General features: G+C 38.5%; 4 protein-coding genes across 6 annotated transcripts; 2 read left to right on the plus strand and 2 right to left on the minus strand.

Annotated features, from left to right (window-relative positions):
- The first annotated feature begins 3,330 nt into the window (after nt 1–3,330).
- Nucleotides 3,331–6,683, plus strand: LOC132095154 (uncharacterized). Its single transcript, XM_059499943.1, has 8 exons — nt 3,331–3,381; nt 4,069–4,229; nt 4,313–4,526; nt 4,826–4,901; nt 5,184–5,458; nt 5,548–5,685; nt 6,387–6,467; nt 6,545–6,683. The coding sequence occupies exons 1-7, from the start codon at nt 3,346–3,348 to the stop codon at nt 6,408–6,410; spliced, it is 924 nt and encodes a 307-aa protein (XP_059355926.1). The 5' UTR covers nt 3,331–3,345; the 3' UTR covers nt 6,411–6,467; nt 6,545–6,683.
- On the plus strand, nt 6,617–8,914 carry LOC132095152 (uncharacterized). Its single transcript, XM_059499942.1, has 7 exons — nt 6,617–6,750; nt 6,938–7,040; nt 7,124–7,286; nt 7,373–7,473; nt 7,605–7,755; nt 8,124–8,250; nt 8,387–8,914. The coding sequence occupies exons 1-7, from the start codon at nt 6,639–6,641 to the stop codon at nt 8,677–8,679; spliced, it is 1,050 nt and encodes a 349-aa protein (XP_059355925.1). The 5' UTR covers nt 6,617–6,638; the 3' UTR covers nt 8,680–8,914.
- Nucleotides 8,915–9,000: 86 nt separating this feature from the next.
- On the minus strand, nt 9,001–12,731 carry LOC132095151 (uncharacterized). Its single transcript, XM_059499941.1, has 7 exons — nt 12,678–12,731; nt 10,520–11,220; nt 10,181–10,226; nt 9,991–10,082; nt 9,687–9,797; nt 9,299–9,575; nt 9,001–9,207 (listed from the first exon to the last, which is right to left on the minus strand). Exons 1-7 carry the CDS (start codon nt 12,711–12,713, stop codon nt 9,001–9,003), a joined length of 1,470 nt encoding a protein of 489 aa, XP_059355924.1. The 5' UTR covers nt 12,714–12,731.
- Nucleotides 12,732–13,255: 524 nt separating this feature from the next.
- Nucleotides 13,256–28,744, minus strand: LOC132094708 (membrane-spanning 4-domains subfamily A member 4A-like). Of its 3 annotated transcripts, none has more exons than XM_059499366.1 (7): nt 28,439–28,744; nt 16,296–16,476; nt 15,582–15,692; nt 15,416–15,484; nt 15,099–15,233; nt 14,679–14,789; nt 13,257–13,526 (listed from the first exon to the last, which is right to left on the minus strand). In XM_059499366.1, the coding sequence occupies exons 2-7, from the start codon at nt 16,449–16,451 to the stop codon at nt 13,476–13,478; spliced, it is 633 nt and encodes a 210-aa protein (XP_059355349.1). In that variant the 5' UTR covers nt 16,452–16,476; nt 28,439–28,744; the 3' UTR covers nt 13,257–13,475. The 3 variants fall into 3 exon arrangements, with proteins under 3 accessions (XP_059355350.1, XP_059355349.1, XP_059355348.1); XM_059499365.1 differs by lacking the exon at nt 28,439–28,744 and adding an exon at nt 17,687–17,823 and having other exon boundaries at nt 13,258–13,526; XM_059499367.1 differs by lacking the exons at nt 15,099–15,233; nt 28,439–28,744 and adding an exon at nt 17,687–17,823 and having other exon boundaries at nt 13,256–13,526.
- Between the last annotated feature and the right edge of the window lie 43,345 nt (nt 28,745–72,089).

Here is a 72,089-nt window from a genome sequence, read left to right on the forward strand (position 1 = left end):
TTGTAATTTTAAGAGCAATAAACATATATTGCAATGTTAAGGAATTCATGTTTTTTTTTCATTCAGATATGTAAATCAACATGTATAAATTGTTAGTAGTCAATTAATGGGGAGATAATCGAAATCGAATCGGCCCGGAAAAATTAATCGTTAGATTAACCGATGCATCGAAAAAATAATCGCTAGATTAATCGTTTAAAAAATAATCGTTTATCCCAGCCCTAATATCCATTATAGCTTACAGGGAATACAAAGTGCACCCAAACACCAGACCTGTTGGTTATTGGAGGATCTTCTATTTCTGGTCTGTTAAACGCATTGGCCATTTTGCAACGAGCCTTCAGCGTGTGTTACTGAGTGAGCGAGCGCGCGCCTGACTGAGTAGCCTAACATAAACATATAAGTTGGTGTTTTTTTCTTCTTCGGGGGTGTCAGGGGCATTGCCTGTTACGTCGTTTGGGTTATTGGGCTACCTTGTTGAACGCATATCATTATATTTCACAATTTTTTTTTATTTTCCAAATATAATTAATTAGTCCAACGAACCGTTCGGTCCATAATGCGTACCGCATACCGAACCGAAAGCCTCGTACCGAACGATTCAATACGAATACGCGTATCGTTACACCCCTAATATATATATATATATATATATATATATATATATATATATATATATATATATATGATTTATAGGCCTATATATGTAATGACTATTTAATAACAATAGCATGCATAAGAGTCTTTCTGTTAATTTATGATGCGTAGACTGTAGCCTAAGACTATCCCACTTATTGAAAATAACTCACTTTAAATTTTCTAATGGTTTTTAAGGATGTTACAATGTTATATTATAATGTTATTGTTGTTTTACTTCGTCTTTTCATCTCCGTTTACAAACCAACATTTTATAATTACATTCAGTTCGCAATCCGTCCCTTTGCACCACCTGGCGGTAGTTTCGCGAAATATTTTAACACGCGACTGACTTGCAGTTAATGCCACAGCCCTGTGGTGGCAATAAATGTTGCAGTATTACCCATTCTGGTTGTCCACCTACTGTATACTTTTATAATTATATTTTTACTATGGTGTTGCTCAGTTGTGTTTATTTTGAGCTATATTTTATATTTACATTACATGTATAAATTTAGCAGCAGATTAACCTAGATAATATGATAAGAATACCAGTTTGCCAGGCTGCATAAACTAGCTGTTTTTGTATCACTAAAAATAACCGTAAGCTGCACACATTCATCTTAAAAATAGTTAGCCATGCAAACATTGAAACAGTCTGTCCAACAGGGGCGATTCTAGGATTTTGATTTTAGGGGGGCTCAGCCACCAATAAGGGTATGATTAAAAAAATATTATTTGACTATTAGGGTAGGGTGGTATGCTACTAACCTTACTGCAATCCACTATTCCATTGTATTCCCTGTATTTCATATATGGGAGTAGGAGTACTGACTGAGCCATATACAACACTGTAATAAAAAAATAATTATTGGATGTGACCACTAGAGAATAGGGAATGTCGATTTTTTTTTTTTTTACAATGAACACCTCCTGATTCATTCACTGTACAAACACACGCACACATGTTTCCAGTACAAACACAACATTTTACTGTTTGCATTTCTATGCTTTCATACAAACCTCAGATAGGATTTTTTTCCTTTGACGATACCACTGCTTTTTCTTATAAAATGTACAGGGAAATTGGCAGACAATTAAAACAATGTCAGGGTTCAATGACTGAAATGAATCTTGGGGACACAGTGGTATTGTGTGTGTGAGAGGCTGTCTACGTTCTATTCTCACCTTACGGTTGCTTATTTGCAGACCTACTCCCGCACGAAAAGAAAAAAATTTCGTATATCCATCTACAATGAAATATAAATATTTTAGTTTTTTAGCTTTTTAGCCTTTATAATCAACAATACGGTTGGATATTCATAAAGTCACCCCATGACAATTGATGTCATTTTAAGTATTTTAACTAACGAGCTAATATTCATTAAGAATATAGACAAACCATGTATTATTGTAATTGTCTATTGGCAATATGATTAATCTGTTCTATATTTATTTCTATTTATTAAAAATAACAACATTAATTATCAATTTGCCACTTCTATAAATCAAGTACAAATCTAGTATAAATAGTATAAATCAAGAAAATCAAAAATCCCTTTACTCTACGCTTACTCTAATTTATGTATCATGACACTCCTCCTGATTCATTATTACTTAATACAAAACTATATTTAATAATACAAAACAAAATAACTCCACATTCTCTCTCTGGGCCATCTAGTGCTTTCAGACAATGATGTGTGTCTTTAATCATTTCTGTGCATGGCTGCATAATGTAATGTCAAAATACATAAAAATATGTCTGTAATTTTAAAAAGTAAATGAAAATAAATCATGATCATTTTCTGAATCTAAAGAATGTTTTCATGGGTGTTAATCACTTCATTTATGTAGGAATAAAAAACAACTATCACACAAGGGCTGAAGGTGAACGCAGCGAAACGTATTGGTATTGGATGAGAAACCGAGCCGTCCCGTGTGCTCCCAATGCTCCAGTAACATTACATTATACTGCAATGCATTTATGACAAAGAACTGCACCGATGCAGATGTAATATCATAGCATTAGCAATCTATCAATAAATGCACGCACACACGACACACACCTTGTGCTCTCTGATGTTCGCTCTGCTCGGCGCCCCTGCAGATTGAAAAATGCGCTAAATCCAAGCAGACTCAGATAAGGGGAGGAGCCGAAACTTGACGCAGCTTGCCGCCGTTTCAAATGAGTTTTTTTAAAGGGGACTGAAGCGATCAAAAATGTATTAATCTATGGAGTCAAAATAGGGCCGTATATATCTGCAAAATAAAACAATGTTTTGCAAAAAAAAAAAAAATGTTTTGCAAAAAAAAAATATGTTTTGCAAATAAAAATAGAGTATTGAGAAAAAAAATGCTTTTTTGCAAGTAAAAAATATAATTGCAAAAGAAAAGTTAACCACTGGGAGAAAAAAATAAAGTTTAGCAAAGTAAAACTTCAGCAGCATTGACTTTGCAACACATATTTCCCTTTGCGCCGCTCCTTTAAATCCGCGTTTCAGTCATCCGTGCCTCTGCGGCGCAAGTTTTCCTTTGCGCTTCATTTTTCTATGTGCCTCGCTTTGTGTCCCTGATTTGACGTGGGGGAGGGGTCAAGAGGTTGGGGTGTGTCTCAGAGCCGTTAGGGTGTGTACAAGGGATGAAGGGAAGGCGCGTCCTTCTTGTTACGTCATCAGCGCGAGCCCCAGACCGAGTGGATCGATCGAAATGGCAGAGCAGAGACATGCGGGTGATGGATCACAGGTATGTATTATTGATCGCTTTCTTCAAGTTCACTAGATAGACTGATAACTATATGTAACTATGTGTATCAGCGCGTTTGCTCAAGTTAAGTAAGTTAGAGATCAATTAATGTGGCGATTAGCTAATTGCCGACGCAACGTTAAGTGTGTCGGCGGCTGTACATTTCTCTCAATATGCACACCTTTCACGTTGTTTTATAATTAATTAATAAATAATAATTATTATTCTCCACGCCCTAGTTGTATTATGGACTATAAGCGATGCCAAAGGTGTTTCTCAAAATATACTGTAAATTGAAAACAAATGCCTTGTATGTGCAAACATAATTTGAAATAAACCTCTTTCTGATTCCGAACAAGTTGATTTATATACAGTAGGTCACATCCCTATAGACTATGTTTAAAAGCTGTGATGTTTATATGATACATTGTTAATGCACTTGTTCTAGATCAGTTGTGTGAAACTCAATTCCTGGAGGGCCACAGCTCTGCACAGTTTAGCTCAAACCAGCTCCATCCCACACCTGTTTGGAGGTTTCTAGTAATCCTGAAGATCTTGATTAGCTGAATCAGATGTGTTTGATTAGGGTTTGAGCTAAACTGTGCAGAGCTGCAGCCCTGCAGGAACTGAGTATAAAACCCCTTATCTAGATAATCCTATATGATTTTGTCATGACATATTTAACAGAGAGAATATTCAGATGTCTGTACAGCTGCACAGAATTTAATAGGTCTTCTGACCCAAAGCCTTGGTCAGATTCAGTCAGCTCAGGGTCAGCAGCAGCAGCCACAACAACGACAGCAGCCTCCTGCTATTTCTCAGCCTCGAATAGAGCAGGATATGGCCAGGTTGCCGCATCCACATCTAATTATTTTAACAATTGTCTTTTGAATGTTTAATATTATAATTAACATTGTTTTATTATTTGTAGATCTTTTCCTGGGATGTTTAAAAAATCAAAGAAGAAAACTCCAAATCCACAAATACATGTGAAAGCCACACCTTGGAAACCATTTGCTGTTTCCATATATTTAATGAGCAGCAACACTGACACCTCACCCACACCTTCTGAAGAGCTTGAACTACTCCAGGCCGGACTAGGAAAACGGGTGATTACAATTTCATCCAATGTGAACCATTCGGATGTAAGTTCATTTTATAGTACAATCTAATTTGTTAGTTTGTGCCATCTGATTTTAGAGCAGGATTATTTCTATATCACCCTGCGAATAATATATAATTAACTGCTTCAAAGTAATATTCCACTTTCAAAACATGCTGAGATGAATGAACATAATTTGCTTAGGCTAAACATAGTAAAATGTGAATTAGTATGTATAAAAATGACAAACAAATGCACGTAAAATTTTCAATGTGATAAAGATTTAGTTTTTACTTTGTGTGGTTGTTTGAGAACCCTTGTTCTGTTTCATGTTTATTTCAGTTATGCAAGCTCCTTGAAGCTGAATTTCCAAAGATGAAGTCACTTACTGGAGGGTGGTTACTTTATAAGGCACCAGGTATGCTGTACTGTCTACCAGAACAGACACAAACATGAATATCTGAGTAGAGTATACTGTAGTGTAAGTAATTTCCATAGGTAGTTATTAATTGAACATTTCCCCGGGCATTCTAACCTTAAATCCCAGGCTACATCCTTTTTTAATAATAGTACACAGGGAAGTGTTAATAGAATATGGGAAGCACTGTTTTTTGACATCGTTTTAACTACAGTATAAAGCCCAATTATATAGTAAAGACCTTTTATTGCTGGATTTGTTAATGTGTTTTTAAATTATCAGGTGGGAATGGAAGAAGAAAGCTTACTGTTGTCCCTCCAGACTCAGAGGGTTATACAGGCAGCCTTCTCAAAATGGCTACCACCGCTGGAAGAACAGCACTGTATATGGTCCCTCTTCAAGATGAGTTATGTCTTGATCCACTGCCATTCTCAGCAGAAGAGTTTGCGAAGATGCCAAAGGTTGAGTGTCGTACTTGTAAAACCACAATGCCACTACCAGTTTTGTACTTGCATGTTAAATCTTGTGGTGGCTGCACACAGTCAGCTAATGATGAGGTATGTTGTTTACACAACATTTACACAAATGTTGTTTTTCAGTTAAGTTTTCTTTTAGGCAGAATATATATCTCGTTTTGTCATTTCAGACTACTGAAGATGATGATGATGATGTAAAAGTAGTTGGTGAGATTACCAGAGCAGTTACCCCTACAGCCCCAGCTTCTACACCTACACCCACCACTTCAATACAAACTTGTTCTCCTACACCCACCACAAGTTTTGAGGTGAGGTTTTAATTTTAATATAAGTGCATAAGGACCGGTGCAGTTAGTAAAATTAATTAGATGCCATGTTAAGATTTTATTACTAACGGTAATGGTATTTTCTTTGTAGTGCCTTATTGTCAAGCACTTTTGATTAATTGATTGTAATTATACTGTCTCTCATTGGTACATAAAGACCATTTTGCAAGAGGTAAATAACACTGGTTGAGAAGAATGCCCTATTTTTATAGTTTTAAAACACTACACAAATGTTAGAAGTCAATACAATTTACTAAACATTTAGAACTGAATCAGAATGTTTTTTGTAAAGTTAAAAAAACTGAAACAGCGAGTGCTTGTTTAGATCTTGCAAAATACTTGGTGACCAAAGTATTTAAAGTGACCAATTAAACAAATTGGATTTTGGAAATAACCAATTGTGTTTTAATTGGGATTTTATTGTATAATACTTAATCAGTTGTCCTTTTGCCATTATAGGATGAGGGACAGTGTCCCATTTGTTTAGACACATTTTCACAGACAGAGTTGCCCATGCATGCAAGTTTTTGTGGAGATAGGTAATTTTTAATGATTTGAAAAGTTATTTCATTTACAGACATTTAATAAGGTATGTATTAAAAACATGTTTTAGGTATTATAAGTGTATATAACATGTTGTAAATGTTCTAAGAAGTCAATCTAACCATTGGGTATATACTCAGTATATTACAGACACTGGATTATGAGAGCAGTCCTCCGTGTGGCACACCAGTACAGCAACACCAAGGCCCAGACATGAAATGGTACAGTCTATTTATTACATTTTAACAACCCTGAGACATCTGAATTCTTTACTAATCTTTTTATCCTGTTTTTATAGTCCAGATGATGTATTGCGTTTGTTGGCAAGAAGGGTAGATGACAGCAAGGATTTCAAGATCTGTGTTTCTCGAACTGACTTCTATCAAAGAGCTATGGTGCAGTGGCAAAGACAAAAGAGAGGAACCCCGGGCAATACTTTGCGTGTAACATTTTTGGGGGAAGCAGGTGTTGACACAGGTGCCATTCGTAAGGAATTTCTTTCAGGCAAGTTAGGTTCACAATCACATTATTAGGTTTTTAAATTCATCGTAACAATTTAAAGTTTAGAAAAACAATAAACAGTTACCACATGTGTCATTATGAGATTTGGTATGTTTTAATGTGCTTATAATTGTACAATGTAGTAAATAACATTCTTTTTTAACATGTACATTTGTATATTTGTTTGTAGATTTGATTGGTGAGATTGAGAAACACCTCTTTGAGCATAGAGGACACCAGAGAGGGAAGAGCCCCATCTACTCCCTAAGTAATCTGGAGAATGGATTTTTTAAGTTAGTAATATTTTACATTATAGTAACATGTCAGTTGTCATTTTTGCATACAACTAAATATTACTTTGTATTTTTTCTTTCAGGACTGCTGGAGAAGTGTTTTCGGTTAGTCTCGCTCAGGGTGGGCCTGCCCCCCGTTTCTTGAGGCCGTGGTGCTTTGATTATCTCTCATCTGGAGACTTGGATGAATCAACTCTCACTATAGATGATGTGGATGATGCTGAACTTTATAATTTGATTAAAAAGGTAGTAATTTTTTTCCAAATAAAATCTGATTTCATAAAAGCTTTATTTCTACGCAAGCACACCATTTTACGTGTTTGTGTTTTCAGGTGGAGGAAGAAGAAACCGATCTCTCTGCATGGAATGATCAAATAATTAACTGTGGTTTTACTGGGGCCATTAAACCTGAGAACAAAGAGGCCATAATAAGGTCAGAAAAAGTGTTATAACTTCTTTACATTTGAAACCTTGCAAACGGTTTTAATTTTGCTGCCTACCAGATATACTGATTAGCCACAACACTGTCTATATTATGCTAGAATTTCCTGGTTCTTTTTTCAGATCAATTGTGCTGCATGCAACTCTACGTTTGTTCCCTTTGTTGAAGCAAATCCGAAAAGGTCTTGAAGTCTACAATTTCGTGGACATCCTGGAAAACCATTCAGGACTTTGCCACCAGTTCTTTGTCCCTGATGTGGATGATGATGATAAGGTATCACTAACTGGAATAACATTTTTGCCTATATCTTGTATTTCATTTTAGAAATGGTTTTATTTTAGGAATATTATATATAGGAAAATTATTATTTGCTAAGTTGAAAAATAGTCAAACACTTTGTTCCTTACAAAAAATAATAGTAGAAAATGGATTGCTCTTAATACCTCAGTAATGGTTTCCTGTAGCTTATTGGTTAGATAACAGTGCTAGCATAGCCCAAGGGCTTGGGTTCGATCTCAGGGATTGCACATACTTAAAACAAATGTTATTATAGTAATAAAGTAGCTTTGGATAAAAGTCAAATGCATATGTGTATATGTACTTGAAAATGGATTCCCCCCCCCCCCCCCCCCCCCCCACAGGCTGATGCAGACTTCATCATGCAGAACATTCTTCCGAAAATGTCGGAGAAGGGATCAGTACGAGAGACTTATGAAACAGCTATAATCAACTTTCTGCAAGACTTTCTCCAAGAAATTGAAAGCTGTGGTATGTATGAACTGACAGTTGATTTAGTATAAATATTGTTAAAAAAAACTGCAGATTACACAAATTAATGTTAAAATGTAATTGATCTAATTCAGACAATACCAACCCTAGAGATAACAAGTTCTTTTGCTTGTAGAGGATAACCCTGACGGAGACATCCTGCCCTTAACTGTCCCCGGTGTTATGCAATGGCTCACTGGCCAGGGACACAAACCTCTTCTAATGTCAGAACTTAAAGAATTCAAAATTTCTCTTCATTTTGACCATGAGTGTATGCAGAGGATGCCAGAACATAAAATATGCTTCCCAGTTGTAAGTGCCTGTGCCAGAAAAATTACATTTCCCACAGTACACATGGGTGACTACAGTTCTTTTAAATCAGTCAAGTTGCAAGCCATTCAGTTTGACGACGGTTTTAACAGAATTTAAAATGCTGCTTAATGTATGGAATTGTACATGTTCAGGAAAAAAACCTTTTATACATTGGTAAATGTTCTTATGGTTTTGAAATTTACTGTGTATGTGTAGAGAACACAACGTGTTACATATTGTAAAATTTTATATCTTAATGCATGTGTTAAGAGAACACAAGTTGTTATACAAGTCTTTTTCTGCTTTAAATATAGCCAATACAAAAAATAAAACAAGCATGCAATGTCAACTTGTTTGTTTTTTATTGAATTGGATGTTAATTTGCTTCTAAATGGATCATTTGGTCACTAGTCATTTAAATGATTGATTTAGTGTCAATTAAGAATGAAGCAGAACAAAATTCAAAACTTCTAAATACTTGTCTCTTCCATAGTTTTGAGAGTGTGAGGTTGGGTTAAAAAAAGTTTGAATTTGGGCCTTAAGTTCTTCAGTTAAGGGGCATTCGACTGGAGGAACTACAATTCCTGTCCACGGCTGGTCAGAGATACTGTCTGTGTCCCAGTCAGAGTCGTCGTCTTGTGCAATCTGTTAAAAGTTGGTAATAGGTTATGGACATTGGGGCAATATCTTGCTTGAAAACATTACATACATTAAAAGACACAAATTCTTAAAATACCTCAGATTGGACTGGAGGAGGGACAGGGTTTTGCAGGAGTCCAATTTCCCACAACTGGTCTGGGCTTCTATTACTCTCTGTGCGGAGAGGATGGTTATTCCACCCACTAGTAAAGGAGTCAAGGCTGGCCTGGAGACGAGGCAGGAACACAAACTGACAGCAAAAGAGGTGAAGGCTGTTGGTTGGCTCTAGTAATCCTTCCTCTTCAAGGCTGTGCAAAACATCATAATAGATGTTTGTAACTGCCATCCATATGTCACGCCAAAGGCGCTCAATGCTAAAAATGGAAGAGAAAACAGTGTGTAATGTTGAACACAAGTCATCATTCTTAGAAACAGAACACTTTAACATTCATATCAAGCTTTAACTAATTTATCTAGCTGCTTACCGCTGGTTATGCACGCTTTTTCCTGAGATGTAGCTTCCCCTGCCACAACCACGCACAGAAAACATACATCTGGCAATCTCTACATTTTCAACTCCTTGGTCTCCTCGAACTCTAAATGCAAAAAAATTAAATATGACAAGGTATTTTAGAAAAGAAACCTAACAGTATTTAAAAAACGTATGTTAACCATGTTTAAACAAGCAGGGATTCATTTACATTTAGCTTACGCTTTTATCCAAAGTGACATTCACGTTACTGGAGGTAGCAAAGCATTCATACACACTCATGATGTAAGTTGTCTTACCTCAATGGAAACCCATGTCTCTCCACTGACTGAAGGAAGAAACCGAGGGCAGTGGATGCCTTGTTATCGGTTGCAGGTCCAAGGTACATGATCTGAGAGACAAAGTAAAGTTAGACTTATGCATTCCATCAGAAATTTGATTTGTACAAAATTTATAGGCCAACAATGCATTAAAGAAAGAGAAAAATACCTTTCTGGAGTACCCATCAATGGCACCGAATATCACAAGGCCATATCTGATAAAAGATAATCTGTTATTACCAGTTGAAATGCGTATGTAAACTGTAGAGAGAAACTCACATGCATAATAAGTCATTTTTAAGGATTAAAAATATCAAAAAAAATCTTGGGCATTACTTATATTCCTTAATACATTTTCAAAGAATTTAAATAGAATTAGAAAACTCAGAAACTCAAAAATAATGACTTCACATAATGTAATGTGATCACAATATGTGATATTTTCACAGAAAGGGTCACATACTTTAATCAGTAGCATTACAACAATGGCTTGACACGCATGACATACCTTATCAGCTTATGGTTTGTGTCTATGTGAACAACATGAAGAGGGCCCTTGACGGAATAAGTCCTTCTGACTACACATCTCAATTGTGTAATTCTTGCTAGTATTCCAGCAGAGTCCACTCGATGCATGGAATCCCAAACTCTTGTCCATGGCACACGATGACCCAAGGCTTGTAAGTGTCCCTTCATCATTCTATGGCCTAGGTGTGGACTTTTAGCTTTGATTGACCTCACTAGGTTGTCAAGTTCTTCATCTGTGATTTTACTGTAGGTGTCCTTTAGAGAAATGCCATACTCAGTGAGGCGACGTTTGATTGTCCTTGTTGACACACCAAGAAGCTCGGCAATACATGGAACAGATAGCTGCATATTAACTAGGTACTGAAGATGTTCTCTGGAAATAATAAACTTTGGGGGCCCCTTAACTCCAAATTCCACTTCAAGGGCAGTAACAGGTTCATTGTTATTGTCAATATGCCTATCCACTGTGTTTTTCAAGGTTGACAGTTCACCAAGGAGTTCCTCTGGGACTGAAATTTGATCATAGACTGATGAAATGAAGAGAAGCTCATGACTGCATAAAAACTGCAAATAATCTAAATCTAGGGGTAGGCGACTCATTGTATCCTGCAGTTTGGATAGCAGTCTTTCCATGATCATCCTTCCCAGCTGGTGACTTGTGGCATCATTAGGTCCATGGACCTAAAGATAAGAATTTATTTGATTAAATGTATAAAAAATGATTTACAAATTGATATGCGAGTCAGCTAAAGTTAAAACACCCTTAGGAGTTTGGCTGGTGTGTGCGTGTTGAGTTCTGTGCATGCATCTGTGTGTGTTTTGTGCACGATTGTTTCTTATTTGAGTGTTTTCATGATTCTGATCAGTAGGAAGTGCTGCTCTATGTAAAAGCAGTTCGAGTTTGAATCACTTATAACGTGCATTTGAAAAAGCAACACCAGTCGAACATCCTCTCCATTATTATTAATATACTTTATTATCATGAAAATACCTGAGAAGGTTTTAGGAATATTGATAAAATGATGTCCATATGCATTTCCTATAATTAGTTATGTGTGTTATTGTCTTCCTCTACTGCGCTTATTTTGAGTTTTCGCACGAGAGCGACCTCTAGCTTTCGGGTGCAACAGTATTTTACCTATTTCACCCACAAGCTGTTCATAAATCATGTACAATATAATGTCTGTTAATCGTGGCAGCCTTATTTGTGCTGACGCCTAGGTAAAGGTTGCAGCAGTTACTCTTAAAGGAGAACTCCGGTCAATTTTAACATTGAGCTCATTTTTTTGTCAATTTGGAGTGCTGTCAGTACAGAGAACAACGACAAAAATCAGTGTTGCCAACACCGTGTTATCCTCTTTTTAAAATTTGCACCCTGTTGACTTCAATGGGACAATATTTAAACCTGCTTCTAGCCTCTTAACATCCTTGATGTGTCATTACAATTGCACAGGTCATGTGAGTGATTCCTTCAGAGTGAATCTGACTGCAGTAGATGTGAAAGAAATGGATAAAAATGATGTTATTTAAGCCAGCGCATCCTGATTTCGGTTGAAGTCCAAAGTAGTCGATTGTCGAGTTCACGCGCATAGGTTTAGTTACCAATGATCACGCGCGTGAACTCGGCAATCGACTACTTTGGACTTCAACCGAAATCAGGATGCGCTGGCTTAAATAACATCATTTCTATCCATTTCTTTCACATCTACTGCAGTCAGATTAAAAAGAGGATAACACGGTGTTGGCAACACCGATTTCTGTCGTTGTTCTTTGTACTGACATCACTCCAAATTGACAAAAAAATTAGCTCAATGTTAAAATTGACCGGAGTTCTCCTTTAACGTCTCAGGTCAAAGAACTACGGGTCACATGACAACAGAAACGTATGTCTGAATACTATATTGTGCCTTTTTTGCGGATTACATTTAAAGATTTCAGATGCAAAAAGCCTCTACAGGCCCATAAAAAAATGAGATTATGATGTTCAGTGAAAGCTCTCCACACATAGAGCTATGTGTTACTCAAATAATTTTACTTCAAAACCCCGCTAATACCACGCTCTGGCCGGCCTGAAGTATCTGTTATTAATAATATAGGAGTCTAATAATTAGAAGAAGAAAGCGATCAATAATACATACCTGTGATCCATCACCCGCATGTCTCTGCTCTGCCATTTCGATCGATCCACTCGGTCTGGGGCTCGCGCTGATGACGGTAACAAGAAGGACGCGCCTTCCCTTCATCCCTTGTACACACCCTAACGGCCCTGAGACACACCCCAACCTCTTGACCCCTCCCCCACGTCAAATCAGGGACACAAAGCGAGGCACATAGAAAAATGAAGCGCAAAGGAAAACTTGCGCCGCAGAGGCACGGATGACTGAAACGCGGATTTAAAGGAGCGGCGCAAAGGGAAATATGTGTTGCAAAGTCAATGCTGCTGAAGTTTTACTTTGCTAAACTTTATTTTTTTCTCCCAGTGGTTAACTTTTCTTTTGCAATTATATTTTTTACTTGCAAAAAAGCATTTTTTTTCTCAATACTCTATTTTTATTTGCAAAACATATTTTTTTTTTGCAAAACATTTTTTTTTTTTTGCAAAACATTGTTTTATTTTGCAGATATATATGGCCCTATTTTGACTCCATATTAATCAAATATTTTTTTAGGGGGGCTGGGCAAAAGGGCCTAGTGACGCCCCTGCTGTCCAAGTGAAAAATATTATTTTATGTTGAAATGAAGAAACTTACACATGTATTTTTTACATTAATTGTGTCATTTGTCTCAAAGAAACATGCAAACCAGGGCAATAAAGCACAATCTCATGATCAACAAAGCTCTGGTAGTGTGCTTACTTATAAACAAAGCAAAAATACAGTTTTTAAGGCATGAAGACTGAATGAGCCGCACAGTTTGAGAGTTTCTCAGGCCAGCGGCTAATAATTTTCGTGATAGATGGTGTCGTAGGTATCTCGTCGTCCCTGATCCTGAAGAAGAACAGACACACTCGTAAATATAAAGAATGCCATCGAAGAACCTTTTTTGTCTAAATGGTTCCATAAAGAACCTTTAACATCTTTACGTTTCACAAAAGCTTCTCTGTGACAAAAGAAGGTTCTTCAGATTATAAAAAGGTAAGAAATTAATGGTTCTTCTATGGCATCACTGTGAAGAACCTTTTAAGCACTTTTATTTCTAAGAATGCATATGAAATCACTATAGACTACAATAACAGCACAATATCTGATAAACATCCCCTTCTTGTTGCTGAAAAACACAAGAGGACAGTGAATGGGAGAAGTGACATTTTTCAGATGAATCTTGCTCAAGACTGTGGTGTTTGTCCTTCAGCATTAGTCAACACCGATGGCACTTTCTGTTCCTCTTTTTCCTCTCATCTAATTCTTTCATTCTGTCTCTTAAATCAACCATGAGGGCATTTTCACAGATGATAAGATTAATATAACCTCAACAAAGCATGTTTATATGACTGGCCAAAGAGCTTTTAATGTGTGTTTGTGGGTTGCATTTATTTCTGAAGGCCTAACAAATATAGTGAACGTTTTCAAATATTTGTGCTCTTATGTGTGTCTGTTTAATTATCTATACTTCAAGGATAAATGTGTCTTCAGACATTGGAGTATGAGTTAACCAGTTGAAACTAGTTTTATATTAAAAAAGACAATATACATCATTATTTAGTTAATGTGAGCCCAGCTATGTTCTGATAATGTTATCTCAAAGTTATAAGGAAAGTTATTTACACAGCATTCATGGGATGTTTTGCCCTTAAGCTTTTTAGTTGAACATTCATCTAATTTAGAATTTTAAAATTCAAAAGTTCAAAACAGTTTCATAATGTTTCAGAAAATTATAAAAGGGAATGGTCGTTTAATGTTCAAATAACAAATATATATATTTTTTTAACTGATCTTATTGAACATTCAAAAAGTTGATGGGAATGTTACGAAAAAGGTTTTTAGAACATACTGCAGTTTCTGTGTGTGTAGTACATTTTTACCTAAACAGGAACTAAAAAATTAAAAAAATAAAAATAAAAATCTAAAGCCTAGCCTGAAAGTTTAAAGCAGCTGTAAAAGCCTAAGGTTTGGGAACCCATGATTTGGCTCATTACTCACCTGAGAAGGACAACAGCAGGTTTTACAAGCAAATGCTGACAGACAGATGGAGATGATAAACTCAAGCACAGCGAATAACAGCAACACCACCCTGATTCCAATGAAGAGAATCTGAGAAAAAATATAAACATGACACAAATGAAAGTAACAATATAAATGATAATTACTATTCACACTTGTACACTGAATGCTCAGCATCCAGAATCTACTATCCTTGGGGTTCATATGGTAATGTAATATATTTATCATAAAGTCACATACACCTAGGATAGCTTGAGGTTAAGTAAATCATGGGGCAATTTTAGTTTTTGAGTGAACCTGTGTACTGACCATACAGTGATCTTATAGTTATTTAGTAATAACTAAATAAGTGTGAATATAGTAATTTCTAAATAAGTGTTAATGTAAAAGTTGACATACCTGATACATTCTCAATATATAACAGTTTACGGTGCAGTAAGGGTATTGCCTTATAACCAAATCCAGTGAAATAAAAATAATGGAGATGCCTGCTGTTATAGTACTAAAAATGTTCATTCCAAGTGAAGCATTCACCTATAGAAAGAAAAAAATTAAAACAACAACAGCAACATAAAAGCAATCATTAAATTAGAAAGAAATTTAAAACGTTGTGTTAACATGTCAACGTTGATAGAAAAGTATCTGGAGTATGATTGATATAAATGAATAAATCGTAATAATAATCATGGTTCAAGAACCAGTGGCTGTGTACATACCAAACACAAACTGGAGGGTGAATTAATTTTATTTTCTGCAGCAATGCAGAGTGCTCCAGCAGTAATGTACTGAGAAGAGAGAGAAAGGCAAAAACTGAGGCTTGCGTTGGCATATGTAGCTTGTATTATAAAATACAGAACACTTAATTGTATAATTGTTTCTTACAATGAGAGATCCCCAGTAAGGAAGACCAGTAATGACAAAGATGGAATTTACATGAACTGTAGACACAATGCCAAACAGGAGTGTCAGCAGACCAATCATAATCTGGACCGTCTGTTTAAAAAAAGAATGTACAGATATTCTTTTATAAAGAAGGAAAAATGGAAAATACACTATCAATGTATGGCAGCTGTAGTTATGGACTTATGAGTGTATTTGAAAAATATCCCCAAAATATATTCTGCTAGTGTGGAACTATCGTGTGTAAATGTCACTGTATTTGCGGATTTGCAAGATATGTTTACTTAACATTTTTTGATAGTTTGCAACTTTTAACACATTGCTCTCTGTGACTGATACTGGCTTACTTAGTTGGGGACACTTTATTTACAGCATTATCGCTGACTTGATTGCAAATGATTGCACAGATACTATTTAAACTGAACTGATCAGAGATGATGACATCACTGAATTCAATGATAAACTACCGTTATCTGTCATTTTGCATTATTGACACACTGTTTTCCTAATTAATGTTGTTCAGTTGCTTTGAAACAATCTGTTTTAAATCGCAATATAAATAAAGGTTACTTGACTTGACTTGACACCGTAAAGTTGACTTATTTACTCTGTAAATGATAAACCTATAGGCACCAAGTCCTCAAGGCAATATATGCACACAAAGTCAATTATTTGTGTTTATGAGACATTTCTCACCCCAAGGGCTTTCGGTTGGCCTTTCAGAAACGCCTGAAGTCCAGAAAGAGGCACGGTAGCATGCGTCACCGTCGTAACAGGTGTTGCTTGTGTTGCTGGTTGAAACTGGATGACGAACGTTGATGAGTTTGTGTGTGCTGGACCAGTGCTGGACATTCTGGTTTCTGAATCTCAAACTTACCTATACAAAACCCTAGTAAAGCAAAACAGGTAAATAATATGATTATGAAATACACTGGCTTTATTAATGCAATTTACACTGTATTTATTAAAACATTCTTCATTAAATATTATTGTCATTCATTTCTGTATCATGTCACGTGACAAAAGAACAAATGACTCGCACTTGAAGACCTGAGACATGAGCTAAATATTTCTGTTTCCTGTTCAATTGGATGTTGTGCAGGCGCAGTCAGCACTAAATGAATGAATCAGCCTTTGAAACATACTAAAGATTCGTTCAAGAACAACCCATCACTGCAGGTGATAAACAGTGCCTGGTTTCCTCCAGACATGATTCTTGAAGCTGCATAATTTTGCATTGTAGACCAATTTTACGCAAATATTTGTATGGGTAATTGCAGAACTGTGTAGGCTTAATTGACATAAATCATGCTCTTTTGCACAAAAAGCAAACTAGTATGTATAGTATATTTATTTTGTACATAGTTTAACAGCATTAAGTGAAAGAGAGTAAATATAATTATTATAATTATAATTTGTTCAATATGACCACGATACCATGATAAAAGCTTAAGGAATTATTTTGATACGAAAGTGTGATAAGTCACATGCCTGCAATGCTCATATCTGTATATCAAGTCGTAAAATTACTACTTGTGCACGAATAAGAAGTAAATACCAGTGTATCCTATAAAATAATAATAATAATAATAATAAAAACAATTATAATAAAAAATATATATATTACACTACCCTATAGTTTCTGGGGTGAGAAAAGAAATAAAATTGTTAGAAACTAGCTGTTTTGTATAGTTAAAAACAGCTGGACTGTGGCATGCGATACATTTGAGTTGTGGGTGATTCCGTCCCTTGTCCTCTCTCTACAACTTAATTTACAGTCTATGTTTCATTGTAATATGTAAAGTAAATATTAAATACATAATAACTGTCTGTTAACAGAAACATCATCTACTCTCACTACTAGTGGAGAAGGTGAGATAACAGTTGACTCCGATGTCATAATACATTCAAACACGGTTTTGCAGAAATGTATTTAATAAAAGAATGTATGGCATATATAATAAATACATTTTTTGATGATTCATAAAATCATATACTCAAGTTCAACATACCAAAAACCCAAAACACACATCAAATATTGTGACATTTATATGACACGATTATATAGAAGGACATACTGGACTTACCGTTTAATAAAGCAGAACTTGTAATATGTTGTTTACAGCAGAATTATTGAGATATATCCAACTGAAGACCCACAGCACAAATACTGGTAGTTAGGGGCGGAGTTATTGACAATGATAGAGCACGGTGAGTAGTCTGTAATGTTTTTGCCATCATATCCTATAAGAAACTTAACCATGTTTTTTTTTTTTTTTGTAGTAAAACCATAGCAACTACATTATACAACTACATGGTCTTTTTAATAAACCATAGTAACTATGAAATTAACCATGATTTTACTGCAGTAAACATGATTTATCTATAGTTTTTGTAGAAACCCATAGTAATTGCAAAATGAACTGTGGTTTACCACGGCATTTGCAGTAGACTATATTACAACATAACCCATGTTCTTTCTACATTAGCTATTAACTACAGATTTAGTAATTTCTTACTCTTAAAAAATTAGGGCTCAATAAAACTATCATAATTAATCTCATGATTTCTGAAAATAAAATAAAAATTTGGCAAATGTGTTATTAGTTATTACAACAAATAACATAATAAAATTCAGCTTTGACAAGTTTAACCTATGAATGTAAACGTGCAATAGGCATCCTTTTACAGCTAAGACCACCTCCAATTAAAATACTGCCGTAATATCAGATGCACGTTTAAAAATGAACAGTGAATGAACAACTAACAAGCATATTTGACATTAGTTTAAACTTCCCTGAAAATATTACAAGACCTTCTTGCAGAATGTCATTAATAGGACTCAAAAAAACATATGACCATTTTATGAAATTTGTTTCTTTAGATTTATGACAATGTTTCAACACACTGTATGAACATGTAAATTTAAGCGCCATGTCAAAATATCTGTATATAAGCAAGACATGGAAAGATTTAAAAACATCTGAAGATGATTTATCAAAAGCACATATTTTCATACATACATCTAATTGTCTTCTGAGCAAATCTGAGCACACTTGCACCCTAAAGAGAGTAGCCCAGAAAATGGAGCACAGCTGGAGGAAAACAAAACTAGAGGTATTTCGTATTGGTTGGTGGGTGTCATGAATCAGACCTATGTGGCTCTCTCTGATGGCCACCGGAGGGCACCTTCACCAGAGTATTAACCTTCACCCCGGACTCCATTTTCCATAACCCCATACTGGACTGATTAGCTGCACATGTATGGCTCATCACTGGCCTGTTTAACCAGTGTTCACACATCGCAAAATCTTGTTTTTCCCCAGCTGACATTTCTGAGCATTTTCACACCATTCTGAGTTTATTCCGTGTATGACCCTGGACAGTTTGACTTCTCTGATTCTCTGCCGCCTACCCTTGTGATCTTGCCTACTGGAAATTTGATTGTTTGCTTGTTGCCCTGACTCCTGCCTGGTATAGTTTCTGCCTTTGACATTCCTGCTACTGTTGTTTGACCATTGCCTGTTGTTGACCTTGCTTTATAATAAAGTGCTACAAATGGATCCACATCAGTGATGAGCGGGTTGATCAAAAATGAGCGGGTGCCTGCGGTCACCCGCGGTTACCCGCGGTTACGAGTCATCCAAAATATATTTTTAATGATATTCAGGTTGCGGTCGGTCGGGTCCTTTGAAATAAAGATGACAATTAAACCTTTGTAATTTATATAGTACTAGACACAATTTTGAAATACATAGGCCTGCACTTTATAGCCTGAATAACTGGCGCGAAGATGACGCACGAGCTTAGCCTGCAGGTAGAGATGGAGGCGTCAAGAGAAAAGGTGAAGACTGGGGAGCAACGGCACTGTTTTTGGTAAAACATGATTTTGACAACTTCATTAAGTTTTCTTTTATAGTAAACTCTTTTTTTTTAAATATTCTAATTTTCATTGTATCTTAATTTTTATCAATGTTTTATCAATCAATTGCCTGTATTTAATAAATAATAAGCAAATATATAGCAGACAATGTAATGAGGCGCCGGCACGATCACTTGCATTGCATGTGAACCGGAGGGCTGCGAAACTCAGCTTGTGCCTCACAGACTTAAAAATATAGGCTATATATTACAGAAAGCTTGAAATGTCTACTTTTAAATGAAAATATTCAAACCAAAATAAATAGGCTACTCTCTGAATATGTAATCCATATGAAATGTGCATTTCTCTCTGGCATTCATGGCGAGTCCACATCATCAACTTCATCTTTGCAGCGACACAGAAAACAACAGTTTATTACTAAACAATTAAATGTCTCCTTGCTAATTTAGACACATTCATAATCATTACTTTAACCGGTTCTTTGTGGCAAGCTTATGCGTGTGGTCATAACACTTATTATGCTGTAGGCTATAGTCTATTTAAGTAACTAAATTAATATAGAGGGGTGATTTGTCCACGAATGGCTTAAATGAACAACTACTAGTCAACTAAAAAAAAAATAATAATAATTAGTCGGAGGCAGCCTTTATTACACTTATTTTTGAACCAGCAGGCCATTCTGGGTTGAGCGAGTGACCCCACGGAATGAGTGAGCAGAGCGGAATAGTCATAAATGTGCTCTCCGCTCACGAGCTCTGAGAACAAACCCGAACTTCACTGTCTGCTGAACTTGCAGAAACATCAAAATAGACATGGCCAGACTAGACTATTTTAGGACATTTAGGACTATTTTATTTAGCTTATTGACAATGTTTTTTTTTTTTATTATTGACAAAATTATAATATATTAAGGTTTATTTATTTATTTTTATTTTATTTTTGCCTAGGTTCTACGTCTATGGCCCAGTGACGCTACGATGAGCATTTAGTACTTTTTAAAAATGTGAGTACAATAGTGTCTTTTTCTTTTTTTGCGGTGTGGGCGAGTTAGTTGAAAACGTCGGTCGGGTGCGGGTTGTTTATACTGTGGTGATGCGCTCCATCATGATAATGATTAGGGGCGGACCGGGTATGTGCGGCAGATATAAAAAAGGGGACGGGAATGATGCTTAAGCAACGTGTCATTCTCATTCTGGAAGTGACGTCATCCTGGCACGCAGTGTTTACATTCGGGAGTGCGACTGAGGAGGACCGTAAACTCATTGATAAAGTATCCGTTATGGCAAGCCTGTAATTTGCACCCTATTGAGCGGTATGATTCACTATTTACCGTAATACAGGGGTGGTGTTACAACAGGCTTGGTGGAAGTAGCTGGGCTTAGTGACGACCGATTGGATTGTGTTTCCCCTTGCCAGAAACTCCTCGACCATTTCTCAGTGACAATTACTGGAATAGCGCATTTGTTGTGATCATCTGACTAACACTTTCTCTTATCTCTCATCCGTCTTGAGGCGGCCGGAACAATAGCGCATTTTCGGCCGTAGTGATGTTTTTTTAAACCTAGCAAATTCAGTGCTGATCTTTGGGCTGGTGTACAGCGGCGAATAACTGGGTTGTCATTTCTATTTTACTCTTTTAGCAGAAACATTGTCATTTAAAGTATTTACGTTTGTAAAAATGTTATTGTCTGTTTTGGATGTCTTGTATGTATTTCTAAATCCGAACTGAGAAGGTTGTATCTTTTAAAATACTGTAATCATCGGACGACGCAGTGTTGGAAAGCTATTATTGAGCGTTTGCCAGTGAGTGGTTGTTTTTATTTTTTGTGTAAACAACTGATTCCATCTGTCCACATGTGATAAGGGTTCAACCAAACGACTATTACGTGGAAAGTGTGTGTATGTATGGTTGCTTCTGTCTCAATTTGTCCTTCTCTTTTATCCAGAGTTGGGGTGCCAGTACAACATCCACGTCCTCTGGTGTGGTGGTGGTGTGCTTCTCGCTTGCTGTGTTCACAGAGGGTGATTGGGTGCTGTGTGGTGAGAGCAGTAGTTGCAGTGTTTACCGGGCGGGTGAACTGAATCCCCAATTCTGAAATGGATAAGTGTTATGGTTGACATTTATTTTAATGTGTGTTTGTATTGTGCCTTTTGGTATTTTTCTTATTTGTATTTAATAAACGATTTGAAACGTCTCCTTGTTGTCTGTTATCTGACCCAGTCACTGCGTATCTGTGTGCTTTGCACTTTATGTACAAACGGGTCCCCGGCCCATCTTTTTCCGGGGTGGCGTAGTCTATTTTTGTGCCATAATTGGTATTTTATTGCGCTTATGAGAGCGAGCTGCCACATTTTGGGGTAGTCGGCAGGGTGTTGTGACTGTGGTCTAGATTCAGACACTGTGATTGTTTTTTTTCCTTTATGCATTTTTTCTTTGTTTTTCTGTATGTATTTCTTTTGTTTAGTTGTGACAACTCAGTGGAGATTCGTCTGGTAAGTACCCTTTAGTGTGTAATCATGGAAGCTGAATTACAGGAAATGAGAGACCTTGTGGCCCAATTGAAGGCTGATAATGAGCAACTGCGACAGGAGCGGGCGCCGGTTGAGTCGCCTTCTCCTGGCGCGGCCTCTAGTAGTGCGTCACGGCCGGCAACGCCTAGTGTTTCTGACTCTAATATCGGTACTGTTGAAAGGTTGGTGTTCATTCCGCGAGAACGCCGTTGTCCAAAGTTTAATGGCACGTCCATAATGGCAGGACGACAGCTGAAAAGGCTTTCTTTCTGTTTGATCATCTCGAAGGAGAGGCGCGAGACGAAATAAAATATCGACCTAGCATGGATAAAGACGATCCAGAAAGAATTGTTTCAGCACTGCGTGAGCCATATGGTTGCGCCGAATCTTATGTTGCACTGCAAGAGGCTTTTTATTTGCGGCGTCAACTGGAGGGGGAAACATTACAAGAGTTCTCCCTGGCACTGTTGGGTCTGTTTGATAAACTTAAGCAACAGTCACCATATGGCATTTCAAATGCAGATGTAATGGTGAGGGATCAATTTATCGAATACGTATTAGATTCTTTACGCAGGGAGCTAAAGCAATTGGTACGACGTCAGCCTGCTGTAACACTATTGGAGGTGCGTGGGGAGGCCATCCGTTGGGAGCGAGAGGGAATGCCGGGCAGTGTAAGGGGGCGGAGTCAATCTGCACCCCTGGTGCACGGGATTCAATGGGGGGTCCAAGGTAACACTGGACTAAGTCCCAGGCATAGGGAGCATTCATCGGAATTCGGTGAATTACGGGAAATGCTGAATAAGCAGCAAAAGCAACTTGACCAGCTTACTCAAACTTTAGCCCGTAGTCAAAGCCCCCAGTTCGTCGGTCGTTCGCCCCGTTCCGTGTCTGTGATTTGCCGACGGTGTCAGCGGCCCGGTCACTTCGCACGGGAATGTAATTGGCAACCTCGTTCTCCTGGTCCTCCAGTCCACCCTCCGATCACTTCGGCCTCTGGCAATGTAGGGCCGGTTAGGACTGGTTTCCCTGATCAGTTGGGAAACTAGTTCCCACCGGGCTACCGAGCCACAGTCCGGTTGGGGGTATGCATGGCTCCCGTGTTTTTCATAAGGGCATATCAGTGCCTCGTTTAGTCTCCTCATGTCCGCACCTCGTCGTTGTTATAGGGGGTGTCTCTGTGCCCTGTTTGATCGATACTGGCTCCATGGAGTCGACCATTACAGAGAGTTGTTTTAGGTCATGGTTTGAACCATGGGGCCAGGATCGTTTGCAGTCATGTCGTTGGTTGCAGCTCAGAGCAGCCAACGGATTGGAAATTCCCTATATTGGGTATATAGAACTAGACATCGAACTGTGCGGTCGCATGGTGTCAGAGTGTGGAATACTGGTGGTCCGTGATCCTCCTGGGTGTAGCCTTAGTACTCCTGGCATCCTTGGAATGCACGTTCTTAGTCGCTGTTACCGTGAGCTTTTCAGTCAGTACGGGTCCACCTTATTTGAGCTACCACTCGTGACGCAGGAGGCGGAATTGTCTCAGGCCTTTCAAACCTGTCAAAGGGTGGATGGTGTCCTTGCATGCGGAGGTAATTTAAAAGTCCGTGGGCGTCGAGTGTGCCGCGTTCCAGGTGGCTCTTTAAAATTCGTGACCTCAACGTGTTCATCCATTTTTAGTGGTAAGACTGTATTATTCGAGCCCCTTGAGACGGGGTTACCTGCTGGCTTATTAGCCTCCCCGTCTCTAGTGCATGTGGGTAGTGGTACTGTCCATGTGCCCATCGTCAACGTTGGTGTGCTCGACGCTGTCTTATACCCTACAACGATCCTCGGGAAACTGCGGGAGGTGTTTCTGGTAGATTCACCTTCCGGACTGACCGAGGGTCCAGTCGCAAATACTCGAATGGCAGTCTGTGAGGGGATTGTTGCATCGGGGGTAGGGCACGTCGAAAGTGTAGAACTCCAAGGGTTGTCTGATGAGGAACAGGAGCAGGTAAGGGCTCTCCTTAGGGAATTCCAGAGCGTGTTTTCTACTGGTGAGGGAGACCTAGGTTGCACTGACCTCCTGTCTCACGAAATTCCCTTAATAGATGAGACTCCAGTTCGTCAGCGCTATAGGCATATCCCCCCTTCCGACTATGAGGTAGTTAAGACTCACATCGGCCAGCTCCTAGACGCCCAGGTGATTAGGGAAAGTTGCAGCCCCTATGCTTCCCCACTGGTATTAGTCAAGAAGAAGGACGGTAGTCTCCGCTTGTGCGTTGACTACCGTCAGCTCAATGCCAAGACCCGAAGAGACTCGTTCCCATTGCCTCGCATTGAGGAAACCTTGGATTCCCTAACGGGGGCTCGCTGGTTCACCACATTAGATCTGGCCAGCGGGTATAATCAAGTCCCAGTTGCGGAGTCTGATCGTCACAGAACAGCTTTTTGTACCCCCTTTGGGCTATACGAGTGGAATCGTATGCCCTTTGGGTTGTGCAATGCACCAGGCACATTCCAGCGTTTGATGGAGCGGCTCTTTGGCGACTAGCGACACCAGTCCGTCCTGTTGTATCTGGACGACATTATTGTATATTCCTCATCGGTGCAACATCATCTACAGAGATTGAGGATGGTGCTGGGTCGCCTACGAGCCGCTGGTCTCAAAGTAAGGTTGGAAAAATGTGCATTTTTTAGGGAGAAAGTGCAGTACCTGGGACATGTAATATCTTCCCAGGGGGTGGCTACAGACCCAGGTAAGGTCGAGACCGTAGCCCAGTGGCCATGTCCTAAGACTGTGTAAGAGTTGCGAACTTTTCTGGGCTTCGTTAGCTACTACAGGCGTTTCGTAGAAGGGTTTGCCCAGATAGCAGCTCCACTACATCAGTTGGTGGCCAAGGCAGGTGGGAGAAAAGCGGGCACCAAGAGACAAGAATTGGCGGCGCTGTGGTCCGAACAGTGCGAACAAGCATTTCAGGTCCTGAAGCAGAAACTCACTACGACGCCGGTCCTTGCATATGCTGACTTTAAGCTTCCATTTATCTTGGAAATCGATGCCAGCCATGTAGGGCTAGGGGCAGTGCTCTCTCAAGAGGTTGATGGTAAAGTGAGGCCAGTGGCTTACGCTAGCCGAGGTCTTCGGCCGGCGGAGCGTAATACTGCCACATACAGTTCCATGCGTCTTGAGTTTCTGGCCTTAAAGTGGGCCATGGCTGAAAAATTTCGCGAGTACCTGCTGGGGCATCGATGCATTGTGCGCACGGATAATAATCCACTGAGTCACTTGGCTACAGCAAAATTGGGCGCCACAGAACAGCGGTGGGTGGCGGAATTAGCGGCCTTTGATTTCGAGGTTCAGTATCGGTCTGGCAGGTCTAACCAGAATGCGGATGTGTTGTCGCGCTTGCCGTCTGTGGGACCATCCAGGGAGGAGACTGGTCAGTCTGGAACGGTTGTGCCTGAACTACTGAGGCGGGTGCCTGTGGGGGATCTGATGGACCACTACTGTGAGAGCAATGCAGGCCATGCCAAGTCGATCTGGGCCAGAACTGATGGCGCTGCAGGAGGAGGATCCCATTATCGGTGCGGTTCTTAAATATTGGCGCCAAGGGCGAGGTCCAGGGCCTCAGGAGCGACAATTACTGCCTATGCTTGGGTTGGTTTTGCTTCGGCAGTGGGACCGGCTAGAGGAAAGGGAGGGGTTGCTATATCGAAGGGTCTTTCGTCCCGACGGGGGTGAGGGGGTTTTACAGCTTGTGCTGCCTGCGGTTTTACAGCCTGAGGTGCTGACCCAATTGCATCAGTACCATGGGCATCAAGGCACTGAACGCACCCTGGAGTTGGTGCGACAACGGTGCTACTGGCCAGGAATGTCAGCCAATGTAGCCCATTGGGTACAGCAATGTGAGCGGTGCCAGCAGGCTAAATGGGGCTGCGCCAGTTGCTCGAAGTTATATGGCTCATCTACTGGCCTCTCGCCCGAATGAGATAGTGGCCATTGACTTTACAGTTTTGGAGCCTTCTCATTCTGGGCAAGAAAATGTTCTGGTAATGACCGATGTCTTCAGTAAATTCACTGTGGCAATCCCTACTCGGGACCAACAGGCAGAAACGGTAGCCCGTGTCTTGGTAGAAGAGTGGTTCTTTAAGTTTGGGGTTCCTGGACGGATTTACTCCGACCAGGGCCGTAATTTCGAATCTCGTCTCATTCAGCAGTTGTGTAGCCTTTACCAGGTGGGCAAATCCCGCACCACTCCGTACCATCCAGCCGGTAATGGCCAGTGCAAGCGATTTAACCGAACCTTGCACAATTTGCTGCGGACATTGCCCACCGGGAGGAAGAGGGACTGGGCCTCTTGCTTGTCTCAGGTGTTATTTTGCTATAACACAACCCCTCATCAAGCCATCGGGGAACCCTCTTATTACTTGATGTTTGGGCAAGAACCTAGGCTGCCGGTGGATTTCCTGCTTGGTCGGGTGCAGGAGCCAGTGGCTGGTAGAATCCATCACTGGGTGGAAGAGCATCAAGCTCGGCTCCAAGTGGCTTTCGAAGGTGCCCGGGAGCGACTGCAGGCAGCAGCCCAATATCGAAAGGCCAAACATGATCAACGGGTAAGGGAGGAGCCCCTGACTGAGGGCCAATTGGTCTACCTGCTGGAACATGGGTTTGTGGGACGACATAAGATCCAAGACCTATGGAGCTCCACAGTATACCAGGTAGTTCGGGCTCCGCAAAATGGCGGGTCGGTGTACAGTGTGGCACCAGTACATGACTTGGGGAAGGTCAGTCAAGTGCATCGGGCATCCATAAAACCCCGTATTCAAGATCATACGGTACTAACGGAGTCTTATGGGGGTCAGGCTGAGCGGCCACCACCACTGGTGATGGAGGATGAGATTGAGGAAGGGGACTTAGCCTATGTGGTGGTAGAGGGCCCCCAGGCCCAGGAAGGAGGTGCAGAGGGGAGAAGACCCCCTTCAGAGGCAAGGGCTAGTCCGGCTTCGGGATTTGTAGGGTTGGCCAGTAGGTTCTTAGCGAGAGGGAGTAGGGATGGTACAAGTTCACAGGCAGGGCCGGAATTAGTCGGTTTTGAATCACCCATTCGATCTGAAAGGGCCCCCAGGTGAACTGGACGGGTCGGGGCAGGTCAGCATTCCAACAGACATCACTTACCACGAACCATAGGTGGTGCGGCTAATCAAAATTCCGTGTCTATCGCAGGGCCCAACTCGGTGATGCCCTGGTTTAGGCCTTGGGATCAGTAGAATGTCCATCGCCGGGACTACGATGATCAATGGGGGGGTGTGTTGTGGTGATGCGCTCCATCATGATAATGATTAGGGGCGGACCGGGTATGTGCGGCAGATATAAAAAAGGGGACGGGAATGATGCTTAAGCGAGCGCGTGTCATTTCTATTTTACTCTTTTAGCAGAAACATTGTCATTTAAAGTATTTACGTTTGTAAAATTGTTATTGTCTGTTTTGAATGTCTTGTATGTATTTCTAAATCCGAACTGAGAAGGTTGTATCTTTTAAAATACTGTAATCATCGGACGACGCAGTGTTGGAAAGCTATTAATGATCGTTTGCCAGTGAGTGGTTGTTTTTATTTTTTGTGTAAACAACTGATTCCATCTTTCCACATGTGATAAGGTTTCAAACAAATGACTATTACGTGGAAAGTGTGTGTATGTATGGTTGCTTCTGTCTCAATTTGTCCATCTCTTTTATCCAGAGTTGGGGTGCCAGTACAACGTCCACGTCCTCTGGTGTGATGGTGGTGTGCTTCTCGCTTGCTGTGTTCACAGAGGGTGATTGGGTGGTGTGTGGTGAGAGCAGTAGTTGCAGTGTTTACCGGGCGGGTGAACTGAATCCCCAATTCTGAAATGGATAAGTGTTATGGTTGACATTTATTTTAATGTGTGTTTGTATTGTGCCTTTTGGTATTTTTCTTATTTGTATTTAATAAACGATTTGAAACGTCTCCTTGTTGTCTGTTATCTGACCCAGTCACTGCGTATCTGTGTGCTTTGCACTTTATGTACAAACGGGTCCCCGGCCCATCTTTTTCCGGGGTGGCGTAGTCTATTTTTGTGCCATAATTGGTATTTTATTGCGCTTATGAGAGCGAGCTGCCACAATACATTGATCCGCGCATCACTGATCCACATGCTTCTGACTGATCATTACAGAAGACTTTGCCCCCAGCCGGATCCAGCGGCGGTTTATCAACTATCCTTTGAGGTATTAGCCCAAGCTAATGTTTTAGCATCTCACCAACAGCAACTGAAACACCTCACCTCACATCAGCTAGGCCGCACACTGTGAACCCTCGACTCTCCCTACCAGCGAGGTTTGACAGCAGTCCAGATAAGTGTAAAGGCTTCCTCTTACAATGTTCCTTGTTTATGGATCAACAACCATCGTAGCATACATTTTCAGTAAAGATACGAATCAAAACAACTCACCTGTCAAGTAAAACACAAGCGAGATCGGCATCTCTTTCTAGTTGAAGTTTGTTGCGAAGCTCTCTCCAAAATGCAACATCGATATTGATCCTCGCTCTTTCTCTACTCTTGTCCCAAACTCTTCTTGGTTCATTTGGTTGGCCCGTACGCTTACGATTATGGGAGCTGTCCTTGTTGACAGAACCAGCGGCAGACGGTAAACAGTAATTATGTTCCATAAATAAGTAACACAATCCACCATAAAACGTGCAAGATGAAGTAAATAAGGAACTGCTTGAAGCAAGCTAGTGGTTTGCTGGACGCTAGACACTACTTCCGCATTTGTCCACGACACTGTTGTCATGTGGTTTCTACGTCAGTAGAAATTTTCTCATAATTTACAAGTAATTGAAAACATTAGAGATATTGTTAGTAATCCGCTGGACAAAATATATAACATTAACCTAGTGGTTTTTGGATATTTTACTTTTACAAATTGTACCTTTAAATCTACAGATTAATTGGCCTGGTCTTCATTTGTCTATTACTCATCTGGAGTTGTGTCTGTGAGAAGACGTGCTGTAGAGATGAGAGATAGAGGTAAAAAGAGAAAATAATGCAGCTGACTTGCAAAGGTTTAGACTGGAAGGAGCCCAATTTAAAGTCTGATCGAGAACCTGTAATTACTGCTGTCAGAGAACAGCCTACAGTCACAAATGACTGTAGCAAAGCAGAAGTCACCCTGCTTTAGCAACAACACACACTGACACACAATGCTGAGTGATGGAGCTTCAGAGAGACATAAAGGAGTTGGTGCATGTCACAAGACTTGTCCCGAGTGTGAGGGAGTAGTTACGCTAGGCCCACCTTGTTTCCCACACAAACATACACGGCAAGGGCATCAAGAAGGACAAAACTCCTGCCACTCAAACACCCATCTCCATTTCTAATGCTCCCCAATTTTTTTTGGATTTGACAATAAATGATGAAATGAACCCGCACTGCTGTCCATTGTGCAGCCTTGGGCTCTGACAGCACACAGAGTGCTAACAATGTGTTTAATGGACACAAAAACATGTGGTGCCTCATCTCCACTGCAGCAGTGTGGGATTTGTGTATGGGAGCATTATGGCACGTGTGTTGGCTCAAGTCATCTGGACTCCAAAAAATAAAAATGTTTTATGTGTCTTGAAGTTAAAGTAAAGTGCAAGAATTGAGTCTGAAGGCTAGAGTGTGAGTAGATGTGTGTAAGGCTAAGAGATGGAGGTCATCAAAAATATATAAAACATTGTTCTTATTAATTAAATGCATGTACTTTCTATTTGGTTAGGATTATAATTAGGGTTTAGTTGACTTGCAGGTAATTATGCATAATTGATAGTAATCATAATAGTAAGTACAGTACATGTAACATGTATTTTAAGGACACCTTGAAATAAAGTGTTACCCAAATATGTAACAATGTAACAATGTAGTCTTTCATTACATGAACAAATTCAATTGCCTTAAATAATAAATAAATAAATAAATAAATAAATAAATAAATAAATAAATGCACATGTAGCATTTAAAATTATTTAATATTCACATTGGTAACTTATCGTTTATCAGCCATAACATTAAAATAATTATCAACTTATCTGTATCTGTGTTTTAATATTAATACATCTCTAATTTCAACAACAGAAACATATTGCTGTTAATGACAATAAAAAGTGTTTACATGCCAGTCTGAATAACCCACTTGTTTCTTTGTAAACCTTCACCTTAATGCTTTTTCCCTTGGGATTCTGTGTTTTCTCACTTAAGCGAAAGTAACGTGACATAGAGCCAAGTATGACCCACAAGTGACCCACACTCAGAATTCGTTCTCTGCATTTAACCCATCAAAAGTGCACAGACACAGCAGTGAACGCCCGGGGAGCAGTTGGGGGTTTGGTGCCTTGCTCAAGGGCACCTCAGTTGTGGTATTGCCGGTCCGAGACTCAAACCCACCACCTTAGGGTTAGGAGTCAAACTCTCTAACCATTAGGCCACGACTTCCCCCAGATCCTGTGATTTCTCACTTCGCTATAGAACACATCCAACACGCATGAATATACCCCAGGGTGTTCATTCTGCCCCTCTTGTCTTCACGTCTGTCCTAGACATGATGGGACGTTCCCTGTGGCCTCTGTCTTGTTAAGAGCTTTGATTGATTAAGGCGGTCTGCCAGTGCAGTGCAAGCCATCCCCCCCACCATCACCTTTCCTCACACATTTTCACTTCCCATCTGCACACCGTCGTCTACTCTTCTCACCCAATTACTCTTGTTTGCTTCACTTGTAGGAGGGTCATTCATCTCTTGAGTTATGAGAGAGATTTTTTTTGTTAATAATACACCCCCGGACAAGAAGTCAAGGTCTCATGATCTGTAGTACCCTCCATCTGCAACTTTTGGCATTTGTCTCAGTTGTGTGAATCAGTTCTTTGTTAAGGGTTTGTAAAAGACAAAATACTTACAATTTTTCCACAGAAAAAAATAAATAAAAATAGCAATAACCGTATAAATACATAAAATAAAATGATAAACACAAATAAATTCACTCTGTCACACATTTACTTTTTTTTCTAGTAGTAAAAGTAATACCTGCAATAAAACCAAAAAAGAAATGAAAAATTATATCTGAATAGGCTGAAAAAATAGAATAGTATATAAATAATAATACTAAACACTGTTTGCTCACAGAGGGACTATTATGAATGATTACGAAAGAGATTATGAATCCATGTTATTCAAGGAGAAAAACATTTATCTTAAAATCTTTTTTTTTAGTTTCCAAGATCTTTTAAAAAGCAAGTTGCTATGTAATAACTTTTAAGCTACTTGGAAACAAGTTTATTAAGTTCACATCAATTAAAACTTACTTGCACTTTAATTGAAAATGCAAGTCAAATTAATTTCCACAAAAGTTATGGGTTGTACTAATTTATGATACTGACAAACAATTATGCAAATTGTGGATGAGATTAGTGAAACAACAGTGCTATAAATATGTAATGAAGATAACAATTGACAGTTCCCATTGCCTCGTATTTTCCTATCCAGCAGGAGGCAGTAGAGCTCTTCATAAACACTTCCAGTCTCCATCCCCCACAATTGAAGTCAACCCAACAGATTAACAAAGGCGAAATTTCCGAAGCCAACGCTTCACTTTACCACACTGCTAACATCTACGAAGATGCTCCCAGCAGGGGGCAGTAGAGTTCCACTGATCTCCTGGGATGCACAGTTTCCACAGTCACCCCGAGTTGAGTTTTGGCCACGCTGCATGAGGTCCTCTGAGACTTGAGCCTCTAAAGCCTCCTTCTAAATCATGTCTCTGTATCCCTCCTTAACCCCAGCATGCTCCCAGAACAAGGCCTTGCTTTTCCAATTTGAGAGAATGCCATACAGCGAACGTGTGGGAGAGTGGAACTAAGCTAACCTTTCACTGAAGAGTAGGGCCCTGTCTGAATGTCAGAGGGCCAGCGTGGGGACAGACAGAACATATTTCCCTAAAACAATGAATGGAAAGGATTTCACAAAATGGCCACCGTCCAGGAAAGACACGGTGGGCGGCACTGGATGAGAGAAACATGGGAATGAAATCTCATGTTATTCAAAGAGCATCTGATATTTGTGCAGTGTAGGTCCAGTAGAGTCAGAGTCATGTATAAAAGTCACGGATGAGTGAATGCCAAACATCTGGAGAAGAAGACGGCTGGCGAGAAACCATTTTTGCATTTGGTTACAATCTAAACACTGATCCGTGTGCCACTTATTATGGATTATTTAGAAAATATTACACAGAAAGAGTGCTGAAGAAATTAACAATAACCTAGATTACTAAAGACTGTGAGCATTTTGTTTATTGTTAGTACAATTACTTAAGAAATTGAACATTAAGTATTACCAACAATTCAGACAGATTTTAAAAGAGAAACACAGCTCTTAATGCTAGGCAAAACCACACAACTTTCAGTACATACTCACAAATTCTCTTCTGGAATATCACAAACATAGACAAGCAAAGTGTTTCAAAAAGTGAAATGTCCCAGTGCATTTAATTGGACTAAACAGCAGCACTATAGCACTTGGCGCTTGATCAATCAGATTAGAGGAGTGGCAATTAGGTTCCATAAGTAAAAATCCCATTCATTTTATCCATAGGGAAACTGATTTTTACTTGTAATACAGTGTATGTATATATATATATATTGGTTCATGACTTTTATCAGGAATTACTACTCCCATATGAATAGTTTTATATTTGTCCATCTTTGTTAATTTGTCATTTATAGCACATCTAGGCATTACACAAGTACACAGTCATTGTTTATTTATTTATTTTTCACTTTTGTTTTTAATGTTATGTTTCACCTTAATGTAACTGCTACCCTTTAATGGACACTTTTTTTTTTTTAATCCCTATGGGAAATGTACTTCTTGTACCAAGGTTGCTGAAAAGATGGGCAAGCTCAGTTGTGGTCATACTTATCTACAAAAAAAAAAAAAAAACACTTCAGTTTCTATTCAACAGTGATTCAATAGTGAATCACAATACTGTAAAATATGTTAAAATAACAAATGCATTTAAAATGTGAAAATAAAGAGTGTACTCAATTGTGCAACAACAACATGGATCCTTTGAGTTTAAATCTAAGTTTGAACATTCACATGCTTTACTGGTCACACATCTTCTCATCATATGAAACTTGCATTGGCCATAACATTTCACATGCTTATGAATGGGAGTCAATGGAGTGCGAAGGCTTGTGAAGTTCGATAAATCACAAATGAATATAGATACATTCCAGAAACTGTTCACAGCTGGCTCTACAAAATCTGTATATACTGTGAAAGTGTCTCAAGAGAAGGGAAAATGTGAGGCAGCATTTTGATTAATGAGATCATGGTGAGAGTGGTGAAATACTGATGGGAATGGATGAAAAGGCTATTAAACATTGCGTCTCTGGAGTCGAGAGTCATAGCTCCACAGAGCGCCTCTGAAAGGAGATCAGGTCAGGGGAGATGCATGTGAGGGAGTTCCACACCATGTCCCAGGGGAGTCGACGTGGATGTTAAGTGGGATAGCCTTTGCTGGAGATCTAGGTGGATCTGGTTTGCCTGGGTCTGTCTCTGGGGTTGAGGAGGGATGGGGGGGCGAGAGAACAGAATTCCGGCCCATGGGAGGCCCAGCCATGCCGGAGTAAATCTGCCCTGATCCAACGGCTGTGTGTAGCTACAACCTTTATCTCTTGAGTTCAGTCTAGATGCCACGAAAGAGTGAAGACGAACAAGACTGGAAGGGAGAAAGGGAGCAACTGAAGAAAAAAGAAGAGAGGAGAGGGTGGGGGAGCGCTTATGAGAGAGCAAGAGAGAGCGGGAGACTTAGAGAGGGTGAGACAGATTAGTTGGTACTTTGCTCTGAATTCAGATCAGTCTGGCATGAGCGAGACAGTGAACATTAGGCTGAGCTGATGGATACTGTATCTAACTGAGCACAACCCAGCACACAAACATGCTGGTTTCATTGTTTTATGGGGACATTCAATAGGCTTAGTTGATTTTATACTGTAAAAACTGTATTTTCTATCCCCTTACCCTAAACAACCCCTCACCCAAAATTACTGACACTTTTTTTAAAGACCACTCTGTATAATTTATAAGCTTGTTTCCTCATGGGTACCAAAACAATGTCCACACAAGGTCAAAAATTTGTGGTACATGTACTGTATGTCAATCCTTGTGGGTACATTTGGTCCCCATATATTTGGAAAAACCAGGTAAAACACACACACTCACACATTGTACAGAGACTCTCAATCTAAAATATATCATCGTGCCTAAATTAATCCAGTTTAGTTAATGAATGTATGTTAATCTAGACCAGGGTTATTCAAATCTTGCCCTGGAGGGCCAATGTGGTGCAGAGTTTAGCTCTAACCATAGTCAAACACACCTGAGCATGCTAATCAATGTTTTTGGGATCATTAGAAAATCACAGGCAGGTGACTTTGATCAGGGTTGGAGCCAAACTCTGCACCGCATTGGCCCTCCGGGGCAAGATTTGAATAACCCTGGTCTACACAGTATACACACATTTTAGACTATATATGTTTCTTATGATCTTAATGACCTTCCTAAATGCTTGAGATCAAAAGCTTGGATTTTTTTATTTTATGTTTTTTTTTTCCAAAACTGAAATTTGCATTGCTGTTGCATTTGTAATGAAAAAACTGGACCAGGGAGAGAAAGGAATGCAGCCAACAAGTTCAAGAGTACATGGAAGCTCCATCCAAGACTCTCAGAAAAGCTTCCCATGTGGACCCTCATGAAGTTGGTTGAGAGAATGTGCAGAGCTGTAATGTAGGCAAAGGTGTACTATGCTGTTTTATATATATAAATACGGAGCCCCTAATGGGACATGGTGGTGGAAAAAAATTCTGGGTAGGAGGAAAATGTTTCTCTGCATTCTCTCGCAAAACCAATTGAGTTCAGACAAACACTTACAGCTTGTAAGTTAATGGTTCATACAGCTCGTATGTTCACAATGGAGAGGTTCATAGAGTTTTATTTTAAACTTGGACTCAAGTTCAAATACAGTCAGCATTGCTTATAGTTTAATTCACAGTTTTGGGACATTCTAAAATGCTTCATGTGGCTTAATGTATTATAACAGTGACACTGTAGGCCCAATTCGGTATTGGGTCTAATAAATACTATTAATACTAATAACAATTGTAAAATTAATAACCTTATTAGTAGCGTAGCGTTAGCCTAATATCAGTGAAGCAGACAGCCATAATGCAATATTTCTCCCCCATAGAAAACCTTTAGGCTATAGAAAACGCTTAGGGGAGGCTAATGAACAAAGACCGTATAAAACCAAAATATGGTACACCAGTGCTTGAAGTGGGCTGGTGCAGTACTGGCACTTCAATATTTTAGTCTTTATCATACTGGCAATTTTTTTTTTTTTTGCTTGTGCATAATGTTTTTATTTTTATTTTGTGCTTAAGGGTTTTATAATGTCCCAAAACCATGCATTGGTAAGCATTCACTGACTATTTCCTCCAAGTTCAAAGTAAAACTCTAGGAAACGCTCCATTGTGAATGTATGTAGCTGTATGAACCACTACAATCTGTAAAGTAAGTAGTAAGCGTTTGTCCGGACTCAACTGTTTTTTTTGCGAGGGAATGCAAAAGTTTTGCAAAAAATCCGAAAAATATTTTTTCTCCCACCCCAAATTTTTCCACTTTTTTTTTACCACCATGTCCCATATATTATTATTATTAATATTTTTCATCATTTTTTAAATCATATTTTATCATTTAATAATTCTCATAAAGAATTAGAGAATGTGTCCAAAATTTGACTTATACTTGCATACTAAACTTTTAAAGTATACTATACATGTATACTATACTATACTTTTCTGAAATCCTATGAAAACAACAGCAAATTCATGCATTTTTACATTACAAATTTAATGGATTAGTAACACTTTTGTGGAGTTAATCGACTGATATGTCAGCTGGGAATTACAGGAAGAGAGACGTAGTGTTTTGTATCTAAGATTGAAGAAGAAATTTCTAAATCGTCAGCTTAGGTAAGTTGTCAAACTCACTTTTGAATGTTAAATTATAATTTTTGAATGCTAAATCATAAAATGAACTCTGTCCTTCATCCTAACCAAAACCCCAGTCATAAAATCCGACATTAACCAAGGCAATATTGCAATATGTCTGACAAAAACGTCATTGCAAGTTCCCCCAAGTGTGGCAGCTGTGGTCTTTGAACCCTGGCCCAGGATAAACACTCTCCAGTATTACATCTGGATTTTAGAGCCATGCTTTTAGGACTTGGAAGTGAGGGTGCTAGGTGGTTCCCTGGCAGCTCCAATGGGGAGCTGACTCACATGGCTGTGCAAAATCCTGGGGTTTTTCAAGCAGGCCTTCAGAATTCAAGTAAGTGGAAAGAGCTAAGCCCTCATCAAGCCTTCCATGCTTTCAAGAGGGAACAAATCCTTTGAAAACACAGCCAACTTGATTTGTAGTTATTTATTTTTATTCTTTGGTCAGATGTCCCTAGCCAAGACAATGACATGACAGATTTGTTCTCTTCAGAGAGTAAAACTTATAAGCAGAAAATAAAGTGGTGGTTTTGTGGCCACTAGAGACCCACGATCTGAAATTATTATCTGGAAGGAACACCGGAGACTTACTGAGAAATACTGGCTGGTGATGTTCTTAAAACTCATTACTCCTTAGAACTTGAAATGATGAAATAACATGCATTATGTGACGTCTATATCAGCTCATTATAAGTGTCTTCTCCTCCTTGAATTTTAACCCTCCAGCCCTGTTTCTCACTTTGTCACAGAAGGATCCTCAAATGACACATTTTCATTATCAGTTCAGCTTATTAACTCAGGTAACTGTGCAGACACTTTATGATGGGACTAAGGTTGTATGTGTGAATACAGAATAGACAATTTCCAAGTTTGTTATATCTTTATACTGTATATTACAGTACATAGTTTTCTGGTCCTTGATGCTGAGTACCTCCTGTGGTAAAATACACCAGGCGTCACACTATATATCACAACACAGCACTCAGAGAGACCAAATGACCTTAGTTAACATGTCAGGGACTATCTAGAGGAAGGATGGCACTTAATGAATTTGCTTAACAAAATAAGGTACTTAATAAAACGGTACTCAATCATAAAAACATTTAGGCAAAGCATTATTCATATGGATTTAGTAGGATTTGAGAAGGGTACATGGTTCAATGATATAAAGGGTGTTCAGTTCACTTCTATATCCCTTGATGCTGAGAAGGATTTTGATTGGTTGGACATTCTAGCTGCATTATTGACTTAATCTGGTTTTGGACCCAGTGGATAAAGGTTATGTTGTAATCCAACAGTAGCCGTAATAACCACTGGTCTTATATCACCATATACTGCACTGACATATGGATCTAAGTAGGGCTGGCCAATTCTCCAGTATTTATTTCATTGCCTTTCAGTCTCTTGCTCCTTTAGATCTGACTGTAAAATACTGTAACTATAACAAACTAGTGATGTACACAAATAAAATGTTTTGTTAATTCACAAAGCATCAATAAATGTTGCTGATCTAAAGTAGCCCCAAAAGGTATGTGGACACAGCCAATATGCTGATCTTTTGATTTGCATGCTAATAAGCAACTTATGAATAGTGAAAACTGGTCTCTAAAGTGTTACTAAGAAATCTAGCATAAGCACATTTTTCAAACAAAACATTTCACAAAATGTTCAGAAAAAGTTTGTTAGGTATCAAAATACCAAACAATAAATATATTGTTCAAATTGAAGGCCTTGGACACTTTCTGGTTGTCATTTACTGTATAAGACTGAGTTGAGTGACCAAATGCTTTCTTATTATATTGTTATGAATTTATTCTAATATATATGCAATATCATACATTATATCAAGATATAAAAATAACTGTCAAAAGCTATACATTCTTAAGAGGTACTCTGAATATGGTGATGCAGTTCAATTTTAAACAAATTATTAATGAGCTGAAGTACTTAAGGATATCGCTTATGTCTTAATTTGTCCTCTTCCATTTATTAAACTTATTTAAAAAGATGAAAAAGGAAATTAAAAAAGTCATCCCAATTTCAGGGGCAAGGTTAAAGCTATATATATAAAAAAGTAAAATAAAAAATCAATTATTATACTGCCACTGTCCATCTAACCCAATAATGAGCTTATTGGGAGGTATCTCTGGGAAAAGAAAAGACCAAAAATTAATTCACATAAAATGTGGAAAAATTTGAGTAAATGGGGTCTTTTGGAGGCTTTAGAAATAGCCAACTTTTCAGATTTTGGGGAAAACACTCTTCTTGACTGAGGAGCAGCAAAGAGAGGTCCAACTTAACCATTTTATTCTGTTTAAGTTCTACAGGAGAATCAGAAAGATTCAAACAAACTCATTTCCAGGTAGGCAGAGAACCAGATTCATAATTATAGGCATTAAACAATGCCAACATCACTATATGTGACACTATGTATGACTTTTGTACAATCCCAGAATATTGATTGTAAGAAGAAAACAATTTACTTGAAAGGACAGATCAGTGGTCTATATAGTGAACATATCATGGCTGAAGGAGTTTCAAGCACTCCACCCTTAATCGTGGCTATATTCCCATACCTTATAGCTCAAGAAATACATGATAATAATGGCAACAGAATTAGGTCAGATTTATCAAAAAAATTCCAGAAATTGTGTTTAAGCCCATTTACATTCAACATTAATTCAGGATATAAATTTTACTGGCGTATCACTCTGGCCAGGGTTCAAGAGCTGCATTACCATTCCATTCTGTCATGTGACCGATGTCTGTGACATCATCAGGAGAACTGGAATGTTTGATCCTTGTCATTGTGATGATAATGAAGGCAGAGCGTGTCATCACTCCCTCCTTTGTTAATATTATTCATGACATTTTCTGAGAGTTACACATTTCTTCGTCTATAAATCATTTCCCACTTTCCTTCCAGATCCATCTCTGTTGAATTTTATCACAATATAGAGACAGTATTGAAAGGCATATGTGAAAATCAGTTAACGCATCATTCAGAATGGAGGTCGAGGAAAAATAGTTCTTTAAAAGTTTACACAGAGCTCCCCCTCACCCAGGCTGGAGTTGTGAGTGGTTTGCTCTGGGGGAAGCTCAGTCATGAGTGAATGACAAGCCTTGGACAGCTCCATTAGGAAAACAGATGGATGGGTAGTGGAAAAAAGGCTATGTAACAAATGTAGTATTGTCTGAACACAGGAGGCTGCAGGACATGCTCACAGCTTGAGCTCTTGGCAAGAACTCAAACCATCCATTTTGGCCAGCAAGCGGCCGGCGAACGGTCGGTAACTAGCCGAAGCACAGGTTGACTCTCATGGTCAGTAGCCAACTTCTCCACGTCACGCTTCAGGTAGTTATCTCCACAGCGCTCGTGAAGTGAGACCGTGCCTGGCCAGCTGTCTTTGAGGCCACACAAAAGAGGAGGAACGTCAGTGAGAGGAGAAAGATTCCTTCTGGCACTGCCTTCATTTAAAGGGATATGACAACTGATGGAGGTTAGTTAGTCATTTCCCCTGTGTGCTTTTTTTTAAACTAGAGAAATACAGTTTTGGTCTCCTACATCCATCTATTCATGAGGCTATTTACCTCAAGCTCTGTCCTATCAATTCCCTAGCAAGTCAAACAACAATTGTGCCATAATTTACTCATCCTCATGTTGTTCCAAATCTGTATGACTTAATTTCTTATGTGGAACACTAAAGAAGATTCTTAGAAAAATGGCTCTGTGTTTTTATTTAGTCAATGAGGTCCATTGGGGTTGTTTTGGAACACACTGATTTTCATTTGTGCACAAAAACAGCTGAAATGTTCTTCGGAATAGCTTATTTTGTATTCCACAAAAAATAGGTTGGAAATGTTGTGAGAGTGAGTAAATGATGAAAGAATTTCCATTTTTGGATGACATATCAGTTTAAGAGACAAAATACGGGAGAAAAGGCAACTAGAACTTTGAGACTGTAGGTCATTCATCTCCTTATTTCATTAGTATTTTAACCCCAACTATTTCAAAAGCATAGAGTCAAATGATCCCGAAGTGTTGTCCCCCCACCCCCTCATGGGAAGATGTATTTCAGTGGGTCATGCTGTTATTGCAAATGTCACCCAACTACGCTGAATGGCCTCGCATCTGCGACTCATTAGTCAAAACGAAGCACAAGATCACTCTACATAAACATACATCCTGATTAATACAGAGAGTGTTGGCGTGTGACAGGATAAGACAGGGTACGGAGAGAGAGACACAATTACACGCTCTTACAGTCTCATTTCCAGAGAGAAACAATGGCAGTATACCCTAAAACACTAATAAGGTTATATTTGTGCTTTAAAAACAAGACCGAGGCCAAGTCCTGGCTCTCATTAGATACTCTGACTGTGTGAAGGAGAATAAGGACAGAGCCGCAGATAACAGAGCCAGGAGAAATCCAGCCAAGTCCTTCAAAACTGGCCCAGCGAGCAGGAGACACCTCGCTGGCTCACAACATCCAAAAATATGCCCATTTATTTTTGTTTAATCATCTTCTACATGGATCCCAAAGGAAACATCGAGTAACATTTTATGCATCATCAGAAACAATCAAAACGCACTACTTTCATTAAACTGAAGAGCAATAACTCTGAAATAAAGGAAAGTCACTGCCATCAGAATGAAATTGCCACCCCAAAATTGCAATTGGACCTTAAGTGCCTCTCTGTGCTATTTTTAGCATTCTACAGTTCTTGGAAAAAGTGGTCACTCAAGTAAAGTCTGCAGTGCCCAATGCCAAACTCGAAATGGCCAAGCAAAACCGCTCTGGGATCCGTGGAGGTTTTTTGTTCGGCTTAACATGGTTTGACTCAAACTAACCCCATTAGTGGTCTCAACTGAGCTGTGTCAACTTCCTACGTCATGTTACATTGGACATCACTTGGGACTGTAAGGGAAAAATCATAAGACATACCCATTAGGAAATCAATGAAATATAATGGGGCGATGAAAATTCGGCACCTAATCTCAAATGAAATGAAATGGATACAGACTCGAAACTGGTTTACCGATCCATCTCTGTCTTCCTCTTTCCTCATCGGTCAGACTGTGGATGTATCGATTTGTGCCCTCTGAAAAGCCAGCCTAGGTGGTATCTTGTACCATTACAGCTTGGCACCCTGTGTGGAGGAAACAAGGGTGATCAGAGCTGTAGACCCTGCCACTCTCCTCCATCAGATTTAATGACAGCCTCACTGACATCCAAGACTCTTAGAAAATGACAGCTGCAAGAGAAGGAAACTATATATATATATATATATATATATATATATATATATATGAATACACCACATTAAAGTGAGGAAGATTTGTGCAGGTTATTTTTCTCAAATTACCTCTCAGGCCGTCAGATCAATGAATGCCAACGCAATCATTGGAAAGAGTTGGCAGTATCATATTATTAACTTCATCTAAGACATTAGTGATTCTTGTTCATTTTCTGCAGAACTGTTCTGCTTGTTTTGAACACAAATCTAACAAAGTGTATGCTTATAATTAAAACAATAACAACAAAAGACTTTACAGACAGACTTTGCCCAAAAGGGTAAGACAAGGACTTGCTTTTCAAGTCTAATTATCTTAAACAATTTTGTTTCTCAAACAAATTTATTCTGTTTTAAAGATGTTAAAATATTTTTACTTGAGAAGAAGACATAAATACTTAATAAAAATGGTCAAATGTCAAAACGACAAAAAGAAAAATGCAGCAATATGATAAAGCTCATTCTGATTCTGATTTTGGTATGTATGTACAGTATGTATGTATGCATTAAACAAATAAAACAAATTCAATACCATTATGGCAAGACTTAATGTAAAATAAATAAATAAATAAATACATAAATAAATAACAGCATAGTAAGGCAAGGCAAGGCAAGGCAAATTTATTTATATAGCCCATTTTACACAATGGTAATTCAAAGTGCTTTACATAAAATAAAGTAAAATAATGTAAAATAATCACAAAAATAAAACAAGCAATTGAAAAACTTTGAAAATGATTAAAAAAATTACTTAAAAAATGAATCTAAAAATAGAAAATGATTTGACAATACAGTGAATACGTAAAATAGATGTAAAAAATGTAATGTAAAATAGATAGAAGATGTACTATCATATTAGTTAGTGACTATACAGTACATATGCCATGAGCATGCAAATAAAATACAGGAACAAAATGACTCATATAACTGTTAAATTGAGTGATGACAAAACCACATCACAGCATATTTGAGTGGTGGTACTATGGAGAGCACTGATGGCATCAAAATGTAATTCAATGTTCCTTTATGGCGCTTTTCCACTGCCTGGTATGACTCGGCTTGGTATGACTCAGTACGGTACGGCATGGCTCAACTTGGCTCAGTTTGCGTTTCCACTGCAGTTTTGTATCGCTTTAGAGTGGGCAGGATTATTCACATATCATTATTGTTGCGCCACCTCTACTGACGCCGCTCATGAAAAACGTTTTCATTCCGCGTCGCCCCATCAAGCTATTTTTGGGTCCGCTCCTCTGCTATCGATGAGAGGAATGTCTGAACTTCCTCAAAAGACAAAGCCATTTTTGGGCTGTTAAAAAAGGTGCACTCTTCAAAAGAGTTGCGTTTGATTCTTTGCTGGCAGTGATCATTTAAATCTAGTGGTTCGTTTGTGTCTGTGTAGCAAGTTCAGTGATGCAGGTAGTGAAGATTCTCTCTGGCCAGAGAGTTTACAGTACATGTCACGTTTTGGTAACCGACTGTACCGTGCCGTAACATACAGTGGAAAAACGCTGTTAGTTATATGCTAATCCAAAGTATTTCAAACAATAATTATAATAAAAAACAAAAACCTGGTAGTAAGATGCTGCATCATGTTTAAAACAACCAGGGTAGATTATTTATTTCAAGCAAGAAGCCGCAGGAAGTGGAAAAGAGCACAATTACACATTCAGTGTTTCTGAATTATCTAGAGTGCAATTCCATGTAAGAAAACAAAGTAAAAAGGAAAACCACAAATTTCCACAATCTGTCCTTTAAATCAACTTGGACTTGACACAGCTCCATTTTTATAAATTTATTTTCAGTCTGAAAATATATTCTCCATTTCTGCATAAATAGCAAACATCAATAAGTATTCCAGTTGTGCTTATAGCCTAGTGCTCAGTGACTTCAACTAAGTATCTCACCTTGTTTTATTTGCCTCCAGCAACATCTCACATTGGAAAGAGACTCTTGTTCACAAACACAACAGAGTGTTAATGAGTTCCTGAAATCACTACCTAAGACCTGAGGCTGGGCTTGTAGAGGCTGACAGGTAGGATGATGGAAACCAGGTGTGTGTGTATTTGTGTGTTTGAGAGGGTCTTAAAAATGGACTTTGAATGACTGACTCGTTGGCTATCTAAAAAAAAGATATTTTCTTTATAATCTGTTAGTTTAGATTATATATTTGTGTTAAACACTGAATATTAAGATAAACCGTTAATGATAAAGATTACATGACTCTTATGAGATTGAGTGGGCAGAAGCCTTTGGCTGTATAAGTTTCTTGTGAAGGTCATATCCATTAGTTTGACCTTTGACCTGCAGTGCCCTACAGTGCTACAGAATGAATATTCTCTGACTGGGCTGGGAGGTATTCAGTTGACTTTCTCAAGAGAATCTGGACAAAGAAAAAAAAGAGACTGCTCATTTTTCTGGTGGAAAGATTATACATGGTACACACATGGGGTTTCTTTATGTTATGTTTTTATGTTACATGTGTGTACATGTTTGTCTAAAAGTATATGGTAGAGAAAGAGAGAGAGAGAGAGAGAGCAAAAGAGGGCAAAATGTCAGTGCCCCTGTCTTTCTATTTACAGTAGAGCTTGTTCCTTGTTTTCATTTTTGTAATCAGACCTGCATTAATTCTGAGTTGCCTGCTTTGCCACTGCTGGAAGCTACATGACCTCTAACATCAGGAACTGTCTTACTGTTTACTATTGACCAATTAAGACTGCCTGCCAATCAATAAAGAGCAAAAAAGTGTCCAAAAGAACTTAAGAGCAAAGTTCATAGGTTATAAGAGTGATCTCCTAAACCCCAAGATGGTAGAGATAGAAATGCAATCATAATTATATTTTTATAAAACAAAAAAAATATTTATATATTTATTTTTTATCCTATAGTTTTTTAGTCCTTAAGTGGAAAGATATGAAACAGATTTAGCTCCATGATAGATGCTTCAGGTATATTTGACTCTAGCAAAGTAGGGCTATTAAATAATTAGCTTAGCAGCAAACCCGAGCCAAGATGTTTAGCATGATATATTAATTTCTATGAGATAGAACATTGGAGTTTGCTCCAAAAAGGTTTCGTTCACCACTAGCAAATGGGAAAATTTGATTGGCTTTTTATATGACAAATGTAGAAATCAAAAAACCTTTATAACAATACAGAAAAAGCTCAGTGGGCCCTCGTTTCATAGTTCACAGGGCATTCTATGGTCTCTGCAAGAACGCTTTTCTGCTGTCCAATTCCTAGACTAAACATATAATACACATGCACATGACCTCACCATTTACACAAATTTACACTGATAACAATAATGGTATAATTTTTAAATACTTGTGCCTTGAAACCCATTTTCAAACCTTTGCATTTAAAGGGCCTGACTGGATATCTCACTTTGAAAGTGTCAAAGGAAGCAACAGAATATTATTTTGCAGAAATGTTACAACAGGCATGTTTTCCATGAGCCAAGATTTTAAAAAAATAGCTGACAGTACAAAACTGAAACATTATGAAATAATATCATATATAAACCATATTTCAAAGGATGTCAAAATGAGCTCGAGTGAGATAAAATAATTCGAGTTCAACAGGGAGGCAGCATCTCTTTTACAAAAAATAGCATTGCAAAACGATTTAATCTCATATTTCATAATATATATAAATGTTATTTTTGAATAGTTAATTATTTTTTCTCATTCGGCTTTAAGGAGGTGCACGCCTACTCTGAGAAAACGCCACTGGGCGCATACACGATAACTGCTTCGCATACACGATAACTGCTTTCAAGCACAGCAGTCATGCTGCAGGGCTGCCCGAGGTACCTGTACTCACATAAAGGCAAATCAATTTCATCCTGACCACTTGGGTGAAGTAAGTTTAGGGCATAATTGCTGGGCCAGAGAGAAAAAGAAACGGAACTTGAGAGAAAGAGACAGAAAAAGAAATGCAACAAGTGGAAAAATAGGTGTGACATATCCAGGGCCGTGCAGAGACCTTTGGGGGGGCAGGTGCTCAAAGTATAAAAGGGGACCATGGAACAAGACTTTAAATAGCGCTGTTCAAAATATCAATACAGCAATATATTGTGATGCATTCCTTGCTGATTTGTGTATTGATATGGATGATTATGTATTGATACAGCAGCAAATGCTGTGTTGCAGTTTTGAAAAAGAAACAGATTAGAAAAGACAATTTTAAGTTTAAAAGTAAAAAAATATATTTTCTTTCCACCTAATAATAACTCTGGGATTAGAAAGTGAAATGTCTTAAATTGTCCCAACCTGATGGCTTTTTCTTCTCTGTTCTACAGAATAATTAAGAACAGCGGTTATAGTAAAAACTATAGAAAACGCTTGTGCCTCTACATTTTCCTCTTTCTCACCAGCCTCTGTCTCCTGGCTTGCTGTTCCCTGCTCTCTTTCTGTCACTTGTGCCTCTACATTTCCCTCATTTCCTTCCTCTATCTCCATCTCTTCATCTGATCTATTAGTTTCCACTCTCTGTCCATCTAGGAACAAGGCACAATTTACTATTTCAGCATTAATCTATTGTTCTAACCATCACTACTACTCTTGCACCTAATTAATAAGTCCACCTTAAATATTGATACAAAACATTAAACAACTGATACACTGGAATACAGTGATTAATATTATTATTACTGTTGTAGTTGTCCAAAATTGAACACCTTTGCAATCTAAACAAACGACAGGCTACAAGTGTTATTCATATCCTTCACACAGAACTTTGAAGGCAGGTCAGGTATATTATTCATTTTATATTGACATTGATATTTCTACATTTATTTCCAGAGAGATATTATTGAGTTTACAGGCTAAATTGGTCTTGCTGTTGTAAACACTGTTGCTATTGTAGAAAAAAATATTTGTGTCACATTTAAAATATAATTATATTTTTTATTTTCATAATGATAATTCAGAGAATGGGAAAATCCGAATAAGCCTTACCAGTGTTGTGATAATTATTTTTAAGGCACTCTACGTGTTAAAAAAAAAATACTGTAATATAATAATAGTTTAGTCAAATAACATAAAAAGACCAGACCCCTCGATCAGGGTCGTCATGCAATCATGATTTTTTAAGGGGGGCACATTTGGGGGGGGGGGGTATCTATAAGTCATGCTACAAAAGCACTGTATAACTGATATAGGCTTACGTTTTATTTATCTATTTTTCCTTTTTATTCAAAACAATTCCAAACATGCTTAATATATCAGGAAATATATCGATTCTCAAACATGTGTAAGTAAACGCGTTTTGCACCTTTATAGATTGTTATTTGATCAATAAATGGAAAAGTAGTGTAATCTATTAACGACACATAAAAACGTGACTTTTTACTTAAGTGCCATATCATGCAATAAAATATTTTTTTATACAACTGATTTTGCAATATTGCAAATATTGTAAGTTACTTATTTTAACACTTTCATTTTACAGAGAGTAAAGAACATTTACATTATCAAAGAACATTTTCATTCAGTCTAGCCAGAGTTCAGGCACTCTCAAAAACTCCCATTAAAATCACTGAAGCACTTTATATTACATTCGTATGCACATCTGATGAGAGAATTCGCTAAATAATTCAGCCAGCGAGCAAGTGAACAAAACACCGCGTTTCAGTGATGACTCTTCTGCACGTCTCTGATTGGCTATTGCATTCATAAGCGCAACAGAATCGTTTCTGATTGGTTATCATGAATAGTTGTACGAACGCGTCTGTCTCTGGCTCAGCGCCAGGGTCATTTTTCCCATTTTTCTGTGGGTCATTTTATTGATGGCTAAATTATTATTCAGAAATTTTACTAATATTTAGATTGGGCATGGGCAGGCATTCACAAAAGGGTATGTTATGACAAAAAAAAATGAGGAAATTTTGCTTTGACAAAAGGGCACTTTGGGCACCAAGGGGCAAAGGGGCAGGTGCTCAAGCACCCAACGCCCCCCCCCCTCTGCACGTGCCTGGACTTATCGTAGAGAGAAAAAGGTGTATGAAATAGGTGGGTAAGAGTAGGGGATTGTGAGGAAAAAAGGACAGTAATAGAAAAGGCTTGCTTTGTGAGCTAATCCACTGTTCTCCTCCTGCTCTTGTGCTGATGTGAAACCAATAGTTTTATCCAAGCAGACGCACCATAGCACACACACACACACACACACACTTTGAACGTGTAGCTGAGACAGCGGCACTGATGTGAATAGCACCGTTTAATCAGATTCCTAATACACCGCCTGCATTGGCCGGATTTGCCGAATTATCTAGCAATGGGGCGCTGAAGTCCCTGGACTATGTGTGGCTGTATGTGTATGAGAAACAGATGCTTCCAAGGAGCAATGCAGTTGCTATAGCCAGTATCAGAGCAGACTCCTCATTCACACAGATACGCAGAGCTGAGGGAAACACTTCTAGACCTTTTGGCAGATAGATTCGTTCACACACCACCTTTAGAGAAGATGTCATCACTGGCTCCATCAAATGTGTTGATAGCAGGAAGGAGGAAGGAATTTGGAGAATCAAGACATGTTTTCCTCATCAGATATTCACCTTCAAATGTTCTCCTACAGAGTGGCTTCATTTTCATCCATGTTATTTCGTTTGCACAAAATCAGAATAGTACAATGATTCTGATGGATCATGTGACACTGAAGGAGAAATGGCCATTGGAAATTCAGCGTGATCATCACAGGAATAAATTACATTTTAAAACATATTAAAACTGAACACATTTAGCTGACGCTTTTATCCAAAGCGACTTACAATTGCTAATTATGTCAGAGGTCGCACGCCTCTGGAGCAACTAGGGGTTAAGTGTCTTGCTCAGGGACACATTGGTGCCTCACAGTGGATTCGAACCCGGGTCTCTCACACCAAAGGCATGTGTCGTATCCACTGCGCTAACACCACCCCCATATTTGAAATCATAATAATATTTCACAATATTACTGCATTTTTGATCAAGTAAATGCAGGCTTGGAGAGCATAAGAAACACACGAACATCAGAATGTTAGAGATCCTAAACAGACGCTGTCTTGCTTTTCTGATTTATGAATAAAACAGAATTAAGGAAATTCAGCAACATTTTAATTGCAGCATGTGCAGTATTTTAGTGTATCAAAATTACTAATCACTAAATAATTTGCTTTTTTTCATAATTGTGCCACTCTACTGTACACAGAATCCCTAATGTGCATGTGAAAATGTGAAAAAGTAGCAAAAGGCATCCAAGGTCAGAACCCCCCCCCCCCAAAAAAAACACATAAAATCAATTTCTGAGCAAGTCAGTTAATTGCTTTAAATTCCTCATAGACCCACATTTCCTCAATTTCCCCCTTTCACCATCTCTTTTATCTCTATTCCTCCCCATTCCTTTCCGTTAGCATTTCTCCCAGGGGGCTTTTAGGCTTTGCCCGGTTGGGGTGGCGACGTACTTTTGTGTGTGTGTGCAAATACAATATGGGTTTAACATCTCTGAACTTCGGAGCGAATCCTGGATGCCACCAACAAACCCAATTAAGCGAGAGTCAATAGAGAGCAAATTAAAAAGCCTCTAGGCTTTAAACGGTGCCAGAAAATGCCAGCCATATCAAGATGGTCAGGGCCACAAACAAAGACGGGGACGGCGCCGGTTTCATCCATCCACGCTGCAGCTTCGTGATTAGACGAGAGAGGTTTAGTGCTCTCTTTCACAGGGCAGGAGGAGAAGGGAGTTCATTCACATAGGTCTATGGGTCGAACAAAATGGCAGCCATGGGGGCGAAAGGCATTGAGCTTGTTCAGCGAGGTGTAAATGACCACCTCTCAAGAACCACAATAAAGAACAAGCGGTGATTGAGAGAAAAACCTGTGAGGAACTTTGACATGGATTAAGTGACAAGAAATGAAAAAGTTGGTGGTTAGTGCCACTCAACGTGGATAGATGTTCTTTTCAGAAGAAACACAGAGGTGGAGTACATTGAATAAAATGTGTGTCTGAGACTATCTATCTATCTATCTATCTATCTATCTATCTATCTATCTATCTATCTATCTATCTATCTTTATCTATCCTGTATGGTTACTAATGTTTCTAATGAGACAAAATGAGCGGACAATATTAGCAGGTAATGCAAAATAAAAAAAAACTACTTTGAAAAAAAAAAAGTTTGAGTTTCCCTTTTTTTTGCCTGATGAATGAATGAATGAATGAATGAATGAATGAATGAATGAACAAATGAATGAATTAATAATTTTATAAGCAGGGTTAGTTGTTCTAGTATTTTTTCTATATGATTTTGAGTTGCAAAAAGATACACAACACAACTATATGTAAATTTTAATTGCATTGATATTACATCAATAACATTTTAGTTACTAACAGTGTCTCTTAGAAGCTCCCAAAATAAATGAAACAAAAACTACTGAGTGCAGGAGCAACATCAATGTTAGCCCCCGAAATATCGTAATTTACACCCTCATATGTATGATGTTTTCATTTGTGAAAAAAAAATATATATATATTTGAGGGGATTTTAAACTTGTCTGCATTAATCCATGTATTGTGAAATCATCAGATATTTTCTATCTCTAACAAGAATAGTCTCTCCAGTAAGATGACTTGACACTTATATAGTCGGATTCATGTCCCTCAGTGCACCACTTAAATTGCATTCAATATTTCTGGAAGGTTTTCCTCTCTTCAGTTGCAATACAATAGTGCTCCCCACCTCTTGCAGTATCTAATTTAAAAAAGTTCTTTGATGAAGCCCTTCATGTTCTCAGTCATGAGGGGTGATGGAAGGTTCTTGCCTTCTAACCCATCTAAAAAGGATTGGAACTGATTCCATAGCTTCTACCCTGCCTTTTACTACCGGGGACTTAATGCAGCCTCCCCCCACCAGTGGCATGAGATCTGCGCGAAGGCAGAGTTTTTCCTTGACTAAAGACCCTCTCTCCTGGTGCGAGGTGAAGTGAAGAGGGCTAAACTAATTACCAGACCTGCTTCTCTAAGCCTGGAGCTCAAGGAACACAATGGAAGCTTCTGCTTCTCTTCTATTCGCTCTCTTCCCCACATGCTGCCATCACCACAGCCAACAAAAGGACTCCATTAGAGTAATTAACAGCTAAATGAAATGCACTCTTGTTTTGTGTGTTGAACATTTTTTTTCACCCCTCCCCCCACCCTTTCCAACCTTATTCTTTCCTTGCGAAAGAAAGACAACCTTTCAGTTTTTCGTTTTGGGATATTCAGCACATTGAAAGCAGCCAAAAATGCAAATGCAAAGCTGTGAGAGATTGCTACAGTACCTTTTCACCACCATCCTGTGATGTTGTTTCGCTGTGTTTATTATTTGTTTGATATTTTGTCACTCTGCCACCGGAAAGTAAATAAATAAATCTGCCATAACAGCAATTATTACTCAAAAGAGAATCAGGGAGCCTTAGTCTCGATGGCTGGATTTCCATGGATCCATGGATTTGGATAGGGTCTAGAGATAATTTATTTTCACATCGGTACAGTTTATAATTAGCAAGAGTCTGACTACCTAGAAAACCATTAATTTACTGAATGTAAAAACAATCAGAGGAAAAGAAGGAGTGAATGGGAGAGTGAAAAATAAATAGGCCTAGGATGGATTTTTATCATTGTTCCATTATATTGTTGAGAAAAGAATTGGGGCTAATTGTGGAAATGTTTTGATAAGTTCTGTCAAACTTACTGTGAAGGGAACAAAGAACACATTTATTTGACAGATTGATCTCTTCCTCCTGGAAGAGAGTTATCTGATCCTGAACTTTCAAATAGCATTAATAATTATCCCGGTGCTAGTGATTAAGTATTTTATATAGTGCATTTAACCTCAGAACCAAATTCAGTTTGTTTTAATTAGGGATTCGTTGATATACAAATTCCTGCAGATACCTATAAGCTGATAATTATTTTACTGTATTACTTTATTATACAAAGTTATGAAAGGTTAACAGATGGTTTATTAAAATTCTAATTTGTAATCCAACTCAAATTTTCAAACTCATGTATTAAATAAATTTAATGCACACAGACTGAAGTAGTTTAAGTCTTTGGTACTTTTAATTGTAATGATTTTGGCTCACATTTAACAAAAACCCACCAATTCACTCTCAACAAATTAGAATACTTGATAAAACCAATAATAATAAGTTTCTTTGACAGTGGCCTTCAGCTCATCTACATTGTTTGGTCTCTTGTTTCTCATCTTCCTCTTGACAATAGCCCATAGATTCCCTATGGGGTTCAGGTCTGGGCTGGGTTTCCTGATAACGATTGATCTTAGAGCTTAAGAGTGTTTTCTACGAGTAATTTTGTGATCGTTCGTTATTGTTTCACGTGCGTTTCCCAACAATGCACTTAACACAGTTGCACGTAGCTGTGCTTTAAGTGCTACTTAGGAGTCGCTATCCATTTATCAAGTGATGAAATGTCACGTTATAGAATGGCTCTTAATTGTAGTACTGTACACTATCGTTTATTGAAGTTAACCTAATGCTGCGTTCCAGACAGTTAACTTGGATATAATAATTATAACACAATAAAATATTATATTATAGTATATAATATTATACTTTACATAATAATATATAATATACTTTATATACTTTATATATTTATATATTATGTTAGGTAAAAAATTATAGCCTGAATGCACTGTAAGTCACTTTGGATAAAAGCATCTGCTAAATGCATAAAATTATTTTAATTAATTTATTTATACACAGTATAGAGAGAAAGAGTGAGACGTTATTTGTGGATCAAATACATAGCTAGTTTTTGTGCACTTCAGCAAGTCATTGACATACCCCCCACCCCTCCAGTCTTTGAAACATACTTATTTTATTCTTTTTAATTATTATTATTTTTGTTCAGTCATTTAATTTAAATGTGTATTTCTATATTTCTGCCCTTTTTAATTATTTCATTTATAAATTGATAAAACAAAAATAAGAAAACGAGTCATAAAGTGTACAATAAAGCACAATCAAATCCCTATATTATAATCACATTGCGCTTGAATCAAGTTAAAGGTGTAATCTGCCAATTGTCCTGCAGGTGACCACATAAATCTGTTTTCTTATGATGCACTTATGGCTTAAGTAGCACTTGGAAATCATCTTAGATCTACGAGTGCTCTGGAGTAATCGTTAAGTTACGATGCTTTTGGGAAACAGACCGTAATTTTAAGATCAGTCGTACAATAATTTTTATGAACTTCTTAGGCATACAAAGCTTTTGGGAAACCCAGCCCTGGTGAGTTTGCTGGCCAGTCAAGCACACCAACACCATGGTCATTTAACCAACTTTTAGTGCTTTTGGCAGTGTATGCAGGTGCCAAATTCTGCTGGAAAATGAAATCAGCATCTTCAAAAAGCTGGTCAGCAGAAGGAACCACGAAGTGCTCCAAAATTTCTTGGTAAACGGGTGCAGTGCTTTAGGTTTTCAAAAAACACAGTGGACCAACACCCATCAGATTACATTGGACCCCAAATCATAACAGACTGTGGAAACTTAACACTGGACTTCAAGCAACTTGGGCTATGAGCTTCTCCACCCTTCCTCCAGACTCTAGGACCTTGGTTTCCTAATGAAATACAAAACTTGCTATCATCTGAAAAAATGACTTTGGACCAATGGCAACAGTCCATTTCTTCTTCTCCTTAGCCCAGGTAAGATGCCTCTGACATTGTCTGTGGTACAGGAGTGGATTAACAAGAGGAATACGACACCTGTAGCCAAATTCCTTGACACTTCTGTGTGTGGTGTTTCTTGATGCCTTGACCCCAGCCTCAGTGCATTCCGTGTGAAGTTCACTAAAATTCTTGAATCCAGTTTGCTTGACAATCCTCATAATGCTGTGGTTCTCTCAGTGGGTTGTGCATCTTTTTCTTCCACACTTTTTCAGTTCCACTTAACTTTCTGTTAACAAGTTTGGATACAGCACTCTGTGAAGAGCCAGGTTATTGGCAATTTTTTTTTTTTTGTGGATTACACTCCTTGTGAAGGGTGTCAATGATTGTCAGAGACCATTTTGAAGGCTCAGGAAACCTTTGCAGGTGTTTTGAATTGATTAGCTGATTGGCATATCATCATATTTTAATTTGTTGAGATTGTGATTTGGTGGGTTTTTGTTAAATGTGAGCCAAAATCATCACAATTAAAAGAACCAAAGACTTAGACTACTTCAGTGTGTGTTCATTGAATTTATTTAATACATGAGTTTCACAATTCAAGTTGAAATAAATGAAATTTTCCTCGACATTCTAATTTATTTAGAAGCACCTGTATATTTTATATTGTAACATAATGTTTGTTTATATAAAAACAGATAAATAACCAATAGCTATGTGGTACTGTTGTGTCACCACTGTTGTTTCTGTGTAAACACCCAAAATGCAAATCTTTGAAAATGGTGACATCATGTGCAAACGTGTTGACTTTAAAGGTAAGCGTGAACAAATATATATATATATATATATATATATATATATATATATATATATATATATATATGTGTGTGTGTATATTTGTTAGAGGTGTTAGAGTGTTAGAGTTCTTTACACATACACACACACACACACACACACCTACACACCCACACACACACACACACACACACACACACACACGCACACACACACACATACACACACACGCACACACATACAATTGCATAATAAATGAAAAAAAAATAGAATTCAAAAAGATTAGAAAGGTAGTTAGATTTTTTTAAAGAATAGAATTAGAATAGTGAGTGTTAAAGTTAGAGGGTCAAATAAAGATGGAAGAGATGGGTTTTAAGCCGATTCTTGAAGATGGCTAAGGACTCATCTGCTCGGATTGAGTTGGGGAGGTCATTGATTTAATTTAAAAGTCCGTAAAAGTGACTTTGTGCTGGCACAATCAAGCGTCGTTCACTTGCAGAACACAAGTGGGCACATATATGCGAGCAGCTATTGGAAGCCAGTGCAAATTGATAAACAGAGTTGCGACGTGTATTCTTTTTGGCTCATTAAAAATTTATCTTGTTGCCGCGTTCTTAATTAATTGTAATGGTTTGATGGAATTGGCTGGAAGACCTGCCAAGAGGGCATTGCAATAGTCCAGCCTGGAGAGAACAAGAGCTTGAACAAGGAGTTGTGCAGCATGTTCCGAAAGAAAGGGCTTGATCTTCTTGATGTTGAATAAAGCAAATCTGCAGGATCGGACAATTTTAGCAATGCGATTTGAGAAAGTCAGCTGATCATCAGTCATAACTCCAAGGCTTCTAGCTGTTTTTGAAGGAGTTATGGTTGATGTGCCTAACTTGATGGTGAAATTGTGATGAAACGATGGGTTTGCTGGAATCACAAGCAGTTCTGTCTTGGCAAGGTTGAGTTGAAGGTGATGGTCCATCATCCAGGAAGAAATGTCTGTTAGACAAGCTGAGATGCGAATAGCTACCGTAAGATCATCAGGATGGAATGAGAGGTAGAGTTGAGTATCCTCAGCATAGCAGTGGTATGAAAAGCCATGTTTCTGAATGACAGAACCTAAAGATGCCATGTAGACAGAGAAGAGAAGTGGTCCAAGAACTGAGCCCTGAGGCACCCCAGTAGTAAGATGTTGTGACTTGGACACCTCACCTCTCCAAGATACTTTGAAGGACCTATCTGATAGGTAAGACTCAAAGCATTGAAGTGTGGTTCCTGAGATGCCTTTTGCCAGTAGGGTTGATAGGAGGATCTGGTGGTTAACAGTGTCAAAAGCAGTGGACAGATCAACCAGGATAAGTACTTAAGATTTGGATTCTGCTCTTGCCAGTCTTATAGCTTCAACAACTGAGAGCAAGGCAGTCTCAGTTGAATGTCCACTTCTGAAGCCAGATTGGTTGCTGTCATGGAGGTTGTTGTGTGTGATAAATGTAGAGACTTGGTTGAACACAGCTCGTTCAAGTGTTTTTGCAATGAAAGGAAGAAGGGAAACTGGTCTGTAGTTCTCTAAAAGAGATGGGTTGAGGGTGGGTTTCTTAAGTATATTACGATATTATGGAGTTATACGAGCCTGTCTAAATGATGAGGGAAAAACACCAGTGTGGAGGGATGTGTTGATGATGTGAGTGAGTGCCGGTACAACTGCAGGAGATATGGCTTGAAGGAGATGATATGGAATAGGATCAAGCGGGGAAGTAGTAGGGTGATTAGAAAGGATGAGTTTTGATAATTCTGCCTCAGAGAGTGAAGAGAAGGATGTAAATGAGTGTAAGGTTGCTGGTGATATGAGCTTGACTGATTGTGGTGTGGAAAATTGTGCACTTATGTGTTTAATTTTATTAATGAAAAATGTTTGCAAAGTCGTCAGCTATTAGAGATGAAGCAGGAGGGGGAGGAAGAGGACAAAGAAGTGAGGAAAAGGTTTTAAAAAGCATGCGAGAGTTAGACGAATTGTTAATTTTGTTATGGTAGTACGTCATTTTAGCAGTGGAGACATTAGCAGAGAAGGAAGATAGGAGTGACTGATACACATTAAGGTCAGTAGTATTTTTGGAGCTCTAAGCTTAGAACGGTGTTCACGTAGAACATCAGATAACCAAGGGGCAGAAGGGGTTTTACGGGCTTGCCTGGAAGATAAGGGGCAAACAGTGTCTAAACAAGATGTAAGAGTGGAGCAGAAAGTATCAGTAGCACTGTTAGCATCCAAAGATGCAAACAGATTAGGGGAAGGAAGTGAAGATGAAACCATTGCAGGTAGCCGAGAGGGTGAAAGTGTGTGTGTGTGTGTGTATGTATATATATATATATATATATATATATATATATATATATATATATATATATATATATATATATATTTTTTTTTTTTTTTTTTTTTTTTAATGTTTTTTATGTTTTTTAATATGGTACTGTTGTTGCTGTTTAAGAGTTTGCTAATGCTTCTTTAGCAAAATGTGGATTTACTTCAGCAATACAACCAACAGCGGAGACACATCATATACAACATAAAATCGTCACTTCCCACCAGGTACTGTTTATTAACAAGGTGACTGGCATGTGTTTTTAGCCTTTTTAGTGGATATGTATAAATGCAAATAATTTTGAAAATGTTTGATGAAAAAAACGTAAGGGAAAAACTTTTCAGTTTTTGACTACATCATTGTCGTGTAAACGTAGCCATAATTAATATCTCTAAAAGCAACCACAACTACAAAATCTTATTCAAAAAACTTATTCACAGAATTACAAGTTCAAACAACTATGGCTGTAATGGCTAATGAAGCACAGACATAAGAGATAAATTAATGTAAATGTACTTGCATTATGTTTATTTATGTTAATGTAAGCTCTCTGTGTCTCACTTTGTCCCAATGAACCCCAGGCAAACACAGCAGGTGCTGAGAGCTTAGCAGACATCCAATTTGACAGCTACACACCCTCCAATCAGCACTGAACTGTGGGATTGTGTGCATATGTGCTTGTGCATGTGATTAGATGCAGGTGTGAACTGGGTTGGCCTTCAGTAGAGATGTCTTAGGGAGTCCGGTTAAACGCACACGGTCCTGTCTGCGGTAGGTCCTGTTTTACAAATGTGATTTGGTGTGCTCCACGCACTTCGTCAACAATGCACAACACACTGTCAACACTTCAGTCTCTGTACTCCATCTGAGTGACAAAAGTGTACTTAAGCCCTCTGTATGCTGATTATTAATAAGTAGCATCAAAATCAAATAAACGATTCATTCAATAATAAGATGTTTTGATCGCAGCATAGTTCTGCTCTAAATGACTCTGGGGGTTTCTAGAATGTTCAACTCTTCCAAAGCCATGTTGTGTTTAGTCTGATATATTTGTCCCTTAAGGGCCCATCAGAGCATGTTTGCCTGATTTGTTAGCAGGCAGAGGTAGGAGTGGATGCACACCTGTGTGTCCATCACCAAAATGCCCTTTTCCTAAACACTCCCACTTGAATGTCACACACAAATAGATGTCACACACATATATTCAAGCGTTTACCCTTTCCCCCTTTATCACACACACATACAAACACACACATTTTGGTACTCTTATAACTATGAGAATTTTCCATGAGCATATTTTTTTTATTAAACATTGTTTATTTAGACACTTGAATTACTGGAACAGTTGTGATGCAGTTATTTACTGATTTCCATTTGTTCTTGGAAGTCAGAAATTCTAATTTCACAGTAGGAACTGGTAGAAACTCAGCAGTAATATATTGTCAATTAGCACTTCTGTTTGACACTATTACTTCAGCATTATCTATGCAAAATAATGTTGTTTTATTTTTTTATTTTTTTATGTGTGTGTGTGTGTGTGTTGTAAATGGCTGGTATTGCTTACAATGGATGAGCGTAATGGTGTAATATGGTGCTTTTCCACTGTGTGGTATGACTCGGCTCTGCTCGGCTCGGTTTGCAATTCCACTGCAGTTTAGTATCGCTTTAGAGAGGGCAGGATCATTCACATGTCGTTATTGTTACGCAGCCTCTACTGCCGCAACTCCTGAAAACCTTTTTCAATCCGCATCACCCGATCAAGCCCTCGCTGGATCCACTCCTCCACTGTCAACAAGAGGAACATCTGTACTTCCTCAACAGACCACAAAACAGCCATTTTTTGTTTGTTAAAAAAGGTGCACTCATTCAAAACAATTGCGTTCAAAGCTTTGCTGGCTGTGATGATTTAAATCTAGTGGTTCTATTGAGTTTGTGTCACAAGTTCAATGACACAGGTAGTGACGATTCTCTCCGGCCAATCAGTGATCTTCAGAGTTTGCACGTCACATTTTGGTAATGGTACGGATCACTTAGAACCTCAACCGCGGTGGTACTAAAAAAAGTACCAGGTACCAGGTACTGCACCCAGTGGAAACCCCCAAAAGTGAAGCGCTCGAACCATGCCGTACCATGCCGTGGAAAAGCGCCAATGGTCTGTCAAGATCAGGTCTAAAGTCCCGTTCACACCAAGAAGGATAACTATAAAGATAACGATATTAGCATCCACACTAGCAGACAATATTGTCTGTTAATTCTAAATGCACTCTCATATGCCACTTTAAAATATCAGGGCTCATTATAGCAGGAAAGATTCTGATTGGTTCTCAATGTTTTTATTGTTCATCAGCGGGAAAAAAAATGCTTTGAAAGTGATTCTAATGATATAATTTCTCAGTTCCTTTATTGTTAGATCTGTGGTGTGGACTCTGCAGTTCTTTAATATTGAGAATGATTTTTAGAAATATATAGTTCAGTCATGAAACTCTAGAGGACGCAGGCTGACGGGTTGTTAACATAACTGGTGATATTTAGAGAGTTTGTCACAAACTGATTGGTTCATGCTGCATATACAGCCAATGAGCTTACTGCCTTGCATTTATATGGCTGGCTAGCATTCACTTGAGATTCCTGCAGTGCACTTTCAGATTTTCTCTGAAACCCTCCACCTTCCCCAGCTCCACCTGTATAAATCTGCTACAGGTTATTTTAGATGCTGCTTGTGTAGCAGCAGTATGTCTTAAATACTTACGGCACCGTATCACCACCTGCATTGACAGTAGCAAGATCCTGTAGTGGCTTGCAGCAGCAGCAATAATCTACAGCTACAGCAATAACTAACAGCAGCAGAAATTCAGCAGCAGCGTAGCAGATCTATTGCATGCAAAAATCTTAAGAGAGATGTCATGATTGAATTATATCTTTATCGTTCTCTTTATAGTTATTGTTCTTGATGTGAAAGAGCCTTAATGCTGCTTTTCAAATGGAAAGGGTGAGTTAAGATGAAAGGGATGGGACAACAGTTAAATAATAAATGTAACTACAAAAAAATAATTACAGACTTTACTACAGGCAGGTATATATAACAAATTATATATATGCTTATGTATAGTATAAAGTGGGACCCCTCTGTCAATAACAAAAGTTAGAAAATTATGAGGAAACATTATTTTATTATTAATAATTATTATTTATTACTGCATAAAGTGAGTATGCATATATTAAGACCATTTAATGGAATTTTCAGTACAAAACTGTTATGAAACATTAAAACTATATATATATATATATATATATATATATATATATATATATATATATATATATATATATATATATATATAAAGCTAATAAAAATCACACTGAAAATGAAAAAAAAATGTTGATATAAGAATTTTACTTTGGAGCACAGAATATATATATATATATATATATATATATATATATATATATATGAATATATATATATATACAGTATATTCTGTGCTCCAAAGTAAAATTCTCATATCAACATTTTTATTTATTACATTTTCAGTGTGATTTTCGAGTGAAGTCCACTTATATAAATGCGTGTTTTCTTCAGAGATGGCTTAAAACTTAAAACACACTTAAACCATCTCTGAAGAAAACACACATTTATATAAGTGGACTTCACTCGAAAATCACACTGAAAATGTATATAACCCTACATTCCCCAACTCACCAATGGCCTTGGTGTTTCCATTACAAAATAATGAATCTGACAGGATAAATGCTTCCAAATCAGTAACATCTGTGTTTGATGAAAATTTGTAACATTCATGCTTTGAAGCAGAAATATGTTAAATAGAGATAGGGAGAGTGTTTATAGTTTTGATGTTTTAATCTCTTCTTAGGGATGCCCTTGGCTATTTACTTTTATTCAATTGAACTTCCCTCTTTAACTCTTTTTCTTTTTGTGTCTCTAGCACACACACATACACAGTGTTCATTGTTTTTAGAGTTTAGCCTTGAAGTTAATGGAACAGCAGCGGGAGGTAAGCCACAGTTTTTTTTTTTTTGCTATTAAATGACTGTTTATTTCCCTGGATAAGCTCCCATCCCAGAATTCAGTCCACGAAAGTTATGAGCTTTCCACAGCAGAATGTGACACAAAAGTAAATCTGTTTCCAGATCAGGAAGCAAGACCAAGACATAGGGGAAAAGCACATAGTAATTAAAAAAATGGTAAGAAACACTATATACCCATGATGCCTGGTGCCAACTTGTTAGTCTAAAAGGTGGCAAGCATACATTTATCTTCATTGTTTTTCCACAGCTTGCATCTCTAGCTGCCTTGTTTATCTGTTGTTTTTCCCTAGTAAACAATTCCTATGCATATATATTCTAACCTAGGTCAGTGTTTTACTACAGGTCTCCTGTTGTGGGGTTGTTATTTTGCATGCATGCAGATAGGGGCTGATTCGGGGCTCTAATTTCTCCAATGTGGTAGACTGAGACAGCGGTACGGCTCCCTCTGATAGTGCAGGTGGAAAACAACACTCACTTTATCAGAGTCAGGCTGCTGTAATCACTAGCCTGAAATTACCTGTCCTCCGTCAGGCCTCCGGTGACTGCACACATTAAGTCACATTCTATTTTTTGTCTCTCTCTCTCACAACTAGATTCTGAGTCTCAATTCCTATAAAGAAAGTCGCTTCTTCAGACTCCTTTAACCAGGTGCTGTGTGTGTTTGTATGTAAACATTAAAATACTGTTCACAGACAAATATCAGTTAGCATAAAATTCAGGATTCTTTAGCATTTTATCATCAACAGTATGATTTGGGACGGACTGTCCTAATCTTGCAAGTTAAATATGATGGATGATATGCAAACTGGGATGCAGCTTGTTTTGAGAACTGTGTAACCGTAAAAAAAAATGGTGTGCTTAATTGTATTGAACGTGTACTTACAGCAGAAATTGTGCTTCAAGGTAATTGAATATTAATTTAATATAAAGGCCACTTAAGTGTACTTAAAGAGAGTACAAATTCTTGCCTGTGTCTTGATACATTTAAGAAGGTTTTTTTAATACATGCAATCAAATTAAATCCATTGTCACACTTTAAAGTATTCTTATCAGAATTGCAGCTTCATAATTGCAAATCTGAAATTAAAAATATCCTCTTCAATTAATTTCAAGTTTATTTGTATAGCGCTTTTTACGATACAAATCATTGCAAAGCAACTTTACAGAAAATCCGGTTTCTACAATATTTAGTAGTAGCTTATCAGTGGTGACTGTCAGTTTATGTGCATATGACAGAAATTTTCAACCAGATGATGAACACTAACAGCAATTATTATATGATGCAGTCACACTTGTAGCAATATTTATTAGTTTTGTATGTTGTTTCAGGGATAGCATCATCTGAGGTCCTCTGATGGGTCAGCATCATCTCTTCTGAGGTGTTCTGGATCCAGACTGGAGCTTGTGTAAATCCTAGCAAAACAGAGAAATAAATAGAGACATAATTAGTAAGCTGCTGTTCCAATCAGGTAAAATTAATTAATTTAACTCAAACTAAAGAATAATAATGCACATTTGATCAGATATAACTGCAGTCCAAAATTATGAGATGCATTATTTGAATGCTTGGCCAAAGAGATGTGTGTTTAATCTAGGTTTCAAACAGAGAGAGTGTGTCTGAACCCCGAACAATATCAGGAAGGCTATTCCAGAATTTGGAATCCAAATGTAAAAAAGCTATACCTCCTTTAGTGGACTTTGTCATCCAGCGTTTTGTGACCTCAGGGTGCGTGATAGATTGTAACATGCTAGAAGGCTAGTTAGGTACACAGAAGCTAAACCATTTAGGGCCTTATACATAAGTAATAATATTTTGTAACTGATATGGAACTTAATAGGTAGCCAGTGTAGAGACTTGAAAATTGGGATAATATGATCATATTTTCTTGACCTGGTAAGGACTCTAGCCGCTGCATTTTGGACTACCTGTAGCTTGTTTATTAAAATATCTTATATAAGATGCAGGACAACCACCTAGAAGTGCATTACAATAGTCTAGTCTTAAGGTCATGAATGCATGAATGAAAAATATTCATATACAAGACAATAAGTCAGTATAAATAACATTCAAGCATATTTTAGTTTGCCATAAATGTTTGTCAGTACATTTGGTACTACACTTTACATTTACATTTAGGCATTTAGCAGACGCTTTATCCAAAGTGACTTACAAATGAGAACAATGGAAGCAATCAGACCAACGAGAGAACAACAACAGTATACAAGTGTCATGACAAGTCTCAGTTAGTCTAGCACAGTACACAAAGCTGTTATTTTTTTTAAGAATAGTGTAAGGGAAACAGGTCAATTTAGCTCAAAAGGAATCATTTAAGATTTTAAAAGGAAATTTGAACAGAATCACTGTTTCACGGCTGATCACTGAGACGCCCTGCGATTCACTGAACGAGCTGTTTAACATCAAATCTGCGCTGGATATTAATATCCAAAGTATAGTGAAAACACTATCAATTAGCACAGTAACAAGATCGGCAGTTAAAGACATTAACTTGTAAGCACAAAACACAAGATACTTCTCTTTTCAATATGAATAAGGCTTTATTAGATAAATCTAAGACATATAAACTAATCTAGCACATAAACGCACGCACTCACACATTCACACAAGTTGCAGGAAGATCGAAAGTTGGGGAAAGATGAGTTTAAGAGAATGGAAATGTGGAATCCCAAGTTTACAGCAATACGTTAAATTGCATAGACATGAACAACCATCAATCACTTAATAAGACCTTGCATTGAGTTCCTCAATGAGGTAAAAATTATATTAGATACTCCAGTAAAGGTCAGAGTCTGGAGGTAAAGTTACTTGCGTCTCCTGTGAAAAGGGGTTTCCCGATGTTGCTGATTGGCTGGAAGTTCAGTAGTCGCTGAAGTGACGTCTTGGGAAGCCCGTGGTTGGGCGTTGGCTGAAGAGGCAGAGTTGTGTCACTGGTTGAAGTTGAACGGGCACTCGAGTTCAGACGTCGGGGACTCGACATTACAAAACTTAACTCAGAACATGAAACTCTCAAACGGAAAAGAAAAGAAGTAAAGTTTGGCGAGACTAGGTGGTGTTTCTTCTCATCGTGGGTAAGTAGCAGCAGGTGTGCAGGCCGAAGCACGCTGGAACCACGCTCAAAGAACAGTGATGACTAACAGCATGGCTAAAAGCTAAAGCTAAAAAGCAAAGCTAAAAGCAAACTAAAAGCTTACTAAAAGCTGGCATGACTGATAGCAAAAGCTTAACAAAAGCTAAAAGCTAAAAGCAGACATGACTAATAGCAGAAGCATAGCTAAAAACTAAAAGCCGAATTTTATGGTGGCCTGAGTATTTAAACTGGCCTGTTGGCCACACCTCAAATGTTGTCTTGATCAATCAGATATTTTCTTGGCTCGGGGGTATCATAAATCATATGTTATCTTATCAAGCACATGGTCCGAATTTTTCCGCTCTTGCAGGGTCTAATTTTGGACATGATTCCTATAACAATAATATGATACATTTGACAATAGCTAACTGATGGTCATGACTGTTTCAAGCAAGCAGATTCAAGCACATACATATGAAACATGAATATGTATCCTTAAGCTATCCAATAGTTATTAGAAGACATACACAATAAGTGATTATAACATGATAGTCAAATGTGTGGGTTATATTTAAATGAATATGGAGTGAAGCGTAGGACTGATATTCATTTATAAGTCTTTTTGAGTTCATTTTGGTCCATATATATGTAGAAAAGACAGTTTCTTTGTCATTATCTGACAAAGATTTCTGTGGAGACCAGAGGTTCAAAGGCCCCCCCTTAGGAATTTCGGTCTGGTTCTGCTAGGTGGGGGAAGTGTTTAAGGATATTGTGTATAACTCTCATGGGTTTATATGTGATGTCCGGCGTTGCATCTCAATTAATTGCGCCAAATTTGACAATTTGAAATTGTCAATAATTGTTCTAGTGGTGTTAATGTTGAAAGCTGTTCTGTGAAAAAGTTGGTTGGTTGGTTATCTTGCTTGGGACTTGTGGCACAGAATGTTTTATGACCTCCGTTTGACTTCCTGAGGAATTTGGCTCATGTTTCAACCACAGTTCTGATCGACTCTTTAATTTGTCTGATTCGGGTCATATCCGATACAATAGAATATAATAGAAAAGAAAAGAAAAGAAAAGAAGAGGTAAGTGCTAGTATTAGTTGGTGAAGTGCTGGCAAAAAAGATGTGTCTTTTAGATGTTTTTTGAAAATGAATTGAGATTGGGAGGTCATTCCACCAGCTGGACACAGTCCAGGAAAAGGTCCACGAGAGTGATTTTGAACCTCTTCGAGGTGGCACCACAAGGCGCCGTTCACTTACAGAATGTCTCTAGGTTACGCCCAGACTACCAAATCCCTGCCTAGTGTGTATCTGAAGAGCACAGCTTAGGATGAGAGAACAGAAGCGTCTGGAGTAACTAGCATATCTAGGCCATAAAACCTTGCGAATGTGGAGGGCATCGACCACCCCGCAGCGTTGCAGATGTCCAGCATGGACGGACCTGCTAAGAAGGCCTTGGAGGCCGCCATACCCCATGTGGAGTGAGCCTTGGCTCCCAACAGTGGGGAAGACCAGAGGACTCATAGGTGGCGTTGATAGCCTCGACTATCCAACGGCTAAGAATCTGCTTAGATGCAGGAAAGCCCCTTCTGGGGAGACCGTAGCACACTAGCAATTGGTTCGATTTTCTCCACAGGGCAGCTCTGTGGACATATGTGTCCAGCACTCGAGCTGGATACATACAATTAGTTTCTTCTGGTCGGACTCCCGGAAGGGAGGAGGGCAGAAGGCCTGCAATACTATCGGTTGTGGTGTGACAGAGGGAACTTTAGGAACACAACCTGCTCGAGGGTATAGAAGTACTTTGGCCATGTCAGGCGCAAAGTGAAATGAGTAGGGGCCACTGAGAGGGCCTGAAGATCTCCCACTCTCCTCAGAGAGGTAATAGCCAACAGGTCAGATATCTATCTGATATATCTTAAATCAGCTCAGAGCCTCTAACATCACAACCAAGTCTCAGGGGGGCAATACGGGACCCTACTGGAGGCTTCAGCCTCAGTGCACCGTGGATGAAACGTGCAACTAGGGGGTGTACCATTGAGAGGGACATGGTAGGCCACAATGGCCGCCATGTAAACCTTCAGTGTGGACTTGGTCAACCCTGCAGAGAACCTGGCTTGCAGAAACTCTAGAACTGTACCAACTGTGCAGTTAGCTGGGTCAAACTGATGGTCTCTACACCATGAGGTGAAGAGTTTCCACCTCAGGGCATACTGTTTCCTTGTTGAGGGAGCTCTGGATAGGAGGATGGTATCAACAACCTCGGTTGAAAGACCAGATGCTATGAGCTGTGCCCCCTCAGGGGCCACACCCACAGCTTCAACAACTCCGGGCGAGGGTGAATTATCGTGCCCTGTGCCTGTGAGAGTAGGTCTGTCCTGATCGGTATCTCCCACGGAGAGCCGTCGAGGAGCGAGACCAGATCTGAGAACCATAATCGGCCTGGCCAGAACAGGGCTACTAACAACAAGTGGACCCCGTCCCGGTGTAAAAGCCTCTGCCTGGTCTGTCCCAAAATATCCCAGAGGAGCTGGATGAACTAGAGAGAACCAGAGGGGACATTGCGGTGTCTCTCGAGTCGCAAAGAGGTCCACCTGAGCTTTGCCAAAAATTCACCTTGGGGTGAAGCTTCCATTCCCCGGGCCTTGGCCCCTGCCTCGACAGTATGTCTGCTCCCACATTTAACTTCCCAAGAATATACACTGCTCTGAATGAGAGGAGTTTGCCCTGGGACCACACAAGGATCTGGTGTGCCAGTTTGTACAAGGGGCGAGAATGCAGACCTCCCTGGTGGTTGATATAAGAGACCAACGATGTGTTGTCGGTGCGCACCAACACATGGTGACCCCTTAGGTCTGGGAGGAAGTATTTTAGTTCTGGATAGATGGCTAGCATCTCTAGACAATTGATATGCCATGTCAGATGGTGACCACTCCACAGACCACGGGCAGGGTGGCCACTCATGACCGCACCCTAACCAGTGAGGGACGCATCCGTCGCTAGTGTTACATGGTGACAAGGAGCAAACCCCGCTCCCCCATGTGGGCGAGAACGACATCTCAATGTCGAACCGCCATGTGCTCTGATTGAGCTAGAATCAATCCATCATTGATATAATTTCGTATGCGGGGTGAGAGTGCAAGGCTGAACGGAAGTACTCGATGTCGGTACGCTTCGCCCCCGAAAACAAACCTCAGAAACTTCCTGTGTTGTTGAAGGATGGAGACATGGAAGTATGTGTCTATGAGATCTGTTATGACAAATCAGACAAACCTGATTTGTGATACAACATGCTTTATAATGAGCATTTTTGAACTTCAGCCTCATAACTGAGTGATTTAACTGATGTAGATCCATGATTGGACGCAACCCCCCCCCCCCCCCCCCATCTTTCTTTGGAACGTCTTTGGTATTCACTTCTTCACCCCTGTGAACACAAAAGAGGGAATTTAGAAGAATATTTGCAAACAAGCAGATTTATGCCACCATTTCACATCCATAGTATTTTTCCATACTATGCAAATCAAAGCTGTTTTGTAGCAAACATTCTTCAGAATTTCTTCCCTTGTTTTAAGCCAGACCCTGACACAGATGAAACCACACAAAGATGAGGCATCATTTGTCATTTTGTTTTTGTTTAGTTTATGCATGTAAATATAAATAAATAAATTGGTAATCTAATTCTTAGAATAAAGAGAAAATGTATCAGCTGACATTCTCAGCCAATCAGCATGAGGCTGTGTCGTCAGTCAGTCGTTTCCCATCATGCTTTTGATCAGCGCAGTCGGTGGAGAGCAACTGCGCTCGACTGCTCAATCCGACACTGCCGCCTCGCCATCGCAAGAGTTTTTTGGCACACGTCATCATGGCATAAGAGCAAGGCAGACGTAACTCGGACACCTTTCTACCGGCATTCATCTCGCGGTGATCACCGGTGATTGATTTTGCACAGATTTTGCTCATCTCAAACAAGCCTATTCAGAGTCGCTCACGCTAAATGCATTCCTCATAGAGTTTTCGACGCAGCTAGAGTTCCTGAAGAGGAATGCAAGATCCTGGAGGGCATATAATTTTAACCATATTTCAAAAATAATAGTATTTATGAAATTACATATAAATATGCATTTAAGCCCTACTTGAGTGTGTCAAAAAGACTCTTTGGGTTCAACTAATTGCATTTTTATTTAATTGTAAATAACGTGCAATTGAGTGTCTGAAAGCATTACATTCAGTTTGCACTTACATTTTTTTTTTCTAATAAGTATCCTTTTAAAAAGTATGACTCGTTTAACAGCACTGGGACATTTTATGGACAGAAATGCTAATGCATGGTGCTGACAAAGAGTTGTATGACATGATTTTTGTCCTGCATATACCCTCAGATCATACCAGTGATGTGATGTTAATGGCATACATTAGTACAAGCTGAGTGTAATGTCTTCAGGAGGAGAAACTGCTGCAAAGAATGGAAAGACAAACAAGATTATGCATCCAAACTAGCAATTTTGCAGCACAAGGTATAATAATGCTGCTTTTATGCTAACAAGCCGCAGTGCTTGTTCATGATAAAAGTCAAAGTTGTTCAAATCTCAATTGTTTTCCAACGAGCAACAAAAAAGATATTTGACATTTAGTTGACATTTTCAACTGTAATCGGTGCATTCAAAGAAGGTTAAAGGAATACTTCACCCAAAAATGAAAACAGGAATTTAAGTCATTCAAATTTTTCCCTCAGAGATTGCTCTCATTAGTATTGACGATTTTGAGATGTTCAGATTTGTTTCTCTGATTTGTTGTGAAATTATGCAGAAATTATTTATGGAAACAATGATTCGTTAAAAAGCACTTAGATGTTCACAACGAAACAAGCCTTAGATTTTGTGATCTAAGAATGTACGAAGAGACTTTAGTGCCGTGTTTAAGCATCGGTTTCAGTAACATCCTTATTGCATCATCGTATTGTAGTTATGAGTCACATTTATGCATTTAGAATTCATTCCATGATTGTTTTTAATGAAAGTGATTAATCGAGCAATACAATATGTTTGAGGTCTATTATTATTATTATTATTATTATTATTATTATTATTATTATTATTATTATTATTATTATTATTATTCAGAAGTCTCTTATGCTGATCAAGGCTGCAATTATTTGATCAATTAAGGGGAAGTCGTGGCCTGGTGGTTAGAGAATCGGACTCCCAATCGAAGGGTTGTGGGTTCGAGTCCCGGGCCGGCAGGAATTGTGGGTGGGGGGAGTGCATGTACAGTTCTCTCACCACCCTCAATACCACGACTGAGGTGCCCTTGAGCAAGGCATCGAACCCCCAACTGCTCCCCAGGCGCCGCAGCATAAATGGCTGCCCACTGCTCCGGGTGTGTGTTCACAGTGTGTGTGTGTGTTCACTGCTCTGTGTGTGTGCACTTCGGATGGGTTAAATGCAGAGCACAAATTCTGAGTATGGGTCACCATACTTGGCCGAATGTCACTTCACTTCACTTCAATACAGTAAAAACAGCAATACTGAAAGTATTATTGGAGTTTAAAAACACAGGTTTAAATTTGAATGTTTTTTTTTTTTCTGTGATGGCAAAGCTGACTTTTCAGCAGTCATATTCAGTGTCACGCTTCAGTGTCACATGATACTTCAGAAACCATTCCAATATGATGATTTACTGCTCAAGAAACATTTATTATTATTGTACATGCTGAAAACAGTTAGTATTCATTTTGCTTTAAAAATAAAAATAAAAATAAAACAAAATAAAATCTTACTGACCCCAAACTGCTGAACAGTAATAGATCCGCTTTCATCGAGTCAGTCAGCAGACCCTGGTTCACAAACACGATGGCTAATTTGTTTATTTCCTCCATGAATGAGATGCACATTCAGTTTATTCACAAATAACAGGTCATGTTCACACTCGAATCAAAAACAGCATTTAGAATGACATGAGGGTGAATAAATGTACAGAATGTTCATGTTTTGGGTGAAATATTCTTTTAAAATTGGACTGGCTTTTATTTATGTTGCTTTGTTACAGTGTTAGGAAGACTAGGAATGATGGGTAATGCCATTCTCTCTGTATGGGAGATGAGAAGGGAAATTTAAAAGGTTCTTTAGAGCTTTCCGAGTTACCCCAGCTGAGCTGCAAACAAAGGACAGAAGAGCTTTTTTGCTTGTTTTCGCTCTGTCGCTCTGTGTCTTATGATGTTCCTCTCTACTAATTAATTGCTAAATGCAAAGAGCAGATAAACCCTCTTTAAATGAATTCAACATATGAAAGACATGGATTATGAAGAAAGCACCAGGATATTAAAGGATGCCTTTCTAATGAAAACTTTAATTTTCCTCTCCTGCAGTTTCTCTGTTAAATTCTGTCCATTCTTCTGTATTTTCTCTTTCAGAGAACAGAGTTGATGTTTAAGTGTGTGTGTGTTGGGTCAGTAATAACTGGCCTCAAAGCTCTTTGCCACTCTTTCCAGAATCTAGTGGCTCAGCTGTATCGCCCCGTGCATGTCATGCTACTGTTACCATAGAAACTCTCCTGGTTGGATTTGTTATTGATAGAAGGACAAGGCTGAGCATGTCCTGTATGTGAGAAATCTGTGAGCAAAAAAAGAACTGCGATACACACAAAAACATGCATGGAAATTCAATCAGCACACACCAATGGCTTGAGGAAATGCTTCAAGACAACAACAAACATGAACACAAACTGAAAATAGTAAGAATTTTTTAATAGAGTAGGGCTGTCGCGATATTCGATTTTTCATATGTTTCATATGTTATGTGTGCCAAAATAATTCGCAATATCGATAAAGCACTATAGATGTATCTATGGAAAACTTCACTTTTTCTTCAGGCCAAAGCAGACCTGTGAAATAACAAGATAGAAAATGCTGTCAAGTTCAACAGTATGATAGATAAATATTAACATCAAAACTAATACATTAACCTGTTAACTTTCCTTACCATATTTTAATCTCTTTAATATATAGGTACGCCAATGAAATCATGCAGTTAAAGGGTTAGTTCACCCACACATGTAAATTCTGTTATTAATGACTCACCCTTATGTCATTCCAAACCAGTAAGACCTCCGTTCATCTTTGGAACACAGTCTAAAATATTTTAGATTTAGCATTCTGTCCCTCCATTGATAATGTATGTACGGTATACTGTCCATGTCCAGAAAGGTAATAAAAACATAATCAAAGTACTCCATGTGACATCAGAGGGTCTGTTGGAATTTTTATTTTAAATATTGTGGTTATCACCAATACCGGTATATCATCCGGCAGATTCGGTTTATCTCTCTCTCTATATATCTCTACATCTCATAAGCATTGAGAATGAAACACTAATGTTAATTTAATTGAAAAAATTTAAATACGAGGAGGACAAACTTACATTTTCTTCACTTTAGCCTCCATTGAATCCGGATGCTCTCTTTCTCTCTCTTTACCTGTCTTGTCTTTATGACATGCAATTTAAATCTGAAATTTTGCCGATTTCATGAACATTTTCTGGCATTTTTCTTTTCTTCATTTCCACAACTCTTCCTCATTGTTTTGATTATAAATGTTAAACTCACCCTAGACACTCTAGACTTGTGAGTTACAGTAATTAATCATTATGGGTTGCTGCAAAGTATTGCAATTTAGCAGTTTCAAGAGAACTGCACACTTTTACTGTCATTAGCTCTTGCCTATACGTACCGAAAAACTAAATCCATTTAAATTAATGTCTAAACATCTAACATCTTCAGTCACGCACAGATGTAGCTGCAATCTATCACCTACGCCACTGCTATATACAATACATTAAGAAATCAAGTCAAGGAAATATATTTTGGCTAAATCTAATTTACTTGGAAAGACATAGATGAGCCCTAAACATGCTGATGCAAGAACCAGGCTGTTCATTTTAATGAACTGGAATAGAGAAAATTCTTAATTTTACCATTAAATTTAAAGACACTGGCCTTTTTTTCTTTTAATAGAAACAAATAAATCATTAATAATCTCAAGTGGATCTGACAGCCTCCAAAGGATTATTGTTTTGTAGCCAGCTTTCTGTTTCTTTGAAAAGTGTCTTTTAGTATGGAAATATTAATTGATTGTCTCCCACACATGTCATGTTTGAGATTTATCCAGATTTTTAACATTACAGCATGGGCATTGTATATAGACCATTCAAACACTTTAGTCAGTAATTTCTCGAAATATTTTTTACTTGAACTCAGGCTCTTATTGCTTTAGTTTCTTCTCTTAACATGGGACATTACGTAACTTCTAGGCTTTATTGAGCAGAAATCATTCTTCCTTCTACCTGTACAATATTTTCTGTGCCACTGACAGCTATGGAAGCAAAACAGATCCACCCCTTGTGAAAAGTACCCAATGTTAACGTCTTGTTTATTGAACTATTACAGGAAAATCAAACTAACAGTCCTGCTGCTGGTCTACGGGTTAAATCTGAGCCATGATATTTAACAACAGCACTATTGCTTGAGCAATATTGCTTAAATTAAATGTAAGTGAAACTGAAATGGAACAGATTTCTCTGTCACCCCCTCCCCCCCTTTTCAGCTACATAAGAGTGAATGAAAGAAGTAAGTGTCCCTTGTCAGGAAGAGGAAAGGGTGAGAGACAGAGTCATAAAACAGAAGGAAGGGAAACAAGAACAAGATGGATGAGGGACAGGGCTCTGCCCGTTAATCACAGCTGGATCTGTCTGAGGTGGAGAGGACAGAGGAGGATACAGCAGGTTTGATGACGACCC

This window comes from Carassius carassius, chromosome 19 (assembly GCF_963082965.1).
Source record: "Carassius carassius chromosome 19, fCarCar2.1, whole genome shotgun sequence".
Classification (NCBI taxonomy): domain Eukaryota; kingdom Metazoa; phylum Chordata; class Actinopteri; order Cypriniformes; family Cyprinidae; genus Carassius; species Carassius carassius.

Excerpts from the sequence above, each read along its gene's own strand:
- LOC132095154 (XM_059499943.1), top strand. The coding sequence starts at position 3,346 with ATGGCAGAGCAGAGACATGCGGGTGATGGATCACAG. Across the intron at positions 4,230-4,312 it reads ATAGAGCAGGATATGGCCAG|ATCTTTTCCTGGGATGTTTA; the intron begins GTTGCCGCATCC and ends TATTATTTGTAG. Across the intron at positions 4,527-4,825 it reads CCAATGTGAACCATTCGGAT|TTATGCAAGCTCCTTGAAGC; the intron begins GTAAGTTCATTT and ends TGTTTATTTCAG.
- LOC132095152 (XM_059499942.1), top strand. The coding sequence starts at position 6,639 with ATGGTGCAGTGGCAAAGACAAAAGAGAGGAACCCCGGGCAATACTTTG. Across the intron at positions 7,287-7,372 it reads TTTATAATTTGATTAAAAAG|GTGGAGGAAGAAGAAACCGA; the intron begins GTAGTAATTTTT and ends TTGTGTTTTCAG. Across the intron at positions 7,756-8,123 it reads ATGTGGATGATGATGATAAG|GCTGATGCAGACTTCATCAT; the intron begins GTATCACTAACT and ends CCCCCCCCACAG.
- LOC132095151 (XM_059499941.1), bottom strand. The coding sequence starts at position 12,713 with ATGGCAGAGCAGAGACATGCGGGTGATGGATCACAG. Across the intron at positions 10,227-10,519 it reads ACAAACCATAAGCTGATAAG|ATATGGCCTTGTGATATTCG; the intron begins GTATGTCATGCG and ends ATCTTTTATCAG. Across the intron at positions 9,798-9,990 it reads AGACATGGGTTTCCATTGAG|AGTTCGAGGAGACCAAGGAG; the intron begins GTAAGACAACTT and ends TTTTGCATTTAG.
- LOC132094708 (XM_059499366.1), bottom strand. The coding sequence starts at position 16,451 with ATGTCCAGCACTGGTCCAGCACACACAAACTCATCAACGTTCGTCATC. Across the intron at positions 15,485-15,581 it reads CTTACTGGGGATCTCTCATT|TACATTACTGCTGGAGCACT; the intron begins GTAAGAAACAAT and ends CTCTCTTCTCAG. Across the intron at positions 13,527-14,678 it reads CCTGCTGTTGTCCTTCTCAG|GATCAGGGACGACGAGATAC; the intron begins GTGAGTAATGAG and ends GTTCTTCTTCAG.